The sequence below is a fragment of the Rhamphochromis longiceps genome, linkage group LG14 (assembly GCF_057381845.1).
Source record: "Rhamphochromis longiceps isolate RC_006_pf linkage group LG14, R_longiceps_female_GT1.1, whole genome shotgun sequence".
Taxonomy (NCBI): Eukaryota; Metazoa; Chordata; class Actinopteri; order Cichliformes; family Cichlidae; genus Rhamphochromis; species Rhamphochromis longiceps.
The window spans coordinates 8,336,845-8,408,933 of NC_140570.1; the positions used below are offsets into that span (position 1 = coordinate 8,336,845).

The following is a 72,089-nucleotide window of genomic DNA, read 5'->3' on the forward strand; positions in this document are numbered from 1 at the left end:
GCGTCTGGGGAGGGAACTCAAAACTGGATTACAGATGGCAGAGAGTTGGTGTCGTAAACCACCGCCTCTGTTCAAAGATGGTCGCTCACAGTGGACATAGATGGCTTCTTTCACTCCTCTTTCAAACCATCTGTCCTCTCTGTCCAAAATGTGAACATTGGCATCCTCGAAAGAGTGTCCTTTATCCTTAAGATGCAGATGGACAGCTGAGTCTTGTCCTGTGGAGGTGGCTGTGGAGGTGGCTCTTCTGTGTTGTGCCATGCGCTTGTGAAGTGGCTGGTTGGTCTCTCCAGTGTAGAGGTCTGGGCATTCCTCGCTGCACTGTACAGCATACACCACATTGTTAAGTCTGTGTTTTGGAGTTTTGTCTTTCGGGTGAACCAGTTTTTATCTGAGCGTGTTGCTGGGTCTGAAATGCACCGGGATGTCATGCTTGGGGAAAACCCTCCTGAGTTTTTCTGATACACCGGCTACATAGGGGATGACAATGTTGTTGCGTCTGTCCTTCTTATGCCAATGTTCACATTTTGGACAGAGAGGACAGATGGTTTGAAAGAGGAGTGAAAGAAGCCATCTATGTCCACTGTGAGCGACCATCTTTGAACAGAGGCGGTGGTTTACGACACCAACTCTCTGCCATCTATAATCCAGTTTTGAGTTCCCTCCCCAGACGCCTTAACGCCCACTCACATCCTGGGCCATCTGACCTCAGGAATTTGCATGATAAGGTGGGGCCAGGTGTCACAATGAACTCACCCAAAACTCTGGCTGATTGGGACCCACGCCCAGTTTCCCACCTTGGCTCAGGCGATTAGAGGATCATTAGGGGGTCCTTTTGTCCCTCTGTGGGGGGAAACTCCCACTAGGTTTATATCTGGGACTCTCCACCATTTGACCTTAGAACTGAAGAAGCTTCTCGGATGAGAGGTGAAACGTCTTCAAGCAACTTAAAGAAGTCCAGACGCTTTTCTTTGCAAGCTCCTTTGACTACGATGACCTGGATGACTGAGAAACTTCACAGACATTCAATGACAGGTAAGTGATGTGGATGTGGGAAATTTGGTTTGGTTTGTTGGGCTATACTATAGAGGAGTATTTTAAAACAGCCCAGACAAACTGAAGAGATCCAGTTCCTTGATTTGGATTAGTTGAGATGAAGCTGCATTTGCTACAACACATGACAATCACATAACTTGACTTACTTGTATCTACATGGATGACTTACAAATCATCCACCCTACAGTTGTTACGTGGGGCCTCAAGTGGCCATTAGAGCAACTGCAGTTTTTAGCAGATGTGTTGGTTTTATTTTCAGCCCCGGCTTGTTTCCAACTCATAACTCTCCTGTCAGATCCGATCAAGCTCTGTTTACCTTCTAGGTTTCATAAAAAAATAATTTTATCCATTATCTTTGTGATGTCGAAATGCTGTCACTTGCTGTATGTCTCTGTTCTGGGACTTGCACAAACAGCATAAAAGGAAGTAACATTCCATGTTCAGTCAATCACACATTTTCTTTAACGTGAGTGCTTCCTAACTACATTCTTACACATTCAGACTCTTGACATGCAGACTGGAGGAGCCAGGGATCAAACCACTAACCTTCCGATCAGTAGGTGACCTACTCTACCTCCTGAGCTACAACCACCCACTGGCTGAGCATGAGTAAACCTTCACTAGGTTGCGGATAAAGTGCACACTCACAAACCTGTCTAAGCTGCATTTGAAACATTGGCTACCATTGCAGTATAGCACGGCAACATAGCATTTGGGCCTTCTAACTCAAATAGGAAAATAGGAACATAAATAGTGCCATCATTGCCAGACCTGACACACATCTGATTGACATGCTCCCTGCCATGACACCAGTCAGTCAGAAGTGCCAGCTTGATGCCGGATCCAGGGAAGACCTGTTTTCTATGAGCCTGGGCCACATACACCAAACCACAATCAAGCCAGATATGGCATGCCATCACATAGTCAGTGCCATCTATGCCAGGCCTGGCCCATATCTCGATGACATACGTCTGCCAGAAGTCAGACAGCAGTGCCGGCTTAATACCAGATCCGGGCCAGACTTCCTTGCTATGTGGGATGCAGAGTACAGGCAGAATGTCCAAACAGCATGCTTTAATCTAATCCAATTTATCTTGTTAGATAGGTCAATAGTGGAGGAAGATGTTTTTGTCTGTATGTGTATTGGGGGGAAGGTAATCGTCTCTGCTTGCCTTTCTGTAAACGTCACTGCATGCCACTGGGATATATGCAAGGGAAGCTGAGGAACCAGGGCAGCCATTAAAGTCAATGATGTGCTGGGATGTGACCTGAGCTTGACTCCGTGGCCTGCTCAGACTGAGGTTATGTTTGATCTTTGCTGCTTAAACCTAAATAAACAGCAGTTGAAATTGAAATAGTTTAAAGATTTCAGCCCTACATGGCATTCGGTCATTTTCATGGGAGACGTTTTGGTTACTTAGCACTGGTATTGTTGGTTGTTAATGGTATATACAATTGTTAGCTGGCAGAAAGATGTTCAGAAATAGAACCCAGCAGATCAAGTGTACCTGGTGTTTTAAAATGTATTGTGAATGGTTAATTATCAAACTTCAGTATGTTGTGGGAGTGAAAAAATGTTTTTTTTTTGTTTTTTTTTAATCTAGCAAAACTGTCTTAATTTTACCTGATGGTTTTTGTGTCTTTGAACATGACACATGGATAACACATCATGCTGGTTTGTAAAAGAAAAAAGAAAAAAGACCTTTAAAGTGCTCTGAATCTTTCAAAAGAGCTTCAGTCCATACAAAATGCCCACCAATGATCAGTTGCTTATTCACAATTTAGTGCAGAAATATCCCACTACTGCTTACAGCCACAGTAGCTCTATGTCTGTTGAATCAAAATGGTAAAGCACAAAGCTTCTAAAAATGGTAGCAAATTATACTGCTGTGGCCTTTGGGGTCTAAAGGGTTAACAGTTTATGGCCATGCTGAGGATGAATTATGGGGATTAACACCAAAAGCACAAGGTCAGCATCACCTAGAACATGGCCGTTATTTCAGTGGGGAGAAAGATAGATCGTCTTGTCCTGTGTAGCTGTGAAACATATGCCAATGATGGTCACACAAGGAAAGGAAAAAAGAAGAACGTGCATGAATGCCAAAAATAATATTAGGATGGTTAGTGGGTACGATATATTAGGGACAGAGTCAACATTTGGTCGTCAAAATTGACGTTAGAAGCAGAAAAATGAGCAAGCGTAAGGATTTGAGAGGTACTCTTACCCAGTGGTCTGTGATGGCTAGATGACTGGGCAAGAGCATCTCCAAAACTGCAGCTCTTGTGAGGTGTTCCCAGTCTGCAGTTGTCAGTATCTATCAACAGTAGTCCAAGGAAGGAACAGTGATGAACAAGCGACAAGGACATTGGCAGCCAAGGCTCACTGATGCATCTGAGGAGTGAAGGCTGGCACATGTAGTCTGATCCAACAGATGAGCTACTATAGCTCAAACTGTGGAAAAGGTTAAAGCTAGTTCTGCTAGAAGGGTGCCAGAATACACAGAGTATTACAGTTTGTTGCATAACTGCAGACCAGTAAGGGTATTCATGCTGACTCCTGTCCACCACTAAAAGCGAGCACAACAACAATGAACACAACGGAACAATGGAAAAAGGTGGATTTGTCTGATGAATCACATTTACTTAACTGGGGAACAGCTGGCACCACGATGCAATATGGGAAAAAGGCAAGCTTACAGACCGTGTTGTGCTGGAAAATCTTGGGTCTTGCCATACATGTAGGTGTTACACTGACACGTACCACCTACCTAAGCACTGGTGAAGACCATGTACACCCTTTCATTGAAACAGTTTCCCTGACGGCTGTAGTGTCTTTCAGCACGATTATGCACTCTGCCACAAAGCAAAAATGGTTCAGGAATGGTTCGAGGAGCATAACAATGAGTTTGAGATGTTCATTTGGCTAAATTCCCCAGATCTCAATCCAATCGAACATCTGAGGGATGTGATGGACAAACAAGTCTGTAAGTACAGGACTGGAAAGGATCTGTTGCTAACATCTTAGTCAGATATGACAGCAAACCTGCAAGGGGTCTAGCAGAGTCCATGCCTCAAAAAAGGGGGACCAACACAATATTAGCAGGTCAGAATGTTATGCCTGATTGGCTGTGACTAGTGTGTCACAGCACACACTGTAAAACACATCTCTTACAAAGGTTTGAGAAACTGGCTTCTGTTTTTGTCTTGGCTAACTGCATTCATCATGTGAATCCGCACGTCATTTGTTCAGTGCTTTGCTGGGAAGAGCAAGAGATGTTGACTTTATTGGCTGTATGGAAACACGTGTATGATCAAAAGGATATCTTCTTTTAGATTTTTAAACCTTATTTGGGGGCAAAGTTAACAGACTTTAAGGATTTTATGTTGTGCTGACCACTGAAAATAACGTTATTGCACTCACCAAAGCTGATTTAAAGAGTAGCTTCAAAACATCCTCTTAAATAACTGCCTGGTGGTGTTACAAAGATGGCTAGCGAGTGAAGAGGCTTCCTTCTAGAGAGATTTTATCCATTTCCAGAGAGGTGGGAGAATCTGTATTTGGAGCTGGACATATTAGGTAGGACCAACAGCAACAAACTCTCCCTTTTTGCAACAAAACCATTTACTCCAGGATGTCTTACAAGATAAGCCTAGCTTTCAATCCAAAAGTCATGATTTATCCTAAATAAAAAATAGCTGCTGCTGAAGAAATGACTGAAATGGGAAAAAAGTGACCTGTCTTTAAAACAAACACACATTAACTCAAGATCTGATGCTGTTTTCTAACACTGTGTGTAGATTAGTGACACTCCTCTTCTTTTTGGTTTCTGTGATCTTTCTCCTCAGGATTTAAGCACTCATGGCAGACTAACAAATATGTTCTTTCTTGGCTGTGCTCAAATCCGTTTCCTCTTTCTTGTCACCCAGAGCTGTTAAAATACTCAGCTGATATCTCTCTTCATTAGCTGTTTTAACGTGTCATTTTTTTCCTACCTGATTCCTTTACTCCAAACAGAACTGCTGCTGGAGCACACACATACAGTCTGCCAGCAGGAATTCATTGCGAAAACTGTCCAAACAACTGAATTATCTGGGGTGTATTTTGACAGAGGTTCATTGTGAATTTAATTAACTTCCTCAGCATCGGAGAACAAGTGCTGAGGCCCTGTACTTTTCATGTCATATCGTGTTGGTGCCCACACAGAGTTCGATTACCGAGAGAAAAAATGACAGCAATTATAGCGATTAGGTACAGAGAGAGAGAGCGCGAGCGGGAGACAGAGGATGAAAGTGCCAGCGGAGGGTGTGTGTTCATGCACAGCACAGTCTGCTGAACATATTACCCTCCTTGTGACTATTACACAGTCATGTTGAACTCAATTAAAAATCGACCAGAATGCACACGTATCTGCCGATCTCATATTTCCAACCAACAAATGGATTTCAGTTTGCTCAGCTGGTATCCATGGAGACCAAAGATGGATGGATACCATCTTGAGGAGTGGCTAACGTGCGGCTAATACTGCCTCTGAGAGACTCATGACTGCAAAACACACGTGTACAACAAAACATAAAAGCATAAACTCACTGATTTGAATTTTACACTCAGTCTCACAGTTACTTGTGATTACCCAACATCAACACGTATAAATAAAAATTGTAGAAACAATTAAAAAAAACAAAAACAAAACAATCCACAATGGATTTTAAACTGTAAAGCTAATTCAAAATGAACAGCTGCAGTGACCTTCACATATCCATAACTCAGAATTTGAAAAGTCGCTTTGCAACCCACTGCCACCCCAGCGCCTAGGTCTTGTACCATTGTAAATGCTTTTGAATGTTTGTAAGCATTTATTGTCCCTTGAACTAATTTTTCTCTCTAAATTCGTAAATACCCACAGTGGTAATCCTTGTAGTGAGACTGAATCCAAACAGTTAACCTTCAGTGATTAAAACCAAAACAACAAGCTAATTGATGCTAAATTGCTCAGCACAGCTCAGGATGGCTTACTACAGAAAATCATATACTCACATTACAAATAGAAACTTAAGGGTTAACAAACTGAGTCATGTAGTTCCAAAGAACGGACAGGTGTGAAAAGTTATGCTGTCGACACAGATCCCCTGTGACTACTTCGGTGTCTGTCAGCGTAGTGACTCACAGGGCTGCTTTATTGCTTCTACGCTGTATCCTGTTATGTTGACACTTCACTATAAGCCCAGCAGTTACATAAGAGCTTCCAAGCACTGGCCTCGACACTTGGATTCATCAAAAGAAACTATTTTTTTGTCAATATCAGCGAGAATGCTGTTTAGAAAAGGGTTAACTTTGTTCAATGTCAATTCCAACAAAAGGTTGCTATCAATGCTAAGATTCTCCCTTGTGCATGGGTGTGTTTGTGCATCACACGATTAAAACTTTGGCTTTGTTTGCATTTAATGAGGCTGTAAAAGTGCAAACATCTTCTGTGACTGCAGACAGTGGAAAGTAGGACGTTGCTCAGGGTGGAGAAATGTGGAATTCAGATGGGGTTATTGTTACAAGTCAGAAAGAGAAGTTTGAGTAGCGCATAAAATGTTCTGGAATTGAAACTGGAGGATGTGGAGGGTCAAAGCAATACGTTATCAGAGGTCTTTGTGAGTAAACTCCCCAAAGACATGGTGGTGAAGATAAAGTCGACTTGCTCTCAGATAGTGGAAATTGTCTGGCTGTAGCACTTGTCACGTCTGTATTGTGCTGTGTGGGTTTTGGGAGCAGTGCCTTGGGATTTTTGCTTTGTCTTTTAAAACTGGAAAGGCATCCCTGTTCAGAAGCCATTAAAACTTCACACTCCTCAGCTCACAATCATACAAAATATCCAAAATAACAATAAAAAGGTAAAGATAGCACAGCAGCATCAGCAAACTCCTGTTAGTTTATTTTCCTTACATAAATCTTATTCATTCAGATGATTTTCACTTCACATTTTTCCATGGTTCCTCAAATTCCCCCTGCAGTGGCTTTATGTCCCACCAGGTGCAATGGACGCATTACAGAGCGCAGTCACGACGGCAATCCATTTATGACCTGTACACTTTGCATTAAACTGATTCTTCAACCCAACTCCATCCTTTGAGATCCAAATTGAAACTTATAGACTTCAAAAGTGGCTTAAAGGATCAGTTGATCCATGAAGAAAAATATTAACCTCACCTACAGCTGGAGGTTTCTTGCTCCGCTGATAGCACCACTTCTGAGACTTCTGCAGCCACACCAGCATTATGAAAGAAAATGGAACTTTCTTTGTGGTGTGAGGCATGTCAAATGAAATTTGAAACAAAGCAAGAGTTGACAGTTTTTCCTGTTAAAAGTCACTTGAAACAGGCACAAACAGCTGCATGTAATTTGATTTAAAGCTTCTTTTCCACCTCAGGCACATGTAAAATCGTTTTGCTTGATACTTTTAATTTTCAAAGTAGTAGACACACTTATAGTCACCATATGGCAGACATCTGAATATGGCAGCATACTTCTATGCTTGTGTTTTTTTCTTGGGTCTTCCCATGATGTAGTTCACTTCAGTTCAATTCAATTATATTTATACAGCACCAAATCAAGGCCTCAAAGTTGGACCCAACATTAACGCACTATTTCCTCTTCACTCACTTTTTTCCCCACTCTCTATGTGTTTATACACTGCTTTGCATTTGATTATTAGTTAATATTCATGTCTGGCTCTCTTCCTCCCCTCACCCCTCCCCGAGCCTGGGTCTGGTGGAGGTTTCTTCCTGTTAAAAGGGAGTTTTTCTTTCCTAATGTTTCCAAGTGCTTTATAGGGGATTTTCACTCTATTATTGTAGGTTCTCTCCTCCTTGAAACGCTACCTTATCGTGGTGGAGGGGTTTGTGTGTCCCAGGGATCCCAGGGGCTATGTTGTCTGGGGGCTTTTGTCCCCTGGTAGGGTCTCCCATGGCAAATTGGTCCTGGGTGAGGGACCAGACAAAGAGCGATTCAGAAGACTCTTATGAAAAGGATATCGAGGGAACAGTTTACCCTGCCCGGGATAGGGTTACCGGGGCCCCGCCCTGGAGCCAGGCCCGGGGAGGGTGCCCGAGGGCGAGCGTCTGGTGGCCGGGCCTTAGTCCATGGGGCCCGGCCGGGCACAGCCCGAAGAGGAGACATGGGCCCATCCTCCCGCAGGCCCACCACCCGCAGGAGGCGCCATAGGGGTCGGGTGCATTGTGTGCCGGGTGGCGGCCAGGAGCGGAGGCCCTGGCGGACTGACCCCCGGCTGCCAAGACTGGCAATAGGGACATGGAATGTCACCTCTCTGGTGGGGAAGGAGCCTGAGTTAGTGCGTGAGGTTGAGAGGTATATAGTCGGGCTCACCTCTACGCATGGCTTGGGCTCTGGAACCAGTCTCCTGGAGAGGGGCTGGACTCTGTCTCAGTCTGGAGTTGCCCCTGGTGAGAGGCGGCGGGCTGGGGTGGGTATTCTAATATCCCCTCGGCTTGCTGCTGGTACGTTGGGGTTTTTCCCGGTGGACGAGAGGGTTTGTTCCCTGCGCCTTAGGGTCGGGGAACGGGTCCTGGCTGTCATCTGCGCTTATGCGCCGAGTGGCAGTTCAGAGTACCCAGCCTTCTTAGAGTCCCTGGAGGGGGTGCTGGAAGGTGCTCCACCTGGAGACTCTGTTGTCCTGCTGGGAGACTTCAATTCTCACGTGGGTAACGACAGCGGGACCTGGAGGGGCGTGATTGGGAGGAATGGCCTCCCTGATCTGAACCAGAGCGGTGCTTTGTTATTGGACTTCTGTGCTAATCACAGTTTGGCCATAACGAACACCCTGTTCGAACATAAGAGTGTCCATAAGTGCACGTGGCACCAGGACGCTCTAGGCCGTAGGTTGATGATCGATTTTGTAATCGTATCACCAGACCTGCGACCATATGTTCTGGACACTCGGGTAAAGAGAGGGGCTGAGCTGTCAACTGATCACCACCTGGTGGTGAGTTGGATCAGGTGGCGGGGGAGGATGCTGGACAGACCTGGTGCACCTAAACGCGTAGTGAGGGTGTGCTGGGAACATCTAGCAGAGGCCCCAGTCCGCGAGATCTTCAACGCACACCTCCGGCAGAGCTTCAACAGCATTCCGAGGGAGACTGGGGACATTGAGTCCGAATGGATCATGTTCAGCGTCTCCATTGCCGAAGCTGCTGCATTGAGCTGCGGCCGCAAGGTGGTTGGTGCCTGCTGTGGTGATAATCCCCGAACCAAATGGTGGACACCAGAGGTAAAGGGAGCCACCAGGCTGAAGAAGGAGTCCTATCGGGCTTGGTTAGCCTGTGGGACTCCGGAGGCAGCCGACAGGTATCGACAGGCCAAGCAGAATGCGGCTCGGGCAGTGGCTGAAGCAAAAACTCGGGTGTGGGAGGAGTTCGGAGAGGACATGGAAAAGGACTTTCGGACTGCCTCGAAGAGATTCTGGCAAACCGTCAGGCGTCTCAGGAGGTGAAAGCGGTGCTCTACCTGCACTGTGTATAGTGCTGGCGGAGCGCTGCTGACGTCGACTGAGAAAATTGTCAGGTGGTGGAAGGAATACTTCGAGGACCTCCTTAATCCCACTGACACGTCTTCCGAGGAGGAAGCAGAGTCTGGGGATGAGGGGAATGACCCGCCAATTTCTGGGGGCGAGGTCACTGAGGCAGTTAAACAACTCCTTGGTGGCAGAGCCCCTGGTGTTGATGAGGTCCGCCCCGAGTTCCTGAAGGCTTTGGATGTTGTAGGGCTGTCCTGGTTGACACGCCTCTACAATGTTGCGTGGAGATCAGGGGCAGTACCTGTGGACTGGCAGACCGGGGTGGTGGTCCCCATCTTTAGGAAGGGGGACCGGAGGGTGTGTTCCAACGACAGGGGGATCACACTCCTCAGCCTCCCTGGGAAAGTCTATGCCAGGGTGCTGGAAATGGCTGGCATGGGAGTTTGCCCAACCAGTCTACATGTGTTTTGTGGACTTGGAGAAAGCATTCGACCGTGTCCCTCGGGGTGTCCTGTGGGAGGTGTTGCGGGAGTATGGGGTGTCTGGCCCATTGCTACGGGCCATTCGATCCCTATACAACCGTTGCAAGAGCTTGGTTCGCATTGCTGGCAATAAGTCGAACTCGTTCCTGGTGGGTGATGGGCTCCGCCAGGGCTGCCCTTTGTCTCCGGTTCTGTTCATAATTTTTATGGACAGGATTTCTAGGCGCAGCCAAGTGGCGGAGGGCTTTCGCTTTGGTGGCCTCAGAATCTCATCTCTGATTTTTGCGGATGATGTGGTTCTGTTGGCTTCATCGGGTGAGGGCCTCCAGCTCGCACTGGAACGGTTCGCAGCCGAGTGTGAAGCAGCGGGAATGAGGATCAGCACCTCCAAATCTGAGGCCATGGTTCTCAGCCGGAAAAGGGTGGAGTGCCCACTTCGGGTCGGGGATGAGTTCCTGCCCCAAGTGGAGGAGTTCAAGTATCTCGGGGTCTTGTTCGCGAGTGATGGGAGAAGGGAGCCGGAGATCGACAGACGGATTGGGGCTGCAGCTGCAGTAATGCGGACGCTGCACCGGTCCGTCGTGGTGAAGAGGGAGCTGAGTGTAAAAGCGAAGCTCTCAATTTACCGGTCGATCTACGTCCCTACCCTCACCTATGGCCACGAGCTGTGGGTAGTGACCGAAAGAACGAGATCGCGGATACAAGCGGCAGAAATGAGCTTCCTCCGAAGGGTGGCTGGCCTCTCCCTTAGAGATAGGGTGAGAAGTTCGGCCATCCGGGAGGGGCTCAGAGTAGAGCCGCTGCTCCTCCACATCGAAAGGAGCCAGCTGAGGTGGTTCGGGCATCTGACAAGGATGCCCCCTGGGCGCCTCCTGGGTGAGGTGTTCCAGGCATGTCCCACCGGGAGGAGGCCCCGGGGCAGACCCAGGACACGCTGGAGAGATTATATCTCTCGGCTGGCCTGGGAATGCCTTGGTATTCCCCCGGATAAGCTGGAGGAGGTGGCTGGGGAGAGGGAGGTCTGGGCCTCTTTGCTTAGGCTGCTGCCCCCGCGACCTGGCCTCGGATAAAGTGGATGACGATGGATGGATGGATGGATGTTGTAGGTTCTTTATCTTACAATATAAAGTGCCTTGAGGTGACTTGGCGCTAAATAAATAAAACTGAACTGCTACATTTTGAGTTCAGATTTACAATCCTTTAGGATTTCAGCCAGCAGCTGTCAGCTTGTGTTCACTCAAGCACCTTCCCTGAACTGTGGCATTGTGTGTAAGCCTGAGCAAACATACTGTTTCACCTGATAACACATTTCAATATTGATGTTTTTTTTCTCCAACAGTGATGTAAGGATTTTGGAAGGCTTAGTCGATGTCCTCCTCCTCACTAGGCTGTGCGTTAGTAAAAAGCTTCCCTGTGAGCTTCTGGAGAGTACAAACAAATACATTTTGACATTTAATTTTCAAATAGAAGAGAGAAGAACAGATTGTCCAAGCAGCCCTACCCTCACTGGTGGTGAGCATTACTGAAAGATTGTAATGAAAGAAATAACTGAGTCAGTAATAGGGTTGTATCTTTTGCTCAACTGTGTTTACAAGTGAGTGTAGATGTTGAAAAGATGATGCAGGCAAAGAAAAGATTAACGTGTTTTTGCAGCAATAGGCGTGGTCGTACACGACTCTTGAGCAGTGACAAAAACAGTAAATGCTCAAATGGGTTAGAAAGCATGACCTGTTGGTGACTGCAGGGCTCGTTGCTCTTCCTTTGACATTATTTTTCTTTTCTTTCTACTTTTAATTAATCTGCGCTGTGGACGCAGGAAGCTGTGAGTTAACACTTATCATTTTATGACATCTTCCCCTCATTGCTGGAGCTGCTTTGTCCCTCGCTCTTTAAATAACCCGAGTGGATGAGTCATTCACTTCATTTCATTCACAGCATACTCTATGTTGAATACAAAAGAAAATTTACAAACTGTAAAATAGCCATTAAAAACTAGTGAAACACCATTTGCTCTGACTGCCACTTCAGGTCGAATGTTGCCATCATTCAGGTTATTTGTGTTCGCCTCCACAGCTCCACAGAGAATAACACCACAGAGGCAAATCAATTATTTGTCCAGACAGATGGAGGCAGCCATTTGAGGAATCTGATGGAGACTCTTTAGAGACTTCAGTTGATACGGTCTTTTGATAACAAGTAATGATGGGACTACATTTAATTATAAATTCAGAATTAAATATCTTAATACATGGTTGAAAAACCTAAATGAAGGGAGATAAAGGCCCTGGGTAATCTTTATGCTTTATTCCTTGTTTTCTCTCTGTGATAGTACAACAAACTGCCTGTGTGCATTCTAACCATGTTTGTGAACCAAAACAACGTCCCAGTAATGCAGAGTCACTCTGCAGGATTTGAGGTAACTTGCAGAGACCTTGCATTACAGACAAGATATGCAAAATATTTAATTGGAACTTGATCCATTATAAATGTATGCACTATCCAAGCACTTTATTAGAAATACTAGTACATTTGTACATATATTCATGCAATTTCCCTCAAAGATAATTGGAGGGATATAGATTAAGGTCAGAAGCTTCAATTACTGCTTACATCAGAAAGAGGTAAAAGGTTGATCTCACTAAATGTGATAAGTGTAGTTTGACTGTTGCAGACAAACTGATTTTTAATCATTTCTTTTTTTAAAACATAGGTTTCCATAAATGGTAAACAGTAAAATTTAATGTGTAGTTAAAAGTCCTTAAAAAATGAATACAAAAATTTCCATGATTTTAAAATGGTACATTTTGCCTTTTTTTTTTTCATGGGATTTACAGCATGGTAAGACAGCTGGTCATAAAACAAAAGCACTGCAAACTGTTTTTGGGAACAATGAGAAATGACTTCATTGAACTTCAGCGGCCTCTACACAGAGGAACCAGGACCTTAATCCCAAGGAAGCACACTGGGTCTGTGAGGTATTATGGAAGTTAAATGAAATAATGGAGCAGAATCTCAAGAATATTTCGAACATCTTAAAGAACAAAAAAAAAAAAAAAACAGGAAATGAAGCCAAAATTCACCACAATACTGACAATGGACAAAAAAGGAAGAACGATAATAATACGGAGACAACAATGCTTAGGTTTGCGTTCCAAACCATTCAGCTCCTTTGTTGTCTTTTCTTATTCAGAATGGAAGAGCAGGCTGATATATTTCTTAATCTTCTCAAGGTTTAGTATGCATAGCTGGCTTGTACTCTTAAACGGACTTTAATCTTCCTTGGCATTTCTCATTCTGTGTCCAGTGCTTATCACCCAGAGTCGCAGGGTGCACTTGAGTGTTGGCACCAAACACTTAAGGCTATGCTGAAAAAGTACTGCCATGACACGGGCAGAAGTTGGGATGAGGGTGTCCCCTTTGTGCTGTTTGCGATACGCGATGCTAAGCAGGAGTCCGTGGGGTTACCCTTGTGTTTGGCCACGATGTGTGGGGCCCACTAAAGGTGTTGAAAGAAGGGGTGTTCCAAAAACTAACGTGGCAGATTTTGTGAAGACGTGCAGGGATCGAAGGCAACATGCCACCGCATTAGCAAAAGAGGCCCTGTGTACATCCCAGGCAAGCATGAAGAAGTGGTATGACAGAAAGGCTGTGTGTGTGTGGACTATCTCAATGGCTTAATGGAGTGACATCTATACTATCTATGGAGAAAATAACTTATATATTAAGAAATAAAATGGACAAGTTTTGGGCTATATGGTCAAAATTCTACAACTTTCTGGAGAACTGCAACGTATAAACTGTGGACTTAACAGCCTGAAACTCTAACTTGATTTGTATATCTGCCCTTTCCTTCTGTTATGGTTTGCTTTGTTTTTGTTTCTAGAAGGAAAACAATGGATTTCGAACAAAAACAACAGAATTAGAATGACAAGAACGGAATTTGAATGAAAACACAGGAATTTGAATGAAAACAATAGAATTACAATGAAAACAAAAGAATTAGAATGAAAAGAAATGAATTAGAATGAAAAAAAAGAATTAGAATGAAAAGAACAAAATTGAATGAAAAAACTATTAGAATAAAGAGAACAGAATTTGAATGAGAGCAAAAGAATTAGAATGACAAGAATTAGAATTTGAATGAAAACAGCAGAAATAGAAAGAAAACAACAGAATTTGAATGAAAAAAACAGAATTCGAATGACAAGAACGGAATTTGAAAGAAAACAACAAAATTTGAATGAAAAAACAGTATTAGAATAAAGAGAATGGAATTTGAATGAGAACAACTGAATTAGAATGACAAGAATGGAATTTGAAAGAAAAGAACAGAATTAGAAAGAAAACAACAGAATTAGAATGAAAAGAACAGAATTTGAAAGAAAACAACAGAATTAGAATGAAAACAACAGAATTAGAATGAAAACAACAAAATTTGAATGAAAACAACAAAATTTGAATGGCAAGAACGGAATTTGAATGAAAACAACAGAATTAGAATGACAAGAATGGAATTTGAACGAAAACACCGGAAGTTGAAAGAAAACAACAAAATTTGAATGAAAACAACAGAATTATAATGAAAAGAACATAATTTGAAAGAAAACAACAGAATTAGAATGACAAGAACAGAATTTGAATGAAAACAACAGAATTTGAATGAAAACAACAAAATTTGAATGAAAACAACAGAATTTGAAAGAAAACAACAGAATTATAATGAAAAGAACATAATTTGAAAGAGAACAACAGAATTAGAATGACAATAACAGAATTTGAATGAAAACAACAGAATTTGAAAGAAAACAACAGAATTAGAATGAAAACAACAGAATTAGAAAGAAAATAACAGAATTAGAATGGAAACAACAGAAATAGAATGAAAAAACAGAATTCGAATGACAAGAACAGAAATAGAATGAAAACAAAGAATTTGAATGAAAAAAACTGGATTAGAAGGAAAACAACGGATTTCGAACAAAAAGATCTGAATTAGAATGACAAGAATGGAATTTGAATGAAAACAGAGGAAGTTGAAAGAAAACAACAAAATTTGAATGAAAACAACAGAATTATAATGAAAAGAACATAATTTGAAAGAAAACAACAGAATTAGAATGACAAGAACAGAATTTGAATGAAAACAACAGAATTTGAATGAAAACAACAGAATTTGAATGAAAACAACAGAAATAGAATGAAAACAACATAATTTGAATGAAAACAACAGAATTAGAATGACAAGAATGGAATTTGAATGAAAAGAACTGGATTAGAAGGAAAACAACGGATTTCGAACAAAAAGATCTGAATTAGAATGAAAAGAACTGAATTAGAATGACAAGAATGGAATTTGAATGAAAAAAACAGAATTATAATGAAAACAACAGAATTTGAAAGAAAACAACAGAATTAGAATGACAAGAACAGAATTTGAATGAAAACAACAGAAATAGAATGAAAACAACATAATTTGAATGAAAACAACAGAATTAGAATGACAAGAATGGAATTTGAATGAAAAGAACTGGATTAGAAGGAAAACAACGGATTTCGAACAAAAAGATCTGAATTAGAATGAAAAGAACTGAATTAGAATGACAAGAATGGAATTTGAATGAAAAAAACAGAATTATAATGAAAACAACAGAATTTGAAAGAAAACAACAGAATTAGAATGACAAGAACAGAATTTGAATGAAAACAACAGAAATAGAATGAAAACAACATAATTTGAATGAAAACAACAGAATTAGAATGACAACAATGGAATTTGAATGAAAAGAACTGGATTAGAAGGAAAACAACGGATTTTGAGCGAAAACAACAGAATTAGAATGACAAGAACGGAATTTGAATGAAAACACAGGAATTTGAATGAAAACAACAGAATTAGAATGAAAACAACAGAATTAGAATGTAAAGAACTGAATTAGAATGAAAACAACTGAATTAAAAGGAAAACAACAGAATTTGAAAGAAAACAACAGAATTCGAATGACAAGAATGGAATTTGAATGAAAACAACAGAATTAGACTGGAGACATGGCGGGGGAGGATGCTGGACAGACCCGGTGCACCTAAACGCGTAGTGAGGGTGTGCTGGGAACGTCTAGCAGAGGCCCCAGTCCGCGAGATCTTCTTTTTTTTTTTTTCTTCTTTTTTTTTTGTGTCCCGTTTGGATCTTTAGCCATCAGAATTGTTGTCTTAAGGCCAAGAAAGATGCCAAGCGGATTTATTTTACCAAGTGGATCATCATGGCCTTGCCATATTGGTCCATTTGATTGACCTTTATTATAATTATGAATTTATTTTATTTTCAGTTGCTACAAACGGGACAGACATGACTGGGGGATAGGACAGGGAGAAAGAATGAAAGAAAGAGAGGGAGAGAAAGAAAATCAAAGGGGAGAAGAGACGGTGAGAAGGGGGGGAAGAAAGAAAGAAAAAAACCAAACAAAAAAAACAAAACACCTGGGTCACCTGTATGGAGAAAAAAACAGAAGAGAAAGCAAACAACAAAGAGCAACATAATAAAAAAAACAGCACCATCACAATAAACTAGCTAGCAGTAAATATCAGTAGATACTAAGTAATAAACGATATTGTGCGTGCTGCACAATATCGCAAGATAGACAGCGCACAATGTGCTTTGAGGCAACAGAATTAGAATGACAAGAATGGAATTTGAAAGAAAACAACAGAATTAGAAAGAAAACAACAGAATTAGAATGAAAAGAACGGAATTTGAATGAAAACACAGGAATTGGAATGAAAACAACAGAATTAGATTGAAAACAACGGATTTTGAACGTTTTGAACGTCTAGCAGAGGCCCCAGTCCGCGAGATCTTCAACGCACACCTCCGGCAGAGCTTCAACAGCATTCCGAGGGAGACTGGGGACATTGAGTCCGAATGGACCATGTTCAGCGTCTCCATTGCCGAAGCTGCTGCATTGAGCTGTGGCCGCAAGGTGGTTGGTGCCTGCCGTGGTGGTAATCCCCAAACCAAATAGTGGACACCAGAGGTAAAGGGAGCCACTAGGCTGAAGAAGGAGTCCTATCGGGCTTGGTTAGCCTGTGGGACTCCGGAGGCAGCCGACAGGTATCGACAGGCCAAGCAGAATGCGGCTCGGGTAGTGGCTGAAGCAAAAACTCGGGTGTGGGAGGAGTTCGGAGAGGCCATGGAAAAAGACTTTTGGACACAGTCGAATGCCTTCTCCAAGTCCACAAAACACATGTAGACTGGTTGGGCAAACTCCCATGTGCCCTCAAGTATCCTTGAGAGGATAAAGAGCTGGTCCAGTGTTCCGCGACCAGGACGAAAACCGCATTGTTCCTCCTGTATCCGAGGTTCGACTAGCGGACGAACTCTCCTTTCCAGCACCCTGGCATAGACTTTCCCAGGGAGGCTGAGGAGTGTGATCTCCCTGTAGTTGGAACACACCCTCCGGTCTCCCTTCTTAAAGATGGGGACCACCACCCCAGTCTGCCAGTCCAGGGGTACTGCCCCTGATCTCCACGCAACATTGTAGAGGCGTGTCAACCAGGACAGCCCTACAATGTCCAGAGCCTTCAGGAACTCGGGGCGGACCTCATCAACACCAGGGGATCTGCCACCAAGGAGTTGTTTAACTGCCTCAGTGACCTTGCCCCCGGAAATTGGCGGGTCATTCCCCTCATCCCCAGACTCTTCTTCCTCCTCGGAAGACATGTCAGTGGGATTAAGGAGGTCCTCGAAGTATTCCTTCCACCGCCTGACAATTTTCTCAGTCGACGTCAGCAGCGCTCCGCCAGCACTATACACAGTGCAGGTAGAGCACCGCTTTCCCCTCCTGAGACGCCTGACGGTTTGCCAGAATCTCTTGCAAGAGCTTGGTTCACATTGCCGGCAATAAGTCGGACTTGTTCCCGGAGGGTGATGGGCTCCGCCAGGGCTGCCCTTTGTCACCGGTTCTGTTCATAATTTTTATGGACAGGATTTCTAGGCGCAGTCAAGTGGCGGAGTGGGCTTTCACTTTGGTGGCCTCAGAATCTCATCTCTGCTTTTTGCAGATGATGTGGTTCTGTTGGCTTCATCGGGTCTCCAGCTCGCACCGGAACGGTTTGCAGCCGAGTGTGAAGCAGCGGGAATGAGGATCAGCACCTCCAAATCTGAGGCCATGGTTCTCAGTCGGAAAACGGTGGAGTGCTCACTCCGGGTCAGGGATGAGTTCCTGCCCCAAGTGGAGGAGTTCAAGTATCTCGGGGACTTGTTCGCGAGTGATGGGAGCCAGAGATCGACAGACGGATTGGGGCTGCAGCTGCAGTAATGCGGACGCTGCACCGGTCCGTCGTGGTGAAGAGGGAGCTGAGTGTAAAAGCGAAGCTCTCAATTTACCGGTCGATCTACGTCCCTACCCTCACCTATGGCCACGAGCTGTGGGTAGTGACCGAAAGAAAGAGATCGCAGATACAAGCGGCAGAAATGAGGTTCCTCCGAAGGGTGGCTGGCCTCTCCCTTAGAGATAGGGTGAGAAGTTCGGCCATCCGGGAGGGGCTCAGAGTAGAGCTGCTGCTGCTCCACATCGAAAGGAGCCAGCTGAGGTGGTTCGGGCATCTGACAAAGATGCCTCCTGGGTGAGGTGTTCCGGGCATGTCCCACCGGGAGGAGGCCCCGGGGCAGACCCAGGACATGCTGGAGAGATTATATCTCTCGGCTGGCCTGAACGCCTTGGTGTTCCCCCGAGAAGCTGGAGGAGGTGGCTGGGGAGAGGGAGGTCTGGGCCTCCCCCGCGACCCGGCCTCGGATAAAGTGGATGGATGGATAGAATGAAAACAACAGAATCAGAATGAAAAGAACTGAATTACAATGAAAAGAACAGAATTTGAATGAAAAGAACAACATTTGAATGAAAAAACAGAATTAGAATGACAAGAATGGAATTTGAATGAAAATAACAAAATTTGAATGAAAACAACAGGATTAGAAGGTAAACAACGGATTTCGAACGAAAATAACAAAATTAGAATGACAAGAACGGAATTTGAATGAAAACAATAGAATTAGAATGAAAACAATAGAATTAGAATGAGAAAAACAGAATTAGAATGACAAGAATGGAATTTGAATGAAAACACCGGAAGTTGAAAGAAAACAAAAAATTTGAATGAAAACAACGGAAGTTGAAAGAGAACAACAGAATTTGAATGAAAAGAACTGGACTAGAATGAAAACAACAGAATTATAATGAATAGAACTGAATTAGAATAAAAAGAACAAAATTTGAATGAAAAAACAGTATTACAATAAAGAAAACAGAACTTGAATGAGAACAACAGAATTAGAGTGACAAGAAAGGAATTTGAATGAAAACACCGGAAGTTGAAAGAAAACCGCAGGAATTTGAATGAAAACAACAGAATTAGAATGAAAACAACAGAATTAAATCAAATCAAATCAAATCAAATCACTTTTATTGTCACATCACATGTGCAGGTACATTGGTACAGCACATGTGAGTGAAATTCTTGTGTGCGAGCTTCACAAGCAACAGAGTTGTGCATTAGAATTAGAATGTAAAGAACTGAATTAGAATGAAAAGAACTGAATCAGAAGGAAAACAACAGAATTTGAAAGAAAACCTCAGAATTTGAATGACAAGAACGGAATTTAAATGAAAACAACAGAATTAGAATGAAAACAACAGAATTAGAATGTAAAGAACTGAATTAGAATGAAAAGAATTGAATTAGAATGAAAGCAACAGAATTTGAAAGAAAACCACAGAATTCGAATGACAAGAACGGAATTCGAATGAAAACACCAGAAGTTGAATGAAAACAACAAAATTTGCATGAAAACCACAGAATTAGAATGACAAGAACGGAATTTGAATAAAAACAACAGAATTCGAATGAAAACCACAGAAATTGAAAGAAAACAACAGAATTTAAATGAAAAGAACTGGATTAGTTGGAAAACAACGGATTTCGAACAAAAACAACAGAATTAGGATGACAAGAACGGAATTTGAATGAAAAGAACAGAATTCGAATGACAATAACGGAATTTGAATGAAAACAACAGAATCAGAATGAAAAGAACTGGATTAGAAGGAAAACAACGGATTTCGAACGAAAAATACAGAGTTAGAATGACAAGAACGGAATTTGAATGAAAACAAAGGAATTTGAAAGAAAACAACAAAATTTGAATGAAAACAACAGAATTAGAATTTGAAAGAAAAAAACAGAATTTCAACGAAAACTCAGGAATTTGAATGAAAACAATAGAATTAGAATGAAAACCACAGAATTAGAATGAAAAGATCTGAATTAGAATGAAAACAGGAAAATTTGAAAGAAAATGACAAAATTTGAATGAAAACAACAGAAATAGAATAAAAACAAGATAATTTGAATGAAAACAACAGAATTAGAATGACAAGAACGGAATTTGAATGAAAACACAGGAATTTGAATGAAAACAACAGATATAGAATGTAAGGAACTGAATTAGAATGAAAAGAACTGAATTAGAAGGAAAACAACAGAATTTGAAAGAAAACCACAGAATTCGAATGAAAACAACAGAATTAGAATGAAAAGAACAGAATAAGAATGAAAAGAACAAAATTTGAATGAAAAAACAGTATTAGAATGAAGAGAACAGAATTAGAATGAGAACAACAGAATTAGAATGACAAGAATGGAATTTGGATGAAAACACTGGAAGTTGAAAGAAAACACAGGAATTAGAATGTAAAGAACTGAATTAGAATGAAAAGAACTGAATTAGAATGAAAGCAACAGAATTTGAAAGAAAACCACAGAATTCGAATGACAAGAACGGAATTTCAATGAAAACACCGGAAGTTGAATGAAAACAACAAAATTTGCATGAAAACAACAGTATTAGAATGACAAGATCTGAATTTGAATGAAAACAACAGAAATAAAGTGAAAACAACAGAATTTGAATGAAAAGAACTGAATTAGAATGAAAACAAGAAAATTTGAAAGAAGACGACAAAATTTGAATGAAAACAACAGAAATAGAATAAAAACAAGATAATTTGAATGAAAACAACAGAATTAGATTGAAAACAACAGAATTAGAATGTAAAGAACTGAATTAGAATGAAAAGAATTGAATTAGAATGAAAGCAACAGAATTTGAAAGAAAACCACAGAATTCGAATGACAAGAACGGAATTTGAATGAAAACACCGGAAGTTGAATGAAAACAACAAAATTTGCATGAAAACCACAGAATTAGAATGACAAGAACGGAATTTGAACGAAAACAACAGAATTAGAATGAAAACCACGGAAATTGAAAGAAAACAACAGAATTTAAATGAAAAGAACTGGATTAGTTGGAAAACAATGGATTTCGAACAAAAACAACAGAATTAGAATGACAAGAATGGAATTTGAATGAAAACAACAGAATCAGAATGAAAAGAACTGGATTAGAAGGAAAACAACGGATTTCGAACGAAAAATACAGAGTTAGAATGACAAGAACGGAATTTGAATGAAAACAAAGGAATTTGAAAGAAAACAACAAAATTTGAATGAAAACAACAGAATTAGAATGAAAACAACAGAATTTGAAAGAAAACAACAGAATTAGAATGAAAAGAACTGAATTAGAATGAAAACAGGAAAATTTGAAAGAAAACGACAAAATTTGAATGAAAACAGAAATAGAATAAAAACAAGATAATTTGAATGAAAACAACAGAATTAGAATGACAAGAACGGAATTTGAATGAAAACAAAATTTGAATTAAAAAAACAGGATTAGAATGAAGAGAAAGAATTTGAATGAGAACAACAGAATTTGAATGAAAAGAACTGGATTAGAAGGAAAACAACGGATTTTGATCGAAAACAACACGCCCATCGGCAGGGAGAAGTGGTTGGCTTATCAGAGTCGGTGGTTGGCTCTATTTTGGAAAAGGATGTGATGCCCTCCGAGGAGGAGGCGGGTTCTGATGCCAAGTGTCCTGATTCGTGATTTGATGAAAGAGACATAGGACTGAAGGTCCATTGTGTGTCAAAACAATGATTTTATTAAAACACATATATGTGGGAAGATGAGCTCTGCAAAACATCAGCCTCGATCTTCTTCGAACAATAAATGGGGTGTCATATATGTAACATCAGGGTATCAGAAAATATAACGCCCCCTTGTGCATCCAAGCAGATAAAAACATATGCATGTTCCAGTAATTCTGTCTTAGGACATATTCTAAAAAAGAACAGTTCCTTCCTCTGTTCCTCCGCCACCCGCCAGATGCTTCCTGTTATTCCACTTTCTGCGCTTCAGAACAGAACATGAGCATGCCGTTTACAAGCAAAACAAGTCTATATACAGTGCATGTGTGCAGGCAGCCCATGTGTCTGTGTTTTAACCTCAGTACATGACTTCACTCAACAAAGACATTTTAGAAGTATACTTCCTGACTCCGTTTGAGTCATCTGTTACCAGGCAAACTTCAATGCAGAAGGCTGCTGAATGCACACAGGCCTTTAATATGTGGTAAATTGTACTGTAAGCATGTAGGCAACCTTTCAATAGCTGTACTTTGCTCCATTGATCAGCCAGACGTAGCGCTGCCCGTAGCTTCAAACCATTACAGTTTTTTACAGACGCTAGGACACATTTCTCAATACTTAGGTCACTTTTGCAAAACTCCTCACACAGTGAGCACAACAGAAGTCTATGTGGGCTAAACTGAGGATCAGTTATCATTGTTTTGGCACAAAATGCATTCAATGACTACATCTCTCAAATTTCATGAATTATTTTCTCAGTCAGACACAACAACTGCCAAAAATCTTTGTACGTACAGGACATTTTGCATGTACTTTGTTAGATTATTCTGTTATTATATGTTACCTTATATATGTAATCAAAATAGTTGAATTATGTTAACTGCTGTAGATCATATTATACCCTTTAACATAGAGTGTGTGATCAGTATGTAGTCTTAGTTTGCATTATACTTCTGACCTAAAAGAGTGTGAAAATCATTAGATCTATTGGATTGACCTGTATTACTCGACACTGTTGAATGTATTACACTGTTTCTTGACATTTCATACTGCTGAATCATGAAGAGAATGTTGTGTGCAGAGGACCTTGTCCAGATAATAGAAGAAACAGACCACATTCCTTTGGTGAAGAGCAGAGAGACAGGGAGCCGAGATCATAACTTAGGCGCTGTAACAGAGAAAGAATGTGATGTTTTGGCTTTTACGACTAGCTGGGGGCCACTAGAGACTGTAAAAAGCTGAGCAACCCGTCACCATTTTGAGACATGTGCCTGACCCTCTGGTAGCATCTCTCCCGTCCGGACGTTGTAATGCTCTGACTGTTGAATTGTATGGAAATAAATGATTGTTGATTGAGCATTTATACACCGAGTATTGTCCTTCCTTCAGCCCAAAGATTCAAAGAATTGGGAGATTTCAACAACTTACATACTGTTTTCAAAACTGTTAAACTTATGGTCAAACCAATAACATAATGCAAAACTGAATAAGACAGCAAAATTCAACAGCAATATTTTATTGAAACATATTTTAAATCTAAAAATGCAGTTTAACCAGCCACAGCTGATTCTCATTGTAGATGAACATCTACACAGGTGTTACTCCTTCAATTTCATTACAAAAGGAGACAACTGCTGAATAGGTTTGTTTTGTGATGTAAACATGGACCCAGCCAGAAATGGAGAAGTGGCTGAAGGAGGAAGAAGAGTGGCTGGGAGGGGGCGAGGAATACGTATGCGTGGTGGAAGAAGAATAAGAGGAAGATCAAGAGCTGTAGTCTCAGATGAGATCAGAGCTACTGTAATTGATCATGTAGTAAATCATGGTCACTCAATGAGAGAGGCTGGTCAGAGAGTGTAGCCAAATCTGCAACGTTCTACAGTGGCATCTATTGTTAGAGTTTTCCGGCAAACCAACAGGTAACTTGTATTCTGCAGGGGCATTTGCACATTTCAGAAGTAAATAAGCTTTTGTGTAATTGTTGTTGCATTTCTGCTTGGGACTCAACGGTTACCTCACACAGGAGGGAGAGGACAGATGTTCACTGATGTGCAGGAAACTGCCATTGTTGATATGGTCATCAGAAACAATGGGATAAAACTCACTGAAATTAGACACAGAGTCTTGGCAGACAACGTTACTTTCGCAAATATTCACAGTGTAAGCATAACAACAATTTCTAGAGTCCTGAAAAAACATCAGGTCAGGATGAAACAGTTGTACACTGTGCCTTTTGAGAGGAACTCTGAACATGTCAAGCAACTCAGGAACCAGTATGTCCAGGTAAGATCACAATAAAATACAGATCTGTTTTTGAACAAAACCAAACACACACAAAGACAATTTTTACAAATTTACTACTGTAACAGCTTATATTGCCTTGTGGATTTATGTTAGAGAGTCATGGAGATTGAAGGCAGGCAAACGCACCACATTTTCATCTTTGTGGATGAGGCAGGTTTCAACTTGGCCAAAGCACGGCGACGAGGGAGGAATGTGATTGGGAAGAGAGCTACAGTGAATGTCCCGGGCCAGAGGGGGTGCCAACATCACAATGTGCGCAGCAATATCCACTGATGGACTGCTGTTACACAGACCACTAATTGGGCCATACAACACTGAACGGCTCCTTGCGTTCCTGCATGATCTCTATGGAAGGGTTGTGCTAGGTGAGGAAAGGGATGCGGAGAGAAGGAATCAGCCAACATTTATAATTGTATGGGACAATGTGGCATTTCATCACTCCCGTGCAGTCACCGAGTGGTTTGCAGCCCATCCCAGAATGGAGTTTCTTTTCCTCCCACCTCACTCTCCATTCCTCAACCCCATAGAGGAATTCTTTTCCTCATGGCGGTGGAAGGTTTACGACCATCATCCACATGATCAAATGTCCCTCCTGGATGCAATGAATGCTGGATGCCTGGCGATATCAGCAGAAGATTGCCAGGGATGGATCAGGCATGCCAGAAGATTCTTTCCTAGGTGTATTGCCCTAGATGACATAAGATGTGATGTGGATGAGAACCTGTGGCCAAATGGAGAAGACCGAGTAGATTAGCATTACTATTGTATGTGTATCAGTGGATGGTGTGTATACAAATTCTTGCATTTTGGGATTACTTAGTGCAAAAAAATAAAAATACATAAACAAATATTACAGTTTTTTCTGAATGCTTAAACCCTAACTGTGATTCCTGTAGCACAATTCCTAAAACTATTCAGACTTATAGCAAAACCACTCACTGAGTTTGCAAAACTAAAAGCACAAAAACTGCTTTGCACTCAGTTTGCAATTTTGTAACACACACTTTGCAAAACTGTAGGCACAATTCACTGCACAACACTCAATTATCAAATTTCCAACACACTCCTAGCAAAAGTATACACATGTATGACTATCATTAACACTAATTTGCCAACTGTCTGGCACACTTTCACATGTGAAAACTTTTTTAGATAATTAGTTCACTTTGCAATCAGCCTAAGCACTATAATACAGGTAAGCTGTGTGTGCGGAGTACAATGGAGGGAGCAGAAAGAGTGAGAAGTAGAGGAGGCCGAGGAAGAGGACGTGGAGGTGAAGAAGTAGGATGAAGAGGACGACAAGGACAAGGAGGAGCAAGAGGAAGACGAGGAGGGGGGAGAGGAAGATGAGGAGGGGGGATAGGAAGGGTAGGAAGAGTAAGAAATAGAATTGCTGATGACATCAGAGCTACAATAGTGGACCATGTAATCAACCGTGGAATGACCCTGAGGGAAGCTGGCCAACGGGTTCAGCCTAACTCGAGCCGCTACACTGTAGCAAGCATCATAAGGACATTTTGAGAATCGGTTAGTACAGTCACTTCGCACAAAGATTTGTAGCACTGCCGTATGCCAATGAGAAACACACCAATACCATTGATGTAAAAATACTGAAATTGTTACTTTACAGAATTGCTAGATGACCAGATGCTCGGGGCAGAGGAAGCATGTTCACTGCAGACCAAGTAACCCATATAGTCATTATGGCGATTGCAAATAATCCTATACTTGGAAATAAACACTTGTGTTTGTTTTGATGTGTTTGAATAAACACCAGTACTTGAAGTTTGGATCCCTCTATGCTTATGGATCTATGACAGAAGTATGAGCTCAAACTGACATAGCCTACCTTGTGCACAGAGAAAGCAAAAGCCAGATGTTTTGTATTCATACCATCAGTGTGCAGTTGGCGCATTGTGTGCTTAGTAGATGATGGCTTGTGTGTACTGTTTGATATGGAAACACCATTTTTACGAAGGTGTGAAGAGTTAATCTAGCTGTGTTTGCTTTTGCAAGAGAACTACAATGTTTTGATGATTGGGTGACAGGTTTTCTTATTTGTGTGAAGAGTTTTGCAAAATTAGCAAATAGTTACAAAAAATGTGCTTAAGCAATCAGAAAAAACTGTAACGAATTCTGCATGATGTCTGATTCATTCCAGTAACATATATTGAAATTATAAACAGATGTGTCCTTGTTTTACACAAGAAAACACTGTGTAATGCTACATGTTGTTAATGTTTTTTAGGTCATTGTTTTGTGGGTGACAAAGTGTGTTTGTCGGCTGTCAACCTTTGCTAGTGTTCTGGAAGAATGAGTTTATTTGAGACCTGAATAAAGTGTTTTGGTAGTTGTAGTGCATTTTGAATGTGAAATGAACTGCTTTGCCAAGCTGAAGGTCAGTTAGTACAATTGTGTGAAGAGTTTTGCAAAAGTGACCTAAGTATTGAGAAATGTGTCCTAGCGGCTGTAAAAAAAAACTGTAACTGTTCACACCTTCGTAAAAATGGTGTTTTCGTATCAAACAGTACACACAAGCCATCATCTACTAAGCACATGCGCCAACTGCACACTGATGGTATGAATACAAAACACATCTGGCTTTTGCTTTCTCTGTGTACAGATGTCAATTTGAGGTCACACTTTTGCCATAGTGTCATGTAAACATACAAGGATCCAAACTTCAAGTATTGGTGTTTATTCACACTCATCAAAACCAAGACAAAGTCAGAACACAAAATATGAATTTCACAAAAAAAAGGGAAAAAAAAAGACAATCAGCCTATATCATGTCGTCTTTCTGGGTCCGGCCACAAAATTTCGTCCACATCGCATGCGATATCCTCCAGTCCAAGGCACCGGGGAAAATATCTCCTTGAATGCCGTATCCAGGCCTGACATGATGCCTGGTCAATATCTCCACATGCCTCCTCCATTGCCTGTAAAAGGGCTACCTGTTGATGAGGATGATGGTCGTACACTTTCCAGCGCCAGGCAGAGAAGAACTCCTCGATGGGATTTAAGAATGGAGAGTATGGAGGGAGGTTGAGTGCCATGAAGGATGGGTGGTCTGTAAACCAGTTGCGGACCAAAACAGCCCTATGGAAACTAACATTGTCCTATGGTTGCATGATGGTGAACAACACCATTTTGGCTTATAGCTGCACACATGGTTATGTTACCACCACGTTGTCCTGGGACATTGATGATGGCACGGTGTCCAATAATGTTCCTGCCACGTCTCCTGGTTTTACTGAGGTTAAAACTGGCCTCATCTACAAAAAGTAGCTCATGTCCCATTGCATCCGCTTCTAGTTCCATCACTCTCTGGACAAGACAAAACAAATGCAACACATCAGGCCCATGCACAGCACTACAGTATGCACTTCCAAATTCAGAACCAATGACACTAGCTTACCTGCACATAGTCATATCGCAGTTGCTTTACACGTTCTGTGTTTCTCTCGAAGGGAACTCTGTAAATTTGCTTCATTCTTATTCTGTGGCGCGCAAGTACACGACTTAGTGTAGAAATGCTTGCACTGTGTATATTTTGAAAGATGGTGTCATCATCCATTATGCGCTGCTGTATTTCACGCAGTCTTATTGCATTATTGGCAATCACCATGTTCACTATATGGGTCTCTTGCTCTGGAGTGAACATTCTGCCTCTGCCCCCAACATCTGGACGTCTAGCAATTCTGTAAAATAACAATTTCAGTATTTTTGCATGTATGGTACTGTTGTGTTTCCCATTAGAGTATGGCAGTGCTACAAAGTACTTACCGATTCTCATTTCGAAATGTCCTAATGATGCTTGCCACAGTGTAGCGGCTCAGTTTAGGCTGAACACGTTGGCCAGCTTCCCTCAGGGTCATCCCATGGTTGATGACATGGTCCACTACTGTAGCTCTGGTGTCATCAGTTATTCTGTTTCTTACTCTTCTTACCCTTCCTCTTTCCCCTCCTCGTCCTCTTCTTGCTCCTCCACGTCCTCTTCCTCCAACTTCTTCACCTCCACGTCCTCTCCCTCGGCCTCCTCTGATTCTCACTCTTCTCACTCTTACTGCTCCTTCCATTGTACTCCACATAGACAGCTTACCTGTGGCCTGTTTATAGTGCTTAGGCTGATTGCAAAGTGGACTAATTATCTAAAACAGTTTTCACATGTGAAAGTGTGCCAGACAGTTGGCAAATTAGTGTTAATGATAGCCATACATGTGTATACTTTTGCTAGGAGTGTGTTGGAAATTTGATAATTGGGTGTTGTGCAGTGAATTGTGCCTACAGTTTTGCAAAGTGTGTGTTACAAAATTGCAAACTGAGTGCAAAGCAGTTTTTGTGCTTTTAGTTTTGCAAACTCAGTGAGTGGTTTTGCTATAAGTCTGAATAGTTTTAGAAATTGTGCTACAGGAATCACAGTTAGGGTTTAAGCATTCAGAAAAAACTGTAGGAGCATTTGTCTGCCTTTTTTCTTTAGTATTCTCTCCTCCTGTTCTTGCTCTTAACCTTCCCTCTAATGAACCATCTTGTTGATTAGAGGGAAGTTTACCTGCAGAGAAGCAGAGAGTGGGTCTGCATCCATTCATCCAGGTCTGTCGTTAGCCTGTGAACCTGTGTGTCAAAGAGATTGCCATATGAGTTAAGATAGTCAAGTGTTGCACCTAACCCTAACCCTTTAATAAACGCTAAGCAGAATTGATATTGTCCTTGCAACATTGGAATTTCATAAATGGACAAATGGCTTGGCGTGCCAAAGAATAACGTCACAACAATGTGATTGGTCACTTGCAATGTTGATCCTGGAACAATATTTACTATGTTGTTCCAGGAACAACACCAACACGACGATATCAGATCATCCGTCAAGTGTTATCCGTGGTTTTGGGAGGCCTGTCAGCTCATTTCTGCTTGCAACAACAGTGTCGATGCAGCACGCAGCAAGCTACCACGACTGTCAGGCCACAGGGAAATGTTTGACTTATCTCTTGTTTGTTTCGGTGTGTGGGTGTGTCTCCCTGGCCCTTTGGTTTTCTCTCTGAGGTCTTGTGCTAACAGCACAATGTTTTTCACTCATGTTCCTTGCGTCCTCGATTTTTCCCAGTAGTTACCTGCATCTGCTTACCCGTTTACTATAGTCATCTTGATGTTCTAGCTGGCCTTGCCTTAGGAAACCATCCTCCTTGGAAACACACCTCGCCTGCCCACTCCACTTACCTCTGACCTCCTCACACCCATCCTACAAGAAACTTTTTAATTTATTTCTGTTTTGTTTTTTTGTTTCAGTGAAAGCCCTGAGCTAAGTCTCTGCTTTCCTTGTTTGTGAGTCTGGTAGTTCTTGCTGAAATTGGAACAACAAACTGTTGAAATTAAAGAATTACTCTTTTGCTAAAATTGAGGAACAAATCCTATTTCTCAGACTTACTCCTACATACTGCAAAGAGTAGGAGTAACCTTTAAGGACAACAATCCTGTGATTAATCACATATATGCTTCAAGCAGGAGCCAAATAAAGGAACTGAAGCTAATAATGTCATGTTGGCACATTTTTAGCTGAAAGCTGAACTCGTGAAACTACAGGCATAGAGTATGAAAAAAAGAAAAACATGAGCATTTACTTTCTAGCAGAGAGATTAAAAAACTGCAGGATGCTGTGTTTTTTGAGCTTTGCACATATTAAAAGTCAAGACATGCTTGCCTCTGCTGCTTCTGTTTTAGTTTGAACTATTTTTGCTTCCTTTTAAAAAAATCTCTACTTAAGGAAGTTTCCCTTTAGTGCTTACAGTGACACTTACCACACACAGGATTAACTGGGAATTAAGCCTCCAGCCAAACAGGGCTAAAATTCTTATGATAGGAAACTGGAACCATAGAGGACATTCACCAGAGCAGAGATCAAAAGGCTAGAACAAAAGATCCCCACATACAGCAACCACATGCAATCAATGACAAGCTTTCAAGATTGGGCTTCAAGCCCATGTGAAAGTGGAATGGATGAGCTACTGAGCGTGTTTTTTGTTTTGATGATGAAGATCTCTCAATACAGCTGAAAATTATGGGAGTTAGTGTAGTAACTCAGTTTTTTTTTTAAACTATTGTAACTACTGGCAACAAAATAGTATTTGGACAGAATCACATAAGAGTATTTTTGATAACTGATGTTATAGATGTTATAGACATGCAGCTTGTGGGGATAGGTTAATTGGATAATCCAAATTGCCACTAGGTGTGAATGAATGTGAGTGCGAATGGTTGTCTGTCCCTGTGTGTTGGCCCTGTGACAGACTGGCGACCTGTCCAGGGTGTACCCCGCCTCTCGCCCTATGACAGCTGGGATAGGCTCCAGCGCCCCCCGCGACCCTGAAAAGGATAAGCGGAAGCGAATGGATGGATGGAAGGATGGATGTTATAGATTAGATGTAAATCATCTTGCAGCTGGCTAGATGCTACTATAAATAGCAAAGTAATAAAAACCTTCCATCAAGTTAAAAACCGAGGGCTAATAGCAGAGAACAGAAGGCACACAGGCCGAGAGACCAGCAGCAGATTGGGCCACATAATTGTGAGTAACATCAAGAAAAACAGGCCAGGAACAGCTCCAGAGATGACACTTCTCCGACCAGTAAGAACGTGTACAGAGGGAGCGTGAAAGCCATTCACAAGCTCAAAGAAAAAAATAAAAACATATCTAGGATTAAATTAGTTAACAGACAGTGAGTTAAAGAGATACATTTTTTCAGATGGGTCCAAATTCAGCCTACATGGATCTGATGGTAGAAAGTCCTGCCAGAGGGGAAAGAATTATGTCCAAGAGAATTTGGATGCAAATTTAAAGAAATCAGCCAAAAGATTATTAAAGCAATGGGAGTGGGTCTTTCAATGGGATAATGATCCAGAGAAGACAGCTAAATACTTACAGAATATTTTACAAGGAGAAAATTAAAGTGCCGGAATACCACTGGGCAAAAAACAAAACAAACAACATAACAGTTCACTAATGTGCCACTGTGGGTGAACCCAAAACTGTGCTAGTCGAAACATGGAGCAAACTTTTATCAGCAGGTGACAGTGCTCGGCTGAATCCACAATCAGATGGCAAGACAAAGAAAAACCACCTCGATTCTCTTTTGCTGTGATCTCCAGTGAAATAACTTTTAAGCATTTAGATTTTTTTCCCCCAAATTTAAAGTGTCTCAGTTGCTTTGTACTTTTTAAGTGTGATTTGGATGTTTAAATGCTTCTGAATCCAGTCGGATTGTGTGAAAATTCAACTGGACTGAACCACACAGAAAGTTTCTTTTTGATACTGATGCTCTAATTAGCACTCATACAGTAACTTAAGACCGTCTCCAGTTTTAATATTTAATATTTAATATTTAATTCTTACTGGAGTGGTTGGCAGTGGCGTCCCATTTTTGGATAATAAAATGCTAATTACGAGATGATGAAATAATATGTAGTTATTATGTGCATCACTCAAGATGCTCCCACATGAACACATGGCTTTATTACATTCTGCACCCATGCAGATGGAAACTGTTGCTTATAATTACTTACACCATATGGCAGTTAGTACACAATGATCTGCCTCATACTAGACACCTCAAATACGGGTAACATGTCATTTAAAAGCCTCTGAGAGGCATCAGAGCTCCCCCATGCTGTATGCTATCAGCACAGTATCCACTGCAGTAAAGTCCTCTGACTCTTGGTTTTAGTGGAGACACACCAAAACAGGCAGTAACAAGCTCACAAGCAGTTGTGACGGAGCACAGCTTTCAAGAAGATAATAATGGAGATACTGGCATTGGTGTGTGGTTGTCACGGTAACAAGCCTATAGGGGCTAGCTCTTTGACTGCATATATAACAATAGTGCCTTAATTTGCCTCTTATTAGACAGGTGTGTTTAAACAGCCAGCAGAAAGCAACTTCTTCTGCCGCTGCTGTTTGAGGCAGTCTGCAGTGTGCGATTACATGGAGCCACTTTTGAAAAATAAAGCAAAATGTATCTTTTCTACACCTTGTCAGTGAACCATGACTGTGCTCATTAGTAGTGATCCAGGCAAAACTGGCAGGAAGGCGCAACACCTCCCACTGACTTAATGAAGCTTCATACACACAGCACTAACAAAGCCGTGACCAAGTATTTTCAGAACTGGGTAAGGACTTCACTGCGCCTGGCTCGATGTGTCACGTGTGACTATGTCCGTACACCCCCAGACTTTTACATGAGTCAGGCTCTTTTAGAAGAGTAACAGCTTGTGCACTGGGTGACATGGTCTGAGGGAGACATTACATATTTCTGCTGTATTTGTTTTCTTTAGGAGAGACCACAAATCTTCTTCCACTTATCCAGTCCCAGGTTGTGCTGGGACTGAAGCCTATCCTAGCTCTCACAAAGCAAAAGGCAAGCTACACCCTGGACAGGTCACCAGTCGGCCAAGGGTTAACACACAGAGACAGACAGCCATTTAGACTAACATTTACAGCCATTATGGAATCACCAGTTAACCTGCATGTCTTTGGACTGTGGGAGGAAGCCAGAGTACAGTGGGGCAAAAAAGTATTTAGTCAGCCACCGATTGTGCAAGTTCCCCCACCTAAAATGATGACAGAGGTCAGTAATGTGCACCAGAGGTACACTTCAACTGTGAGAGACAGAATGTGAAAAAAAAAAATCCATGAATCCACATGGTAGGATTTGTAAAGAATTTATTCGTAAATCAGGGTGGAAAATAAGTATTTGGTCAATAACAAAAATACAACTCAATACTTTGTAACATAACCTTTGTTGGCAATAACAGAGGTCAAACGTTTACTATAGGTCTTTACCAGGTTTGCACACACAGTAGCTGGTATTTTGGCCCATTCCTCCATGCAGATCTTCTCGAGAGCAGTGATGTTTTGGGGCTGTCGCCGAGCAACACGGACTTTCAACTCCCGCCACAGCTTTTCTATGGGGTTGAGGTCTGGAGACTGGCTAGGCCACTCCAGGACTTTCAAATGCTTCTTACGGAGCCACTCCTTTGTTGCCCGGGCGGTGTGTTTTGGATCATTGTCATGTTGGAAGACCCAGCCTCGTTTCATCTTCAAAGTTCTCACTGATGGAAGGAGGTTTTGGCTCAAAATCTCACGATACATGGCCCCATTCATTCTGTCCTTAACACGGATCAGTCGTCCTGTCCCCTTGGCAGAAAAACAGCCCCATAGCATGATGTTTCCACCCCCATGCTTCACAGTAGGTATGGTGTTCTTGGGATGCAACTCAGTATTCTTCTTCCTCCAAACACGACGAGTTGAGTTTATACCAAAAAGTTCTACTTTGGTTTCATCTGACCACATGACATTCTCCCAATCCTCTGCTGTATCATCCATGTGCTCTCTGGCAAACTTCAGACGGGCCTGGACATGCACTGGCTTCAGCAGCGGAACACGTCTGGCACTGCGGGATTTGATTCCCTGCCGTTGTAGTGTGTTACTGATGGTGACCTTTGTTACTTTGGTCCCAGCTCTCTGCAGGTCATTCACCAGGTCCCCCCATGTGGTTCTGGGATCTTTGCTCACCGTTCTCATGATCATTCTGACCCCACGGGATGAGATCTTGCGTGGAGCCCCAGATCGAGGGAGATTATCAGTGGTCTTGTATGTCTTCCATTTTCTGATGATTGCTCCCACAGTTGATTTTTTCACACCAAGCTGCTTGCCTATTGTAGATTCACTCTTCCCAGTCTGGTGCAGGTCTACAATACTTTTCCTGGTGTCCTTCGAAAGCTCTTTGGTCTTGGCCATGGCGGAGTTTGGAGTCTGACTGTTTGAGGCTGTGGACAGGTGTCTTTTATACAGATGATGAGTTCAAACAGGTGCCATTCATACAGGTAACGAGTGGGGGACAGAAAAGCTTCTTACAGAAGACGTTACAGGTCTGTGAGAGCCAGAGATTTTCCTTGTTTGAGGTGACCAAATACTTATTTTCCACCCTGATTTACGAATAAATTCTTTGCAAATCCTACCATGTGGATTCATGGATGTTTTTTTTCACATTCTGTCTCTCACAGTTGAAGTGTACCTCTGGTGCAAATTACTGACCTCTGTCATCATTTTAAGTGGGGGAACTTGCACAATCGGTGGCTGACCAAATACTTTTTTGCCCCACTGTATATGGAGGCAACTGTGCCCAGCCAGTGGATTTGAACCCAGGATCTTCTTTGAGGTTGGACAAGACTTCAGTCTTTTACATTTATGCCTGGATATAGATTACAGTTTTTCTCGATTGCCTAAACACTATAACCAGGCCTCTAAACTAAAATTTCAAAACCGTAACGCTATTGTTCAAAAAGCTCACCCATTTCCCTGAACTATAAACACTATTCCCTGCTTTGACACATGACTCAAATTTGGTGAACTGTTACTGCAAAACTCTACACACAAATCCCTACATTTTACAGTGCTTACACCATGTAGTCATTTAGAAAGTACTAGCATGCAATAATGTTAACTTAAGTCAGCATAGCTTGAGCTCAATTAGCACACAATTAACCAGGTGGAAACACTAGGAGTCAAAATTTAGCACACACCAATCAGAACCTGCGATGGATAGATAAAAGGGCCAAAGTCAGCTCATTCAGGTTTGAAACAATGGATCCAAAGAGATGCAAAGGAAGAGGACGTGGTGGAGAAAGAGGACGTGTTGAAGGAGGAGGACGTGGTGGAGGAAGAGGACATGGTGAAAGAGGAGGACGTGGTGAAAGAGGAGGACGTGGTGGAAGACGAGGAGGAGGTGGTCTAGGACAACAGGAAGGTGGTGGAGGAGGAGGGAGAGGTGGAGGAGGACGTGGTGAAGGAGGTGGAGGTGGAGAACGACGGCGACAAGGAAGGGGAAGAGCAAGGGCAAGAAGACAGTCAGTCTCGGATGAAATTCGAGCCACTTTAGTTGACCATGTCCTTGTCCATGGGATGACTATGAGGGAGGCTGGGCAACGAGTACAACCAAATTTGAGTCGCTTCACTGTTGCCTCCATCATCAGAACCTTCAGGGAGGAAAACAGGTAGGTGTACTTGCAGTAAGACTGCTTTGTACAGTAACGTTTAAGTTACTGAACTTATGTGTCTTGAGTTTCAGTATGTTTCCATTATTTGCCTGTAAAATGAATGTGTGACAGTTACAGTAATGAGTGCTTCTATTTTTGTAGGACACAGAGACGACCACCTGGTGGAGGCAGGTTAAGGCTTTTGTCGGAGGAGCAAGAGAGGGAACTTGTAAACATGGTAATTGCAAATAATGTAATCTGCCTGCAAGAGATTCAAAGGAGAGTGATTGAGGATGATCATCTTTTTCGAGGCATAAATGCCATCAGCCTCTCCACAATTGACTGCATCCTCCGAAAGAATCAATTCCGGATGAAACAGGCATACCGAGTCCCTTTCGAACGAAACTCTGACAGAGTGAAAAACCAACGTGTGGAATATGTTCAGGTATGAGTTTTGATACTGTATAAAGTATTGTGTACCATCACAGCATGGCAGTTTATGCTGCCATTGCAGCACTCTTGAACTGTGGTTCAGGGTACCGATTGACTCTACTGTGTTATGTGTTTTGCAGAGAATCTTTGAGATTGAAGGACGGCCTGTTCCCCATGAAATAATCTTTGTGGATGAGGCAGGTTTTAACCTGACCAAAAGAAGGAAAAGGGGGAGGAACATAATTGGCCATCAGGCTATTGTAAATGTCCCTGGTCAGCGTGGGGGGAATGTCACTATGTGCGCAGCCATCAGCCAACGAGGGGTACTCCACCGCCATGCCGTACTAGGACCCTATAACACTATGCTTCTCCTTGCTTTTCTTGATGGTTTAAGACAACATATGTTCCAGCTGGACTACAGGGAACCAGCACAGCCAGAGCAGCCTCACTACGTTGTTGTGTGGGATAACGTCAGCTTCCATCGCGCTGCTCTTGTTCGTGACTGGTTTACCAATAACCCAAGGTTTTCTAATATCTTTCTGCCTGCATACTCTCCCTTTCTAAACCCGATAGAGGAGTTATTTTCGGCATGGCGGTGGAAAGTGTATGACCGAGAACCTTATGTCCGTGTTCACCTCCTTCAGGCCATCGAAGAGGCCTGCCTAGACATATCAGTAGATGCATGCCAGGGGTGGATCAGGCATGCAAGAGGATTTTACCCCCACTGCCTGGCTGGGGCCAATATAGCCTGTGATGTGGATGAGATTCTCTGGCCTGACCCAGACCAAAGACAAGATGCTGAGGTGGGATAATGTTTCTGGTGTGTGTTGTACTGTATAGTACATGAATGACAATGTGCCACTGTACATACATTGGTTGCGTCTTTTGTGTTTATCATGTGACAAGGGTTTTGAAGGGGAGAACCATAAGCAACCTATTTGTTTTGGAGCTATTGTTTTGAATTAATTGTACCAGTGTGCAAAACTCTGTTGTAGTGTGTGCGTTTTTGAGGGCTTGTGTTTGATGTCTGAGGGCAAAGTTTGGTTTTTCAGCAGGAGTGAATAGTTTTGGGTGTAGAGCTTCATTTTGACCTGGAAATAGGATGTTTGGGAAATTGAGTGAGATGTTATGGATTTGTGTTTACTGTTGTGAGGATATGAGGCGTAGTTTCAAGAAATGTTTTTTAGCAATCGAGAAAAACTGTAATAATAGGTTGTCCCAATAGACTGTATATAAAAGATGGAAGTAGCCACAGTGAGATCACCCATTTCTTTCTGGGCTCCATATTTTGATGCCTTGATATTAATATTATTGTTTTGGCTTCACTTATTTATTTGTTTGTGTGTTTTTTAATTTAACCAGAAGCAGACATATTTGGTCGAGAGGACGTTATGCTAATTTATTAGCAAATGCTAGCTAGTATCGTTAACAAGCTGTATGAGAGTTTTGCACACACAGAGAAGCCTGGTCATTAGTGCTGAATATGATAAAATAGTAGCATTTTAATCAGAAAACACAAACTTCTTGGACGTCTATACCTCACACAAAGTCAGATAATTCCATTAGAAATTTTCACAAATTTAAAAACACACCAGGAGGTCCAGTGCAGTCACTCTACAAGAATACTGATTGTCAAGGAGCGGCTGTGTGTAGGCAAGAGAGGACCCAAACGCATGGCTCAAGACACAGGGGGAAAAACTCAAAAGGCAGGTCTTTATTAACAGGAACACAAAGAGCCATACAAAACTGAACTGGGAGAAGCTAAGCCACAGGGGAGACACCAGAAAACGCACAGAACCATGAGGGACGACAAGACACAGAACAGAGGGGGACGCTGACATAAATACACAGAAGGTAACGAGGGAAGTGGAAGCACACAGAACACAGTTGAGGACAATTACACACGACAGAGCAGGGAGGACACGAAACTGAAAATGCTGATGCCAAGACGCTGACCTTATACATAACACAGAAAGTGCACAGAGACAGCCGAGAGAGGCAGAGAGAGAGAAAACGATGTAAAGAGGAAAACACGGGACACAAGGAGTGGAAGCAAAGCACAATAACTTAAATCACTATATGCACGGTCACACAGAGGGAGACACAGACGACAACACGAGGGGAAAATCCAATTACCAATACTGAACAGAAAACCTAGGGATCTTAAGAATACAAATGAACAGAATGTCAAAACTCAAAACATCAGTTCAGAAGTCCTGGGACCATGACACTGATTGGATACAGCTTACTGTGGTTCTTCTTTCAATCAAAGCAGCTAGTCCTTAATTTTAAGCCATGTCAAACTCCCTCAAATCCTTTTTTTTTTTTTTTTTTTTTTTTTTTTTTTCTAAATGACATCAGAAACAGCAGTATGCGACATTACGTGATGGCAGAGCTTCAGTTCATCCTTTGTCATTTTTTTTTTTTTTTAAATAAATAGGACAGGGGGAATGAATGAGAGAGAGAGGGGGAGAGAAAGAAAGAAAACCAAAGGGGAGAAGAGACGGTGAGAAGGGGGGGGAAGAGAGAGAGAAAAAAAAAAAAACTCCTGGGTCACCTGTATGGAGAAAAAAACAAACAAACAAACAAACAAACAAAAACAAACAGAGGAGACAGCAAACAACAAAGAGCAACATAATAATAGAGAAAACAAAGCACCATCACAATAAACTAGCTAGTCATAGATATCAGTATTTACTAAGTAATAAACGATATTGTGCAGCACGCAAGATAGACAGCGCACAGTGTGCTTTGAGGCAGCAGCCAAGAAAGCTTTAGTCCGCGTCTGTGAATACCCATGTGTGCATACCTGTGTGGATCAGCATGCTTGCATTCCAAAGGTTTCTCCATGTAATGATCTGCTAGGGAGTGTGGGGGGGCCACAGCCCCGTCCTCCAGGGTGTGAAGCGGGTATGGAGGAGATCAAAACTCCAGACATCCAGAGGCCCCCAGAACACAAGAGACCATGGAAGACCAACAGAGGGGCAGCCGCGCCACTGTCCCAGTAAGAGCTGAGGAGAGTCCCAGATGAGGGCTCGCCCAGCAGCCGCGGAGCAGAAGTCAGGGGGAGTTGCAGTGACGCGCCCGTGAGCTCCGCCGGCCCCCAGCTGCGCCTGAGTGACCGAGCCCTAGGCCGAGAGGCCGGGGGCACCCCACCTCCAAAGGGGCCCGAGCGAGCCCCAGGCCCCAGGCCCCGACAAGCGGCCGCCAAGGAGTGAGCCGGTGTGCACCCGGACGCCCACCCCCAGACACAAAGAACCACCAACACACCGACACCTGAGGGAGTCCGCCACCGGCAGGGGAAGTGGTGGTAGGGGGAGATAGGCCTCCAAACCTTGGAGGGCCTGAGGTGTCCCCAGAGAGGTGGCGTCTGATACCCAACCTGACATATAGACACAGACATACAGGCACACACAGACACAAACATCCATTCCCACCCTCATGCTCTCATATGCACTCACTCCACACTCAACCAACGTGGAGACAGACATAAAGAGACGCTGTACACACAATCACACTCCCCAAGCGTACTCTACAAACCGGGTCTAGGTACCCTTGCCCCTGGAGGGGGGAATTGCACCCAGACCCAGGTGGTGTTACCCTTTTCCCTGCGGTGGGGAGAGGCAGACCACCCCGACTCCGCAGCAGCAGGGAGGCCCCACACCCCAGACCGCAGTCGGACGGCCAACTCCTCCTACTAGCCCTCCCGCTCCAGCAGGCCGCAGAGAATGGGGGTGGGAGAAGACTCCAAACCTCCCTCCACCCGCTCATTGTAGTGTTGATGCATATGTGTTCTAAGGTGCAATTAAAACCCAGGAGGGCATGGAGCTACCTGCCAAGGAGCAGCAGGTAAGCGCATAGTCCCTCCTGCTAACCCTCAATGACTAAGTGTATTTAAAATTGAGAGGTGGGCAACGACGTCAGGGGTGAGGTATACACCCTGATGGTGATTTGGACTCCGTGATTGTGCCCACCCCCAAGATCCTATATGTATGTGTAATGAGAGTGTGAATAATGTGAATGTCTAAGTTGTGGGATAAAATTGAGGCAGAGGCAGCCAGAAGGGGACAGGGGGGGGGGGGGGGTAGCCTCCTCTGCACCCTGGTGACATACCCCCACTCCAAGGCCCTGCATGTGTGGGTGGTTGTGGAGGAGCGGGAAGAGGGTAAACTCCCTCAAATCCTAACGCTTGCCCATTTGTCTGCTTCTAACATCAACTCTTAGGACCAAATGTTGACTTGCTCCCTGATATATCCCACCCACTAACAGGCAGTGTTTGGAAGGTTACTTTTAAAATGTATTCCACTACAGATTACAGAATACATGCCCCAAAATGTAGTTTGTAACATATTACGTTAAGTTACTCAATGTGAGTAACATATTCTGAATACTTTGGATTACTTATTATACTGCCATGCTTTTTACAACTACATGAATGCTATTGCTGTGTGATTTATTACTATTACTGAAGACTACTTGCCACAGAGCTAAATTTTTTAGCTGGTATTAGCTGAGGTTAGTTCATAGACTGCTTTCAGAAGTGCACATGATTATTTGCAGCAAGCAGGTTGTAACAATGCTAGCTTGGTGGCGAGTAGCCTTCAGCAATCGTAATAAATCACACAGCAATAGTACATCCAAGATTCTGAAGTGGCACATAACCCAGGTAGCTACCACAACTATCACAAGGTAGTTGCCGTAGACTAACATTAGTTTTTTTTAAAAATAACTTAGTTCCAGATGTTTCTTTAGGTTGGAGGTGGAGCCTTCTGACGCTATGAGCAGCTTGGTTGCTAGCAAACAGAGTTTGCATTGAGTGGTTACATTATGCCAATCCCTTTCTTCTTTAAATATGAAATGGTGTCGGAATTTCCAAGTAAGAAATGCATTCCTGCCCGTGCACTGTTGGCTCTGTTGTGCTGGCTTTGGGTCCATTGTGTAACTGATGCCACCAACATTAACAGTACACTTACATTAGTAGGGATGGGTACCGGTATCGGTTCTGACATAAACGGTAGTAACCAGACCGAAAAGCAGCGCACATTTCGGTGCTTTATTTCGGTGCTTTTTTCTCCTGAGCTGTGATACACTTTAGATTCTAGCCAATCATTTTACGTTTCCGAGGATAGTAGGCGGGTCCAGGTACGTACGTTCTTTTAGAGCAGAGCTACAGATTAAAAATGCCGAAGGAGGACCGGTCAAATGGACCGGTCAAACATTTTCAAAATATGCAAACTCAGCAGCCTGCAACAAGTGCTTTAAGCTGATACTGTGATACTGTCAAGGAGGTAACACCTCAAATCCGATGAAACACCTGACGACGCATAGCGTTTTTTTTAAAAGCCGAGAAATGCGCCATATTTGATAGCTTGCTGCGAGACCTCACTCCGTGCACATCTACTGCGGGTGGGTTGCCAGTTATCGGACCTGGAGCAACATCCCCCAAAAACCCGAAGAACAGAGTCCTGGCCCCTAGCCCTGCCAGTGTAGCAGAAATGATGACGGATGATGATGGCAGCAGCAGCTGTTCTTCTCTGCGTGAGTAGCTTAATGTTGTTCGTGTGTAATTTACGTTGAGTAGGCTAACCACGTTATTACATTAATGCATGTAAGGTGAACTAGCAAACATCATCATAGCTACATGCGGCTGTCTTCTTGTTTGATGGCAGATACTCCCTTCACCCTGGCCAAAAAGGCTAAAATGACCAAAGAAAAAGTGGAAAACAGTTAAACATGAGAGGTTTTTGGACAAAGTTTGTGTTTTTTTTTCATTGTTTAAGCACTGCTTCCAGCCAAGAGTGATATCATATATGCCCTATAGCTGCAGAAAAGGCTAACATTGTTATCTTTTTACAAAAAAACAGCTGAACATGAGAGGTTTTTGGACAAAGTTGGTGTTCTCCATTCTTTAAGCACCAGCACCGTTTCAAAAGTACCGGTTTGGCACCGGTATCGGATAAAACCTAAACGAGACCCATCCCTATACATTAGTGCCTATTATTTCGTGTTTTGTTTGTGTTTGGGCGAATGCGTGGATTTACAAAAATTAGAGAGGGGATAGCCTAACATATAAAATAGGAAAAGATCGCCGTTTAATCCATTGTTTTCAACAAAGTAACTGTATTCTAACAGTTACTTATATTTTGTATTTTAAATACGTAACGCTGGTACATGTATTCCGTTACTCCCCAACACTGCTAACAGGTACCTTCATGGAGTGCTATTCACTTCACCTGTCAGTGCTCATAATGTTAAGCCTGATTGGTGTTTATTGATGGCCCAAGTCTACAATGGCATGGACACTGATTCTCTTCCAGCTTAATATACTGAATGAATATACAAACTCTGTATTATGAAAATAATTGTCATTAACAGGCTTGATTAGCTGTGTTTTCATTTATTTTGTACTTTACAGTCTCTTCTCATTCTTGACTAGTACCGGTGTCCCTCCAGACCAGGAAGACAGATGCAAATTAGCCTTTTGGCTTAGGTTTCCATAGTAACACTTATTAGATAAAAGGTTGACTCCAGACTAATGTTTGTCAAAAGGAAAACATGACTATCCACAGTCTGAGAGAAAGAAACACATTTAACATGCAAAATCACACAACACTCACACTTATTAGCTTTCTCTTTTGAGTGAGCTGACAGGTGTGTGAGTACTTTCAGTGGATAAGAGCCCGTTTACAAGAACTAAAAGAGAAGGAAGTTAGCACACAAACAATTATTTTTACTGTGCTGCTGGAAACACTACAGAAGAACACCTCTCAGTATGACCTGAGAGCTCACTGGTTTAGTGACTGTGAGAAAGATAGTATTATTACGGTCTGCCCAGGAGAATAACTTCAAAACACAAGGCAATATGCTGAGAAGCTTTCTAAGATTAGGCACTAATGGTCTCTGAGATAAAGATCAAAAGGTCAGAATCAATACAAGAACTCCAAAGAAAGTTGTGGTTCATCAGAAGAATCTGAGTACATTTCCATCCTCGTGTTATTAGTCTGCAAGAGGCTGTGAGAACAGTTCATACAGTGTGGATTAGAGTGGCATACTGAAATGCCACGTAAGGAGACAGAGCTCCGACGCCTGACATCCTCGTGAGGTGAAAAAAGGAAGGTCAGCAGCTTTAGATTATGCACCTGTAGACTATAAGTACACAAAAATATCAGTCCATCATTAAGCTGTGAGTACTCTGTTAGACATCTAAAGCAAAGTTAACTCTCAGAGTGATTTTCTGACTAACTCTCAGCATGGCTCAAGTAATTGCTTTGGATTTGTGTTATAATTTTCTCCATCTTATTGACCTAGAAAAGATTGGGCATGCACACAGCAAAAGATCCATGAAGATTGTTCTGGTTAATCCCTCAAAAGCGGCAGATAACAGAAAAAATTACAAAAATTACATAAGTATGAAACAGTTTAGATTTTAGGATGTGAGAATTTCTTTATCGCCAGAAAAACATTAGTGGGCAGAACAATAAGTTTTAAATTCAGCACTAATCTATATAACTTTACAAAGTTGCTTTATATGAATATGTTGCAAATTAGCTTCCTATTCATATTCATAAGAGAGCATCAGTAACATAAAGAGTATTGTAATTGGGACTCTGATGGATGCCAGCTCAATATTTTACTCCAGCATCCACATGATCAAATATTCCCTTTGGAATATTTGATCATGTGGTACACTCTGTTCTCACTTTAAACATTTAAGAAAGGTGTTTGTTCTCTGTGGGTTCAAGGTTGTGGGCACTTTTCACACTATATACAATAATTTGATCCTTTGTTAATATACTACCATTGACTATAGCAGCTTTAAACCTTCAGTATTTTTACAAGATTTGCTTTCCACTAGATAAAAAAGACCACTAGCATGATAAAGAGTTTCATATTTCTGATGACCTGACAAATCCATCCATCCATCCATTTTCTTCCGCTTTATCTGGGGAGGGTCGCGGGGGCAGCAGCCTGAGCAGAGAAGCCCAGACCTCCCTCTCCCCAGCCACCTCCTCTAGCTTATCCGGGGGAACACCAAGGTGTTCCCAGGCCAGCCGAAAGATATAATCTCTCCAGGGTGTCCTGGGTCTGCCCTGGGGCCTCCTCCCGGTGGGACATGCCCAGAACACCTCACCCAGGAGGCGCCAAGGAGGAATCCCTGTCAGATGCCCGAACCACCTCAGCTGGCTCCTTTTGATGCGGAGGAGCAGCGGCTCTACTCTGACCCCTCCCGGATGGCTGAACTTCTCACCCTATCTCTAAGGGAGAGGCCAGCCACCCTTCGGAGGAAGTTCATTTCCGCCATTTGTATCCGCGATCTCGTTCTTTCGGTCACTACCCACAGCTCATGGCCATAGGTGAGGGTAGGGATGTAGATCGACTGGTGGCGCCAAGGAGGAATCCCTGTCAGATGCCCGAACCACCTCAGCTGGCTCCTTTCGATGCGGAGGAGCAGCGGCTCTACTCTGACCCCTCCCGGATGGCTGAACTTCTCACCCTATCTCTAAGGGAGAGGCCAGCCACCCTTCGGAGGAAGTTCATTTCCGCCATTTGTATCCGCGATCTCGTTCTTTCGGTCACTACCCACAGCTCGTGGCCATAGGTGAGGGTAGGGATGTAGATCGACCGGTAAATTGAGAGCTTCGCTTTCAATTTACCAATTTACCTTCACCTAGACGAACCTGTGCAGCGTCCGCATCACTGCGGCCGCAGCACCAATCCGTCTGTCGATCTCCGGCTCCCTTCTCCCATCACTCGTGAACAAGACCCCGAGATACTTGAACTTCTCCACTTGGGGCAGGAACTCATCCCCGACCCGGAGTGGGCACTCCACCGTTTTCCGGCTGAGAACCATGGCCTCAGATTTGGAGGTGCTGATCCTCATTCCCGCTGCTTCAAACTTGGTTGCAAACCATTCCAGTGCGAGCTGGAGGCCATCACCTGATGAAGCCAACAGAACCACATCATCCGCGAAAAGCAGAGATGAGATTCTGAGGCCACCGAAGTGAAAGCCCTCCGCCACTTGGCTGCGCCTAGAAATCCTGTCCATAAAAATTATGAACAGAATTGGTGACAAAGGGCAGCCCTGGCGGAGCCCATCACCCACCGGTAACGAGTCCGACTTATTGCCGGCAATGAGAACCAAGCTCTTGCAACGGTTGTATAGGGATCGAATGGCCCGTAGCAATGGGCCAGATACCCCATACTCCTGTAGCACCTCCCACAGGACACCCCGAGGAACACGGTCGAATGCCTTCTCCAAGTCCACAAAACACATATAGACTGGTTGGGCAAACTCCCATGCGCCCTCAAGTATCCTTGAGAGGATAAAAAGCTGGTCCAGTGTTCCGCGACCAGGATGAAAACCGTATTGTTCCTCCTGTATCTGAGGTTCGACCAACGGACAAACTCTCCTTTCCAGCACCCTGGCATAGACTTTCCCAGGGAGGCTGAGGAGTGTGATCCCCCTGTAGTTGGAACACACCCTCCGGTCCCTCTTCTTAAAGATGTGGACCACCACCCCGGTCTGCCAGTCCAGGGAAACTGCCCCTGATCTCCACGCAACATTGTAGAGGCGTGTCAACAAGGACAGCCCTACAACATCCAGAGCCTTCAGGAACTCGGGGTGGACCTCATCCACACCAGGGGCTCTGCCACAGCTGTTTAACTGCCTCAGTGACCTCGCCCCCGGAAATTGGCGGGTCATCCCCCTCATCCCCAGACTCTGTTTCCTCCTCGGAAGACGTGTCAGTGGGATTAAGGAAGTCCTCGAAGTATTCCTTCCACCGCCCAACAATTTTCTTAGTCGAAGTCAGCAGCGTTCCGCGAGCACTATACACAGTGCAGATAGAGCACCGCTTTCCCCTCCTGAGACGCCTGATGGTTTGCCAGAATCTCTTTGAGGCAGTCCAAAAGTCTTTTTCCATGGCCTCTCCAAACTCCTCCCACATCCGAGTTTTTTCTTTAGCCACTGCCCGAACCGCATTCCGCTTGGCCTGTCGGTACCTGTCAGCTGCCTCCGAAGTCCCACAGGCTAACCAAGCCCGATAGGACTCCTTCTTCAGCCTGATGGCTCCCTTCACCTCTGGTGTCCACCATTTGGTTCGGGGATAACCACCACGACAGGCACCAACCACCTTGCGGCTACAGCTCAGTGCAGCAGCTTCGGCAATGGAGATGCTGAACATGGTCCATTCGGACTCAATGTCCCCAGTCTCCCTCGGAATGCTGTTGAAGCTCTGCCGGAGGTGTGCGTTGAAGATCTCACTGACTGGGGCCTCTAGGCCTTCCCAGCACACCCTCACTACATGTTTAGGTGCACCAGGTCTGTCCAGCGTCCTCCCCTGCCACCTGATCCAACTCCCAGTAGGACGACAGACTCTCCAGGTGGAGCACCTTCCAGCACCCCACCCAGGTACTCTAAGAAGGCTGGGTACTCTGAACTGCCACTCGGCCCATAAGCGCAGATGACAGTCAGGACCCGTTTTCCTGACCCTAAGGCGCAGGGAGCAAACCCTCTCATCCACCGGGAAAAACCCCAACGTACAGGCAGCAAGCCGAGGGGATATTAGAATACCCACCCCAGTTCGCCGCCTCTCACCAGGGGCAACTCCAGACTGAGACAGAGTCCAGCCCCTCTCCAGGAGACTGGTTCCAGAGCCCAAGCCATGCGTAGAGGTGAGCCCGACTATATCTAGCCGGTACCTCTCAACCTCACGCACTAACTCAGGCTCCTTCCCCACCAGAGAGGTGACATTGCATGTCCCAATTGCCAGTCTTGGTAGCCGGTGATCAGTCTGCCAGGGCCTCCGCTTCTGGCTGCCCTCAATGCACCCGAACCCTACGGTGCCTCCTGCGGGTGGTGGACCTGCGGGAGGATGGGCCCATGTCCCCTTTTAGGGCTGTGCCCGGCCGGGCCCCATGTACTAAGGCCCAGCCACCAGACGCTCGCCCTCGGGCACCCTCCCCAGGCTTGGCTCCAGAGCGTGGCCCCGGTAACCCTATCCCGGGCTGGGTAAACTGTTCCCTCGATGTTTTCCTCATAAGGGTCTTCTGAATCGCTCTTTGTCTGGTCCCTCACTCAGGGCCAATTTGCCATGGGAGACCCTACCAGGGGGCAAAAAGCCCCCGGACAACATAGCCCCTGGGATCCCTGGAACACACAAACCCCTCCACCACGATAAGGTAGCAATTCACGGAGAGGGACCTGACAAATGCAAGTTCTAAATAATTCCATTGACTAGTTTTTACCTTGCTGTTGTCTAACTTTGAGCTGTTTCCGTGACTATTTTTAGAGGTGTTTTGCTAAAAAAAAACAGCTCCTGGTGGAAATTGGGTTGATAAAGGTGCATTTACACAGGACTCACTGCTGGGTTAGACGTGTTATTTGAGGGAGCTGCAGAGCAAAGTGCGAAACTGAGTGTCTTTAAAATTTCCACCAGGATGTGTTGTGTCTCTGCCTCGTTTCTACATTATCTCAAGACCTTCAGCAGATGGATAACAGATCTAACCTGCACTTACACTCACTGCAGACCCACAGCAGGTTACAAACATGCAACTGATGTCTGTACTTTGATGAAATCTGTTTACAAGAAAGGTTTTTCATCATGTGGTCTTGATACAAAATGTAACAAGTTTTTTTCAATTCAGACACATGCTATCAGCCATTCCTCCACTGTGCTGTTCCTGTCTGCTGCTGCTGACTGGATGGCATTTCTCTGGGCAGTCGACACATTGCACACTGATCAGTGCACTGCATGAAATCACCTTAATGGTGCTACGAGTAACCCCAGCCCACTCTCTCTGTGGACCTAAGAAGAGTTGCTGGGGGGGGGGGGGGGGGCTTATGCAGCTAATAACTACCTATGGCTTAGTTAGTATACATTGTCTCTTGATGCACGAAAAATTAGCTGCTACCTGTAAGGCGATGTAAAACATTTATTCAGACATACAGCACAATTCAAATACTTCTGCTAATCCAGCCACTTACAACACTAATGCCAATTATATTTATAGGAAATCTGAAAGAGAGAACGTTGCAGAGGGTCGTGAAAACTGCCCAGCGCATCGCCGGAGCACCACTTCCTGCCATAAAAGACATCTACAGGAAGCGGTGTCTGAAAAGGGCTGGGAAAATCATCAAAGACCCCAGTCACCCATCACATGGACTCTTCACCCTCCTGCCCTCTGGGAGGCGCCACAGGAGCCTCCGGACTAAGACCACCAGGTACCGGAACAGCTTCTTCCCCACAGCTGTCAGACTCCTGAACTCTGCCTCCTGACATCTGACCCACGTTAACTCATGGACTGAACATACACACACCCACAATGGACAACTGTACCCTCAAACACAATAATAACATGGACTGAACCACCACTCACAACCACTAGCACTTTATATAGCCTCTGTAGAAACTATCTACACCCTCACTTATCTTAACTGCACTACTGTATAGCTCTGTGTAAATAATCATTCTGTACATTCGATAATCTTTAATCCTACAACTGTTTACAACTTGCATAGTTCCCATTTCTGTATAGCTGTATATCCCAGATTCTGTAAAGTTATTTATTTCATTTCATATTCTGTATAGTTTTTCATATTTATATCCTGTTCATATCCTGTACATAGCTTGTACTCACTACAGCCTGTACATACTTATAGTTATAGAATATTCACAACATACTTCATACCGTGTACATTATAACATACCATAATAGACCCATTTCTGTAATATACTCACATATCTATATTATTGCTAATATATATTGTAATATATCTATATCACTAAAGCACTTCTGGATGGATGCAAACTGCATTTCGTTGCCCTGTACCTGTGCATGTGCAATGACAATAAAGTTGAATTCTATTCTATTCTAAAAGGAAGAGGACAAGGATGGAAAAGGGGAGAGACTATGTTGGTGGTTGGTAGTGATGGTGGTGTGCGTTTGTGTGTGCCTGTTTGTATGTGTATATGTGTGTGTGTAAAAGAGGCCTAAGGCAGGACGCAAGCTTCACCATCGACTCCCACAGGGGGACACTAATGACACACATCCTGCTTCACAGTGCAGGAGAAGCTCCATGCATCACATCTGCTTCTTATTCTTGCCCTTGTTACACTCCCTTGTTCTCTTGCTTTCCTGCCCCACTATGTCTCTCACACACTCACACAGACGGTCTTAGATTGTGAAATAGGACAAAGGCAATTTGCAGATATTTTTCCCAGAGACACAGCAGTGCACCCTCTTTGACTTCCTGGTTGATAATAAATGAACGGTCGAATGTGTGGCTGTGGGTTGGCTGTACATCAATAATTCATGTGGGTGTTTATGTCGGAAATGCGATTTTGAACGCTTCAACAAGTCTGCATCCGTGTCAGAGTGTCTGGAGGTAAGGAAGACACACAGAAACAGAGATGTGCACAAAGGCTCCTCAATCACACTTTTGCTCTTCTTCTCATAGCATTATTTAAATGTGTTGCGTTCTGAAAAGATGACCTTCGTACGCTTACAATGATAGTAACGCGTATTAGCAACTCCTCCACTAGGAATGTCTATAGTAATATAATAATACAGTTTCTTTTCTTTTTTTGGTAATTGATCACCAGAAAAGAGCCCTTTAATGTTAATGCATGGAATGGGCACTGGGGCCTGACTACAACAGCCTAAAGAGTCATATCTCAGAGACTCTGAGATATGACTCTGAGGATCTGAGCCATCCACTATTTGACCTGGATGGCTTCATTTGGATACTGAGAAGGCTTAAATTTAGATTTTACAGTGTGTGGACACAGCTGTAACCATTTGTTTACTGCCAGGCCTCAATGGCGCAAATTGGACTAACCCAAACTGGACCTGTTGGTGTTGGTAGTTTTTAATAGAATTCTTTTTTTCATAGTTGTCTGCAAGCCCTTGCTATAACTACAAGCTCAGAGGTAGCACAATTTAAGAAAGTATGATGCAGACTGGAAATGGAGAATTCTTGGCTGCTAATTCAAAGGTTGAAGGTAGGCTACATGCCTCAATTTTATGGTGGCCCTGAGAGACCAAACGCAACTTAACAAAACACCAGCAAATGCTGCACAAATACACACAAAAATGGAAGAAGTGAGACAATAACATGATGGAACAGCTGTGGAAGTGGCAGAAAACAAAACATGCAAAGGATTGAGCCACACTTTTACAGAGGAGGATTAGTCAGTGTTGTGAGGGGAAAAAAAGATGGAAGGTAATGTGTGCTGTATTCACATTATTCATATAATACTGTAGATACGTTTGCTGTTAGTCGTTTACTGCAGCTCTCAATCACTTCCTTTGTATTTTGTTAGCTTTCATGGTGCTTTTTCTACTTCTGCTGTGTTTTGTGTGCTTTTGTAGTGTTTTTCTATTTGCTGGTGTTTTCTTAAGTTGCAATGCATTTGGGCTCCCAAGGCCACTCTTCCATTTCAATTCTGTGTGGCACTTTTTAGTTTCAGTATGATTCAGAGAGTAACTAGGTCCGTGTCACTGAGGCTTTATTCCCTTGAAATTACATCATTATTATGATTGTCACTTCAAAATAGTGGACAACTTAATGTCAACTGTTTAGTGGTCACATGTCACGTCTGCAAAACCTCAATGTTCTGTGCTAATTACCCCCGACACCAGACTTTCCCATACCTATGTCTTCATGTCACCATTCCAATGCACCAAAGGTTCCACTTTCCAGGTGAGTTACCCTAAAGTCAAGTCATTTAAATAATAAGCCTGCCTAGACTTTTGAAGCCATATGACAGCACAAGTGAATTTAGGTGTGCTATGGGTCAGAGTCTTACTTTAAGTACAGTTAAATTGTGAATAAAAGATAGAAAGAGTACACTGTACACAGCCAAGCTAGCTGCTGAGGTAAGCCACAGTGGTGCTTTGAGATAAATGCTAAAATATCATGCTAATATGAGACTAACAACTGAGCTGAGCCAAGTTAGCATACTGAGCTAAGTCAGCATGCTAACTTGGACATAGTGAAAATGCAAAAAAACTAAAAACCCCAAAAACAAAAAAACCCTGATGTTTGTTATTGTATGTTTAGCATAAAGTAAATAATACAGGTAGCTATAAGCATATCTACATCCTCAAGCAAGCATAAATTTCTCATGAGAATCAAGCTGTTCAATGTTGAGGAGACATTGAAAGTGTTAATCATCCATATGGGCTTTATTTGTGCTGATGCTATGGCTAAATACCAATTACTGTGCTAGACAAAAATAATTTAAAACAAAGAAAACAAAAGAAAGCCACACTACCAAAGCATAAATCTGAAACAATTCCTGACCTCTGAGGCTGAGACTGGATACTCTGTGAGTGCTTCACTGGTTGGGATTTTATAAAAGAAGGTCAAAGCAAAAGCTCAAGGCTCTGTGCCAGTAGTCTAAATATCATGTTTAGGTCCCAAGCATAAGCATTCACTAAACAGTGTTGGTGGTGCTGAATACTTATGAAGTCAAGTGTTTCAGTTTTTATGTTGGTAATAAACTTGGATCACACTGACATTTGCATTGGGTCTGCTTTGATTCACATGAGAACTTTCAGGGGAGTGGGTACTTCTCTTGATAAGAACTAAATGTCTAATCTCCTCAGGGCTGATACAGTGTCAATACATATACGTCATAAAGTCTTTACTTGTATTCCCCGTGGCCTTTGTTGGTGCTAATGTTGGTGTGATGAGTTGTCATTGCAGCTGTGAGCCTGCAGCGCTGCTGATAGCCCATGTTTGTGTGCGTGTGTTATGCTGGTGGACAGGGTTGATGATGCGGTGGAGGAAAAAAAGACACACACACACTCACATAAGAGCAAACTAAAAACTTGACATCTTTTCCCCTTCAGAGGAAAACCTTGGTGAATCATTGCTGCTGTCTGCTAGTGCTCCGTGTCAAATCACCACACGATAATGGAGGCTGATGGGTCTACAGATGCTGTCTGCGATCCCTCAGGTGGTCTGCTATGACCTTAAACCCCCACAACAATAAAAAAAATATTAACAATAAATAAGGAAACAAATGGATTAAGGCTTGTTAGTTAGCTGACGGTAAAGGTTTGGGCATGGTCTGTGTTTAAACTAAGAAGCAGAATTGTGTTTACTGTGATAACCCCTGCTGTGTTTTTTTCAGAACTGTGGAGGTTTAACTAAGGATATGTGCAAAGGAGATGAGCTTCAGAGGCAACAATACACTTATTATCAGCCCTATTTTGCATTATTCTAATATTAATCAAGGCTTTCTAAAAATAGTGAGTATTTCTCCTCATTTCATCTCCATCATCCTTATTTGTTAGGAGCAACAACTACAACACTGCCCTCCATTGGTGAATCATTACAGTGCAAGAAAAAAAGACCTGAAGCTTGTGTTGGGTTCAAAAGCATTTATTCTTTCTGTACCACTACAAAGATTCAATTTTAAATTAAGCCTTACAGTGTGACAAATGCAAACCATATGTACAGTGCAGTGGTGTCATCAAGTAAACCTAACTCAAAGATTGTGTACAAAGCTACAATTACATCAGAGCTTTCACTATTTTTCAAGTGGGTTCCAGGTATACTTAAAAAACAAAACACCCCCCCCCCCCCCCCCCCCCCCCCAACTTAGGGTTGGGTGGGCCAGAAAGAAGCCAGGTTCAGTTTCAGACAAAATATTTTCCCCACAAGAAAAGTCATCTGTCTTCCACTCATCCCCCTGCAGCAGGGTGAGTCATCAGCCCAAACCAGTGCAGTGGAGCTCAGTGTGGCGTCAGAAGAGAGGGTGGGGAGCTCCAGCAGGGAGGCGTCACCACAAAGTGAAGAAAAAAAAATCATGAATATACAGTAAAATCATAGAATATATGAGCAAATACTCTGATTTACTTGTATTGAGGATATCTGAGTTTGACATGAACAGAATTCACCACTTGGAAGTTCTTCCAACATATAACATGTAAAATGACATCTGAATCTCAGCTTGTAGTTTTAAATAAAAGCAGATATACATTTAAATATGTGGCCTAATGTGGTGTCTGTGTGTGGGTTCATGCTGCCGCTGGGCACTCACTCATAGCCGTGACACCCTCTAAGTGGTCTGAGAGCAAAATCTAAAACATTTCACACTCAGACTTCTTTGACAGTTCCCAGTCCCTTACTCATATCATGAATAATGGTGGCTTGGGTAGTTGATGTTGGGCTGTTTAAGGCTCCTCTGATAGTAAGACGTCAGAGGACATCCTGATCTTCTCTCATGGTGATGTTTCTTCTCTTTTGGAATGGGGGAGGTTCAGCCTGAATCATCCCCGCTGTTCTCGGTTCCTGGCTTCGCGCTCTCCTCCGGTCCCTCCGCCGGTCCCTCCGCCGTGCCGCTGTCGGACTCCTCTTCTATGGTGAGGCGCGTGTCCGCGGAGGAGCACAGGGAACTGATGCTGCTCTGCTCCGTGCACAGCACGCACGCCAGCGCGCTTTCATAATGAAGATTCCCAAAGTGGCCGCCGTGGTTGTTGTAGAAAGGCAGGGACACCTGCATCGAGCGCAGTCCCGAGGCCGCAGCGGGGCAGCTCAGGCTGTGCTTCTTTGGCAGTGCACCCCACTCCCGCTGTTCCTCCTCGTGCACCAGGCGCGTGAATATGTTCACCCTTCTTTTCTCCCTCCTCTTGGAGCGGAAGTAGCCTAGCATTATAGCACAGAGGAAGACTCCGTAGAAAGACATGACTATCAGTATGTAGAGGTACGCGTTCCCGTCGCTTTTGTCTTCTCCGGTGCTCTGCGCGTGCAGGACGAGGCGTTTTGGTGAAGCTGTGGAGTTTTCCGAGTGCTCCATTTTTAAGTGCAACTTTTGTATAGGGGACCTAAAAAATAAAAAAAAGATTTCCATCCATAAATATAAGACTTTCTGTACACTTGACGCACGCCATACGCGCGTGTTTTACGCACAAGGCAAAGTTTCTAAAGAGTGCCCCCCCCCCCATAAATAGTTTTTAAAATTTTACAATTAAAATATCTTTCAGGAGTTTATCTCCTTCTTTAACATATATAACTGTTAAAAAAAAATTCTATCTATCCTTTTCTCTCTTTTATTTTTTTAACTCCAGTGTCCTGGGGCAAGAGGCGAGGTACCGATACAGGTCGCCAGTCTGAACCGGGGCCAACACTGAGAGACTGATAATCAATCACAGCTATAGGCGATTTAGAAAACGCTAATTGCTACCCTCTTCTATTCATGCACTGATTGCTTAAAAATATAGTTTTAAGGGTTTTTTGTTTGTTTGCTTTCAACATTTTGCTCATTTACTATATTTTAATTAAGGTTTTTGTGCATTTCCCTAAAGTTGAGCAAAAGTTACCAGCAGTCAAAAACAGATTTAGTCTCAAACTAAACATTAAGAAAAGTGTCAGGATTTGTAAACTCACCAAACTGAAGAGCGGTGTCTCATGTGGACCTTTTTACCACTTGTGTCTTCTTGCAGCTCTTCTGGAGTTTGGCAGAACTACTAAAAGTTAGAAGTTATTTATACCCTTTCCCTGGAGCGTCATCGTGAGTCACATGACGGGGACTGATTGTAAGATGAGCCCTCTGTATATGGAACCCTTGAGGGAGAATCTTGTGTTTAAAAAAAATGAAGTAAAGTACATCTCTGAATATTCTTCACACCTCTGGAGGATTCTTATGAAACTACCACATGCTCATGAGTACTTTAGATCTTATGGAGAATTACATCACATCTCCAGAGTCCAGGAGAAAGTGGCCCCTGGGAGGGCGTAATGGAAAAATACTTATAGACTGCAACTGTTTAGAAGCAGCTGATGAAAAGTGAATTAATCCTGGAGTCACTGCTCACACTCTCTGCTGTCAAAGTCTATTAGAGTCTATATCTTATCGGACCACTCTATTTTTCCATCAATCTTCTGGACCATTCCGAGGCAAAAAATGTTTTCCATTTCCTTGCAAATGAGCCTGAGGTCTATGGATAAAATTTTAAAGATGTGTTTGAATAATGTAGGGACTTCATTTCCAACACATCTGTGCTGACAAATATTCTGAGAACTCTAGTCTGACGGTGGTCTTTTGAATCTCCAGCAGAAGTATCAGTGTAACAATAAAATAATCAAAAAATCCATCCCAAATAAAAGTGTATCAGTGCTGTTAGCATGACAGTCTTACAATCAGAAGTATTTTAGTGTCCTAGCTGTTAAAGGAGCCACTAACTGATTTCAATCTAGTGGTTCACCTCATGGAACTCATGGAAGTTCTGCTGCAGACTTTGTTCTGTTCTTCTGTTGTTGTTCTAGCATAATTTCCACCTGTTGGACCTGGTTTAAAATGAGATAATCAGAGAGGCTGAGAAGGAAAACCATTTTAGCCGATGATAGAGGGTTGAAATGTAAATGCACTTCAGAAGACCAACACATTTTCTGTCTGTTGTTTTAGATATCAGATGTTCTCTTCAAAATCCAGGAGTAACCTTAAACATATATGTAAATAAATAAATAAAAAGTTAATACTCAAGTGCAGTAACAGTTTTTATGTAGCAGAAGAAGACTATAAGTATAAAATATCAGTGTATTAGCAAAGCACTATTTTTACACCTTCAGCAGTTATTGCAGTATGTTAGTTAGTTTGTTAGTTTGGAGTTTTGTATCTGATCATTTTGATAGTGTAACTCTAATACTGACTGGCTCTTTGGTCTCTTCTTTGGTCTCCACCAGCCACTTAAAGGAAATAGCTCTACTTTATGTATCATGTATGAAAGAGAGCCAAGAGCATTAGGTTATTATGAGTTGTTATAAGGCAGAGAAGCGCTGCAGATTCATGTGAGATTCCCAAGATATTTAAAAGCTGGGGTTGAAAATTAAAGGTTTTGATAAAATGCCAAAAATTGCAGTTTTTCAAGTGGCCACTTGAGGCCAGCTCTAAAAGCACGTTAATCTGCACAGAACGTGATGTTCAAATGGGCAACTTTATACGAGAAATAACCATGATTATGGCATGGAGCAAAGACTAGTTTTGAGTTCTACAGATATTTTAGCCATTTCATAACAACTGCTGGTAAAACACAGAACAATGGTACAGTTGAAAAACACCTTAGTTCTTCAACACAGCCTGAACTAACTTCAGCTTTCTGTAATTTATTTGAGTAATCAGCAGGAATAGTGTCAAGGCTTCTTGACAGACATCTTGATCCCAAGAGGATCCCACACTGGTTCAGTGATGCTGAGGTCCGGGCTCTGAGGAGGGCTGTACCGGCTGATAGTGTTCCACTCTGGGCTTTGGTATGCTTTTATTGCATTGGCAGTTTGGGATCATTCCCATGCTGAAGCCGTTGCCAGTCACTGAGTCACTCTTCCACTGACATCATTTCTAAAAAGATTTCAGCGCAGATTTATCACACTAAAGAGGCAGGTGCTCTCAGGCCCATTGTCAGATACTTGATGGATTTTTTCTATTGATAACATAACTTTCAGATACTTTTAACATCTTTTTTTAGACCTGTCACTTCATTTGTCCTCACTTTAACGGTTTTCTCAAACTTTTTCAGGACACACTGCACACCATGTAGCAATGTGTCAGATTTTTTTTTAGCTAACAGCTCTGGAAATTACCTTATTGGTGCAAGGTACAAGGACTGAACTGAAAATGATTGAAAAGCAGCCAATGTCCAACGAAAAAAGTTGAAAGGCCCTCAGAAAGCTGGAGAACTTTTGCTCAAGACCTTTTTTTTTTTTTTTAATAAATTCTAAGCACATCTGGCAAAACATGAAGAAATGGAGGGAGACTCTTTCGCACAGTAGAGTTCATTCTGCTTAACTCCCTTTCTGTAAAATTCTATTAAAATTACTATGTTCAAAGTAACAAAAATAAATAGGGCTCAGATAAAAGGCCTGACCCTCCAGAAAGCAAAGCTAACATAGATGTTAAAGATCATGAAGGTCCCCTTGCAGTTTTATCTTCCATGTGATGTGACTGACCTGCTGACTGTTTGTGTCATTTAATTTCAAGGGCGCCTTCATTTGTTTTAAAAACGTGGCATCCAAAGGAGATTTCACCAGACACAGCCAAGGATCAGTTTGCAAACACTCCAAAGTGACTCCTCAAAAATCCAATGACTGCTGAGCATTAATGGTTGAATTGAATTTAGTTCCAATTAATCATTAGCATTATTGAATCAGTGGAGGCTGATTTCACTCTGTAGCTGACGTTCAGGCAAAAATAAATGTCATCATTTCTCTGTTGTCTGGTGACACAGGCATCACCCCCACACCCAGTAAGGCTAATGTGCTCATTACAAAAGAATGATAGTGCTTAATACTTTCAATTTAATTAGTCAGACTTGGTGACCATAGCGGAAATAAACCGCACTTACAAGGAGACTAAAATAAATCTTTATTTACTTCATTGGAGAAGGCAAATTATGAATAAATAATTTTCATCACTAGGCTGGGCGATGTGTTACAGTGTTCAAACAGGCAAGCCAGTGAATCACAAATATTCATGTAGGTGGGCGTACAGCACATGCAGGAGGTAGTGTGGCTCACTGCCCCGTGTGCCCTTTTCACCAAATGCAATCATGGAAGACTTTGTTATATAATAATAAAAGAAGGAATAATAAAAATGACATATTCTTACACTTGCAACCTCGGTATAGAAAGACAACAACAGACAACAAAGCCCTACATAAAAGGTTTGGTCTAGTTCTCTAACGTGATTTTGGAATAAAGGTGGGAAGACACATGATGCCTCAACTAGTTCCCGTTCTAGCACACACTTTAAATTGCACCTGACAGGTTGATTATTTGGCAGGCTACTCAAGGTCCAGTGGCCCTGAGCTGCAAAATACACACAAAAACAAACACTTCACTTTAGGGAAAAGGTAGGCACAGTCTTTTAAGATTTTGAATGCTGGGTCCAAAGTCTCTCGCTAAATGTTGGTACTGTTCTTGTGTAAAATATAAACTGAGGGAATGAAAGAGGAGCCCTGAGGAGCCTAAGGGAATACTTTAACAAAGATATTCAAATGATGTACACGATATAGGCAAAGTAGAGGACCACATACACACCATGAAGCTCACAGTTTTTGTTCTGATGTTAATGCCACAGAAGGCTTAGGTTCCTGTCCTGCCTAAATGCTTCCACTCTGTAGTAATACCACTTACAGCTGATTCTGGAATATCTCGGCTGAACTCTTCAGAATGGCCCATTTTCCCACAGATGCTTGTAAAAGCAGACTGCGTGGCTAGGTGCTTGATTTTATCCAACTGTGCCAATGGGACAGAAAACGTGAATTAAAACATGTAGAGGTGTTGCCCAAAATTATACAAGGCAACTATTCTAAGAGTAGAATAGAAAATAACCTAAAACAGCCCTACACTATCACTTCTGTTTCCATAAAGGGAAATATTGTGTTTGCACAACAGAGCCATCGCATCATCAGATTAGCTCACGTGTATCTGGCGCATTCATCCAGTTGTGTCATTCACCAAGGCAGGTTCTCACTGCAGCAAAGGAGTGCAGCGAGTTACAAACCTGGTTTTTGATCATATAACTTCAGTTTAAACACAGCCGACACATTTGCTTCAGTGATGGAAATGTGTGAATAAGGAGGAACATCCGATCAGCCAAGATTGACAAAAAAGGCAAAAGGCTGTGAGGGTTGTGTACGTGAAGCTACACACATTCAAAAGACAACACGTATGACACAACTTTAAAGAGAATGACTGCAAGGTAGACAAAGTCAGACTTCCATAAATGTGCTTGTTCTCCAGCCCACACACACACACACACACACACACACACTGATAAAGTTTTATTTAGATCCTCTCTGTAATCAACTGCCTTACTGGAGCAGATGCAATCTATTTTCATATTGCATTATGATTTATCAATACTACAATGATTACACAGTCATTTCATCTGTAATACAAGGAGTACCCACTGAAAAGTGTACTGTATCACTGTAGTGAATGTCTAAACATGCACTTTTGTTTCTTTTTCTTCAGTGTTTTAAAAGACCTATTAGTCACAATTTGGTAATTTTCTGAAACTAGAATCATTGTCGAAACATAAAAATCATCAGATCACATAACAGGATTTATCTTTGATTACCAACCTGTTTCATTGCACTCAAATGACTTTGTGCTTTTAGTTTCATAGTGTGCTGATGGGAGAGACGCCCCACGAGCGTGGGAGTCACAGTCTGACTGTGGGAGGGAGGCAAAATAAACCACTGACAGAACACTAAACAAGTTAAAGACAAGAAAAGAAAATTAACCATCTCCTGACCTGCAGGAAATTAGAAATTTGAAGTTAAAGTTTTAGAAGAAGATCAAAATGAACTGATTTTGACACATAATTCGAGACAGGTGAGTAAAAGGCACCGAGGCTACAAGCGACCTGAGCTTCTGCTGTGGCAACTCAGACAAGAGTTCAACAGACAACACCAGCTTACGCATGCTCTGTTTCATAACTCACATCTGGAACAATAAAGTCCTCTGGAATAGGGTCACACACCTGGATGGAAAAAAAGGGCACAAGGGATGTTTTCTTACAAAGACCTTCTCAGCCCGTCTTTTGCAACAAATTCAAGTAAAATCTGCTTCCTCTGTAAAACTGGTTTATCTGTGTTTCTGTGAGGTCCTTGAAACCACAAGATTTAGCACAGATTTATGTTGCTGTGGCTCTTTCACTGCAGACTAAAGGATGGGAGTTGGGGGTGTGGGAGTGTTTCAGAGTTAAGTATTGTTCTGGTCTCAGGTCTGTGCTGGTCCTGGCTGTCATTTTCCACCGTACATTCTCTCTATGTCATCCTGGTAATGTGTTTTCAGCTCCTTGCGTTTGAGCTTGAACGCATCAGTCACTAATCCTGTCTCAGGTGTCCACGGTTCTGGGCTCAGCCGGATCTTGCGGGGGATCTCAAAGCGTTCTAGCTGGGCTACAAAGGAAGAAGAAACATGAACTTGGTAAAACCTAGCTTGTGTCTGCAGCTCTGAGATGAAGCTTAACCCCTTCTCTGACTTTCTCACCTGCCAGTGCGGCCTCAGTAATGACCCTGAGGACGAGCTCCTCCACGGCTTTGCTGTTGCACAGCTCCTCCCATGACCCTCGGATACCGTACTGGTCAACCAGAGCCAACAGGTGCTTCTGATTGGGCACCACAAAGCCAATCACGTACGTCTCGTCACTGCAGAGCAGGAAGACGAGTCAAAGAGAAAGAAAAACAGAACAATTATTAGCTTAAACTGGTCTTCAGGATGTGGACGCTGGGCCGAATAAGGTAATGGAGCACCAGAGTGAGCAATCTTTGCAATCTTTTCGTCAGTGAGTGGCATATTTAGCCTTGTAAGGAGATGGAAAAACTACATGCTTGAGAGAGTGTGAACAGATTGCATGCTTCAAATCGCTTGACAAACAGCTGCACTGTGACCCAGAACTGAATAAATATTTCAGGCTGCAGAAACAGATCCAGGTTCTGAATCAGAAAAACAAAATGTTTTCGTGAATCTGTGGAAACACACAGAGCAGGAGGGCCTGCCACTTTTAGGGTACAAAATGAAGGTTTTTATTCCTACCGAATAATGAAAAACAGATTTGTTGTTATCTGAGCTTAATTCACTCTGCCTGTTTGTTATCTCGTGCAGGGCAGATACATGGAGCTTAATCAGAAAAATATTGCACCGCAGATCACCAGACAACCAAAACTTTAATAAATGGTCCATTCATCTTCTTCTGCTTGTCATTTGCTAGTTATTCGTCCATCACATAGCTAACACAGATATTCATGCTCACCCTTATACCTTACAACCAATTTAGAGCCTTTAGGCCACAGATGTGGGCCTGTGGATGTCCTGTGGACTGCAGCTTCAGCAGAATGGATTTTTTTTTTGGTACATCTGCTGTTAATGAATAAGACTGAGACATGGTAACAACTTTGGCTATTTTTTGTGTTCCCTCAAGCCATTCCTGAGCAAATTGCATCCTGCTGGGTGGGACTGCTGTCATTGGGGAGTGCCTTTGGCATGAAGGGTTTGCTTTGACAGTCTCAGTTTGTTAAGGTGGGTCGATATGTCAAAGTAACATTCATACAGATGAGGACACAATTATTACCCACCAATTAAATTTAAAGTTTTTGTCAGAATTTAGTGTTGTTGTTGTTTTTTAAACAGAGCAAAACATTTTTAATGTAACATTTCTTAGCATACCAGTTTTCTTTATAACATGTCAATTATTTCTGTTTGCACACAATAACAGACTCATTTAAGAAAAAACAAAAATGACCAATTATTATTAAATTAGTATCAATAAAGTTATTATTATTATTATTATTATTAGTGCCCTGAACCCTTTTTTGAACCACAGAACAAACTAGTGCTGTGCAATGATGTGCTTAAACTTTTAATGCTAAAAGAAAAAACTTCTGCAGAAAGACAGACTGAAATATGCTAAGGAAACCTGCATACTAGAAGCACGTCCTTTGGTCAGATGAAGTGAAAGTAAAGCTCTTTGGCCACAGAGATGCTGCTTATATTTAGAGAAAGAAGGGAGAGGCGTACGAATCTGGAGGGGCTTGAGAGATTCTCCAAAGAAGAATGGGCTGGGATTGTTCAGGACACGAGTTTGACTTACTGAAAACTACAACAAAAGACTGCAGGCTATTATATAGCATAAAGAACACATAATTAACTATTAGCATCAATAATTTTGACCTTGGTAGTTTTTGTAAAATAATTTTGCTTGTAAGCACACAAAATAAAACCAGGATGTTTGGAAAGGCTGTGTAAGAAATTCCTTGTTCTTCTAACTGGAACTTGGGAAATACTCTTTTAAAAAAAGAAACTTTCATAGAGGAACTAATAATTCTGTCCTCATCTGTATCTGTGCCAGAGGGTCCTGAGAGTGGTTGTTCTTGATGATGTGAGTCGGGCTGTGAGCTGGAAAGCTGCGGCTGACTGAGGGTGTTTATAGCAGCAACTGGAGTTAATGAAAAGATGCTGTTGTTGTTAGTGTGTGTAGCTGGGAGTTGCAAAGCTTCAGCCAAGCAGTGTGTAAACAGCAACCGTGCGAGTTAATAAAAAGTTAATGCTGAAAAGCATGAAAATGTCATTAGGTCTGCCGTGGTATGTTCACAATTATAGATTATGGAAAGAAGCTAATGCGAGAGGTCTATTTTATAATTAAAAGTCAAACCAATACGACGATCTAAAAGAACAGGATCCACAGAGATAATAAAGGTTTCAGTGGATCTGTAAACTACTCTTATGAATATTTCACTGCCCCACTCCTCACACACCTGTTGGCATAGGCACAGATGTTATCGATCAGAGGGCAGTTCTTCAGCATGGCCTCCACCTTTCCCAGGGAAACGTACTCTCCTGCCTGCAGCTTCACCAAGTCTTTCTTACGATCTGGAAACACAGCAAAGGGAGCAGCCTGTAAAAAGTGTGTATGTCCATGCATATATGTGGATGTATCTTAAAAAGAAAGGAGGAAGTGAGATAGAAGGATGCATTTTCTACTCAGCTGTGTGCATCTGAACAAAATGAACATCTTGCATCTGAACATCTTGATAAAAGAGGAAAGTAGGGGGCTGGGGCTGGCTCACTGAAGTAAACAGAAACGTGAAATCATACTAGGATGCGAAGTAAAATGTGATTTGTTAAAAGCTTTTCTGACACACTAAAAAATGGCAAGTGGAGATGAAAGGTTGTCTGGAACAAGACCAAGCATGAGAGTCACAACATGGGCAACAGCATGAGAATGTGAGCTTCAGACTTAGTGACGATAAAAACCAGGATAAGACCTTCTCGTTCTACACACTCCACCCACACACACACCTCCTCATGCCTCCTCACCAATGATCTTGAGACAGCCGTCTTCCTGAAACTCTCCAATGTCGCCTGTACTGAACCAACGCTGGCCGTTCTCGTCTACAAAGAAGTCCTCTTGGTTTTTCGCATCCTTCTTGTAGTATCCCATCGTTACGTTGGGCCCACCAATGAGAATCTCTCCCCTGGGATAAGGCTTGTCAGTGCTACGGTACCCACCTAAAAGCATCAGCAGATTAGAAATGAAAAAACATTTATTGGACTGAATCTGCTACATCATAACACTGCTGAGAAACAAAACCCCCCCAAAAATCAGATGGTATGTTTACTTAAAATTCTATTTTTACTCTGCAAGGAATAAACTCAACTCGATAAGTATCAAAACTTCAACAGAGTGCAATGAAAGTGAGTTATGATTCCTTACGTAAAAAGTGGAGAGACCAGTGCTGTCCTTACAAGGTTACAGAGCAATGCTCAAAGTCCCACCAGGCAGGGAAATGTGAAAGAAAGTGTTGGATCAAGTGCGTATGTGTGTAAAAGATGACCCATAAAGAAACAAAACATGCAGACTGATGTTTTTTTGAATATGAATGCAAATGACTGTGTTTATACCATCATAAAATGTGTGTGTATATGTGCGTAGTGCCTCTCCCAGTCTCACTCACCCTCCACCCAGTCTTTAAGCTTGATCTCACAGCACACCAGTGGTCCTCCCACTCTCCCAGTGCTGTAATCCCACACTAGAACAGACAACACACATAGACACGCGCACATATCAGGGAGCACACTAGCATCTAGGCACAACATTTATTGCCATAGCAACACGACCTGACTTGCTCCCTCGCCATGGAAACCCCATCCCTAAGGAGTGTTCGCAACTCAGTGTTTTCCTGACTCAGATGACCACAGTGGATTTGATGGGTCTGTTGGTCTGGTCTGCCTGGGAAAGGCTGATAGGGTTTCTTACATTTCGCAAATGCTTTGGCAGTGGAACAGATAGATTAATTCATATCTGATTATTGGGACAGACATTGGCACCGTAGTTATGTGAAACATTCTTGGTCTTCATGTTTATGAGGGAATGGAGACTATCACTCTTTCTTCTGTTTTCTTTTACAAAACTCATAAAATTTCATATTCATTTCTTTTTCTCTTTCCTTTTTAAAAAAAAACTTGATAGGGTCTCAGTGTAGCGTGACTTATTGCTAATGTTGATTTTTCCACACCACTCTGCTGAAAACAGATAATATACTCCCTTTTTTTGTTTACTGCAACCCACGCACTGTATATCTACTAATTATTTTCCTCTTATCCATTTTCCCATCCTGGCTATAAGGCCTCTGTCCCTCTTTGTGTTCTCCCCCTGTTTTTATCTCTGCTTTCAGGCTGTCGAAGTTGACGGGAATTTCATGGGGAAAAACCACAAAATAGGAGGGTGCCAGGATTTGATTGGAAAAATATGGGAAAATTGAGAAAAAACTGGTAGTAAGTATATTTTTATGTTACGTGCCTGGGCTCTATAGATGTAAATTAGCAGCTTTACTAAAGCCCAGCATGTTTACATCTTATATATTCACATTGATATCCAGTAATATGGAATGTCCCTGTTAAATAAACAAATAAACACAACAAGCTAGCAATTTTGCCTGAAAAAATGTGATTTGTGAAATTCTAAGGATGCCTAAAATATTGGCAATATCCCATTTTTATTCTTACATATCATGATAAAATCAGCAATAAAGTGTAATACTGTACATAAACAGTGTCTGTCCCTCTGTTTGTCTGTCTTCCACTGCACACAGACTAAGCATAACGTAACAGTGGTTTGGAGTGTCGCTTCCAGCTGTTTATGAAGCGGGGGTCCTGTCTGTGACTTTATTAAATGCCCTGCAGATTTACAGGGTAACCTGCAGTAGCGCTGCCCATTTCGGTATCCATAAAGCACAATAGTAAAATGTGACCTTAAAATTATTTCTCCCTCTATGTTCACTAAAGGAGGTCTGTAGCTTTAGCTATGCTGAGATTTTTAGGTACACCTAGCAGTAGCTACTACAGTCTACTACCATTGTAGTGAGGCATTTCCCTTGTTTAGTCTAGCCTCGTTTATAAAAATAGGGTCAGCAGAATAATAGGCACAACTGTGAGTGTGTCACAATGATACCAATACACTTGGTGATCATACAGCTGAATCAAAGCATGTGTAAAACAGTTAAAAAAAAAACAGGACTGTACTGGACTGAATTAGTTAAACTGGTTGAAGCTAATAAACTCACAAGTGAGTGTATTTTTTTCATTTGCACAAGACAGATGGGAACTGTGATCTGACTGATTGTTGCCAAATAGGATACAGGAATTTTACACTGAATGTGTTCAGCTCACATTAAAAATACTGATGACCGGCAGTGCTAACACTCAGACTCTGAGTAGCTACACCTGTGGTATGAATATTAAAGTCCTTGGTTATTTTCAGAAAACTTGACCTCTGACCTTGACATGGGTTGAGGTCACAGAGATTTGAACTCATCTGAGATTTTTAACAGATGCGCCTTTGGTATAAACTAGAAAAATTACATCCGCTCACTCTCGATTGATCAATTTTCATATTCATCAACTTGGGTGTCCATCCCATCCGCTCACTAGGTGGGGTGATGACAATACATCATCAGCCTTTTAGGGCTGAGGGGTAAAAATTAATGACATAAAATGTTTTCGTTTTTCTAATTTGTGAGTGGTTTGAAATTTTACACATTTCAAACTAAAATAATTTCACACATTACAAATCTTACAGTAGGCATGCCTACTGTAAGATTTCCATTCATGCTCACACTCGCTAATGGTTCCAGCTCCACAGGTCTCCGTCAGGCCGTATCCTTGACCCACTGGGCAGCAGAAACACACATTCATGAAACGCTGCGTGGCTGCTGAGAGTGGCGCTCCACCTGAAAGCAACACCCGTGTCCGTCCTCCTAGCAGAGAGCGGACTTTCCTGAACACCAGTCTGGATGAACAAAGGAGGAAATACATGAAGAAATTATGACTTTTAAATATTCCTTGAGAGTCCAAGCTGCAAATGCAACAGTAATTGGTGATATAAGTCTCCATACCTGTCACACAGTGGTGTGCTGTATCCTTTGGCGAGCTGCTCCAGTTTGTAGTTGTATGCCAGAATGAAGAGTGTTCGCTGAACACAGTTCATCTCCTCGACCTTTGTCATCACGTTCTTATAGATACGGTCCATGATCTCCTGAAGTCAGGAGGCGGGACAGGGTGAAAAGAAAAAGAGCATTATTATGTAAAAGGTAACAATAAGAGCAACAGTTAAGACTGATACAGATACAGAGAAAAGACTAAAATGATGGTTAAGAAATGTAATTTTTATAGTTAATCTATAAGTGAACTTACAGCTGTGGTGATTATTAAAGGTGATTATACTGGAGTCAGAGCAATGAAGAGTAGTATGTATCTGAACTCTGGCACGAAGCAGAACTTGAGCAATGCTGGATTTTAGAGACCAGTGCAAGTTTATATGGTGCAAAAAGATCGCAATATAAATATCTAAGCCAATATTTTTTTTTCTTAGAAACATTTGGTAAATAAATCAATGAGAGTTTGTTAAAGTTTTTTTGAAAGCACGGAAAAGAATCCAGCCATTGTAAGTTGGAGCACACTCTGCTGGACAGACTATGCGATGACACCGGTTCTAATGTTACCCTAAGCATGTTTTTTCAGCATCAATGTGCAGAAATGTTTGACATCTAAACCAACATATACACTGATAGCAATATCCCTGTCACAGGACGACAATAGGAGTTAACCTTCATGTTGGGTGGGCTTAGACATATGGTCCCTGCTTTGGAGGTTTTTAAAAAAAGACTAAACACTAATGTGTTCAAAACCCCCAAATCTCATATTTAAGAAACTTTATAAAACAAAAGAAAAGATCAACACAAGCAAGCACACATGCACGTGTGCTCTTCAATTCTGGTTTCATAACTATAAGGCTCCCCAATGGATATCTAATGTGTTTCTAATTTCTATGTGACCTACAAAACTAAAAAAACAAACAAAACAAAAGCAAACCAGAAGAAGGAATCTCTCTTTGGAATAAACAAAACCATGTGGTAAACCCACTACTAACTGTGGCCCTAAACATTAGATTGTTTTTTTTATATTTATTTTTTGACATTTAGCCTTTGTTGGATAGGAAGGTAGGGGGACGACACACAGGATTGGAGCAGACTCAAACCCAGGCCCCTGCAGTGGCAGCAGCTCAACCAGGTGAGCTAAAGCAGCTCCTTCTGAGCTCCTTTGTTTAAAGTATAACAATATGCCAGATAAGCGACAAAGCAAAACATTTAGGACTTCCTTGGAACAGCTTTCACTGATACATTACAGGAGAATTATCACCAGAATGAGCATCTGTATTCATCTCTATTCTGATTAACACTAAGTTTCAGCTGAAGTACTTTCTGAGCACCAAACAACAGACAGACTTAGAAATGAGCTGGTGAACATTAAGCAGCAGAGGATGCAGATATTTTTCCACAGGAGTCCAAGAACAGACTAAAAAAAAGGAAGTATCACATTTCAATCTGCCTGGTGGCCAGAAACTTGGAGGTCCTAGTGAATGCACATGTTTCTCTGTTAATACTGGGTAACTAAGCCACTGTCAGTCATATCAGCTCAAACTATCTTCTTTCCAATGCCCAAAATGCCTTAGCCCAACATTCACAACAAATATCTTCTTTGCTAAAAATGGGCTGAAGTGGTACTAGGAACATGACGGTACAAGGAAGAGCAATGTCAATCATGGGAAGTGGTATCAATTTGTATTACCAAAGGGACTGTGGTGCAGAGAACAGAAACCCACAGATCAAGAGCACTTCATCATCTACATCAGTGTCGACAAAAGGCTGGACATGGTGAAATGGGGAAAGGGCACAAACAAACCCCCCTCCCACCAAAAAAACAATAAAAACCAGCTGGTCCTGTTGGGTTTGTGCATGTGTGTGTACGTGTGTGCATGAAGCAGTGAGAGAGGAAGTCGACACAGGATCCATGCAGCCGCCTGCTGTCATATCACAGCAAACAATTTGTATGTGTGTGCGTGTCGTGGGGATAACCACATGGGGCTTTCTCACGTTCTGTTTACAGCTGTGAATGGTTCCAGAAACTGGGGCCCTCTGGCCTTTACACTACGACCACTGGGAGATGGGGGTGGGGGGGGTGGGGGGGGGGGGTGTCTCCATGTGAGTGAGAGGGAGAGAAGAGTGCATCCTGTATTGAATACAACTAGCTTGTTAGATGACATTCATTTTCAGGCGTCTTCAGTATTGGCAATGGTCACAGTCAAACAACAAGATATGGGAAAACAAAATCCTGAATGGAGGAAAAGTACCGAGACTATCACTTTATCAATGTGTCTGCAGTCTGTTGACTTTTGAACAACTGGTAGGTTAGCAAATGTAACTTTTCATCCTAATAATACAGTTAAAACAATTTACATGTAAATACAGTGTGAACTTGGGCATCAAACTGGTAAAGTTTTTAAAAAAAGGATAAGAACTTTGAGGCCACAATGTACACAGATTTGCTCATTATGGAATGTCATATTAATTTGGAGCAGTTTCTCTTTGCCAGCATAAAATTAATTTATTTCACAACACTCTTTCACTCACGCATTTCCGTCTGGGATTAATAAAGTTCTGATTCTGATTAGATGCCTTCTGGAGAGACGTTTTATGGTGAGACAAGATAAAGACTTGGCTATGTGGCCACAATGATAAGAGATATGTGGAGGGGTAAAGGGTTTTCAGTGAGAAGCTCAACTTCTGAAAAACAACCCCACACCATAATCGCCCTTCCACCAAACTTGTACACTTTACCGTTCTCCTGGCAACCACCAAAACCAGACTCGTTCATTGGATTGAGAGACCGAGAGGCGTAATTCATCACTCCAGACAACAGTGGTGGCGTGCTTTACACCACTGCATCCAACGCTTTGCATTGTAATTGGTGATATAAGACTTGCAGGCAGCAGCTCAGACATTAAAACCCATTCCATGAAGCTCTCTACACACCGTTCTTGAGGTAATTAGGAAACCACATGAAGTTTGAAGGTTTGTTGCTAACATCGCTCTGTGATTTTACTTGGCCTACCACTTCATGGCTGAGTGATTCTTGATACCAGTTGCTTCCACTTTGTTATTAACCCACTGCACAAAGTGATGTTGGAGTGACATCTTTTATAAGTCATTTTTGGACCTCCAATTTTGGCCCACTGAAGGGGCTGTTTTGTAACACCAGGCATTCACAATGAAACAGGATACTTGATACTTAATGCAAATGCTCTTTTAAACTTATAAAACACACTGTTTCATAAGTTTAAGAGCAAAAGGAATTTAAACATTTTCTAAATACTCTAACCATTACTATTTTACATAGATTTCAACATATTTAATATTTCAACACATTTCAATAAATGACAGTTTTAACCTGGTTACAAACAAATGAGTTGATTAACTAAAATACTATCTATATTGGGACCGACAGACCCAATATAGACATGATCACACATCCACCAATCAGTGTTTAGCGGGAACACCTACAGCTGACTGTCGAACATTTAGTAGCAAGAAAATGTCACAACTGGACTTGTTACACAGGTGGTATCCTATCACTGTACCACGCTGGACTTGACTGAGCTCCTGAGAGCGAGCTGTTCTTTCACAAATGTTTGTAGAAGCAGTCTGCATGTAGAAGTGCTTGATTTTATTTACCTGTGACTAGAATATCTGAATTCAATGATTTGGATGTGTGAGTGAAGACATTTGGCAACATGTTGTACAAGTTTCCATCCTAGAAAAAGAGCAATGAAGAAATAATTAAAAGCCCCCAAATTACCACGACCTTTATGCCCATGTTGAGTGGATGTAAACCTCTGACCACAACTGTATGTGTCCACTTCTATTGACTACTTGAAGAAATAACATTTATCATACTATGGCTGTAGATATAGCTGTTATAGCTTTCTGAATTGAAGCATGGATTGGACTTTAAAGTATTCCAAAAATACTACAGCCTCCAAAACACAATTTCAGTATATGAATTTTGTAGAATGTCCCGGGAAGAGACACGTATCCTTTTGGAGTTGTGTCAGGATGAGCATCAAGCATAAAACTCTTCCAAATCAAGCATGTGGCGCTACCCGCTGTGACAACTTGTGAATAAGGACGTGGTTGTAGAATGGGGGAAAATTAAGATACTGCAAGCTGGAAAATGCAAACTAAAAGACACTTTAACAGTAAAATATAATATAATTAAGACTTCTTTTGGACCTGTAGACACCCTGTTTCTCCAACACGACTGAACAGAGTGCTAAATTTTGTTGAGTATTTGTATGAATATCTCTCTGCAGCAAAGCACAATAAAACTACAACCAGAAGAACCTTCAAAAGCGTGAACACTTGGATTCGTTTGAAGTCATGTTTCAGGCCACAGTCTGAATTTTAGTCCATCATATACCATCATTTTTTCCCCCTTTTAATAATAATCACTTCATACACATCATACATCTACCAAGTAGCTACTAAATGTGGTTTTTGGTTTAGAGCAAATGGGGGTGGGGGGTAGGTTTTTGGACTCTTTCACTTAAAACAGCCATCTGCAGCATTTCTACCAAACCAAAAGTTGAGTGTTGTAAAAGGAAAGTGAAAAGACTGAAACAAACAACTTGTAGCTACAAATGACCTAATTTCACATTAAAGTTTTTTGCATTAACTGTGTAAAATGTTAAAAATGTCCACGTGATTAGAGCAGCTTAAATTCTGACATATTCTGACTACCTTGGGGTGTTCTTTAATAAACAAACTGTAAAAAAAATTTAAGCAAAGCCCATCTCGGAGTCCTTACTGCTGAAATGGATTAATTAGTAAAATTTACTTCAAAGACAAGCTGCACTAGGTAACCACAAATATTCAACTTAGACCCCTGGGAATCAAACATTGTCTGGTGATTAAATGCAGCATTGACCATTGGTAGGATGTATTTACGTCAGACCAAGATCCAGCAGATCCAAGACTGCTGGACTCTATCACTGCTATTCCATGAGTAAACCTTGTGCACAGGCCTCAAATGCAAGCCAGCAGCATTGTTTGACATACAGACTCAAGTCGAGTGAGTCAGTGAGTGATACTGTTATTGTTAATGGTAATGGTTCTCTAACACTATGCTGGACAGTGCATTAAGCCATACCGGGACCGCTGCCATCAGAGTGGGCTGGAGCATACTGGTGTCTCCTTTGCTTCCTTTCTTGATCTTTGTTGACTTAGGGTGGGAGAAAGAAACATCAATTGATAATTTAAATTATTACATTTGTAATTAGCTGTTACCTCATTTTTGGGGTTTGTTTTGCACATATTCGGACTGAAATGATGTCTAAAAATCTACTAGATCCAGCTATATACTGTCATGAAAAAGTAAAAGTATCCCCTCTGTCCACTTTAAGGTTGTTTTTGTATCAGTACATAACAGAAAAATAATCTGATGCTTAGCGGGATCTAAAATTATTTAAATACAACCTCAGATGAATATGTTATATTGGTTCATTATTTATTTAACAAAAAGTATGCCCCTGCTGTTTCCACAGGAATTCAGAGGGTAAATAGCAAGCATGTCCTGCAAATCAAACACATGCTTAGAACTGATCATCTGCAAGTGTGAGCACATCTATAAAACCAGAAGTTTTGGTAGTTTGCTGGTCTCGAGTATCCACATGAGTGTTGACAGATGCAGTGGAGGAAAGACATCAGAAATGATCTTAGAAGAGTAATTGTTGGTGCTCATCAGTCTGAGAAGGGTTATCAGGTCATCTCCAAACTATTTGAAGTCCATCATTCTGCAGCGAGAAAGATTATTCACAAGTGGAAAACATTCAAGACAGCTGTCCATCTTCCCAGGAGTGGACGTCCCAGCAAATTCACCCCAAGGTCAGACAGAGCAATCCTCAGAGAAACTGCAAAAAACCCAAGAGCTAAATCTCAGACTCTACAGGCCTTTAACCCTTAAACTTCAGGTCAGTATAATTAGAAAGAGAAGTATTTTTTATTTGGAAGGGTTGTCAGGAGAAAGCCTCGCAACTAAACTTCCGCAACAATGTCCTTTGGACAGATGAGACCAAAGTGGAGATGTCTGGCCATACACAGCACAATCACCTTATATTAACTTTATACCAACTGTATAAGGCTTCATGATTTGGGCTTGTTTTTAAGCCACATGACCTGGGCACTCCTTGGATACCAAAGTATTCTACAGCCCTGTGTGAGGCCATCTGTTCTACAATTAAAGCGTGGCTGAAATTGGATCATGCAAAAGGATAATGATCCTAATTTCAGCAGCAAATCTACAAAAAATGGC

At 42.3% G+C, this 72,089-nt stretch overlaps 3 protein-coding genes and 1 long non-coding RNA gene across 5 annotated transcripts in view; 1 reads left to right on the plus strand and 3 right to left on the minus strand.

Annotated features, from left to right (window-relative positions):
• Window positions 1–24,704: 24,704 nt before the first annotated feature.
• LOC146653523 (uncharacterized) lies at window positions 24,705–28,287 on the minus strand. Its single transcript, XM_085380621.1, has 5 exons — window positions 28,196–28,287; window positions 27,828–28,110; window positions 27,523–27,736; window positions 27,364–27,479; window positions 24,705–24,770 (listed from the first exon to the last, which is right to left on the minus strand). Exons 1-5 carry the CDS (start codon window positions 28,285–28,287, stop codon window positions 24,705–24,707), a joined length of 771 nt encoding a protein of 256 aa, XP_085236747.1.
• Window positions 28,288–35,249: 6,962 nt separating this feature from the next.
• LOC146653524 (uncharacterized) lies at window positions 35,250–36,539 on the plus strand. Its single transcript, XR_014907286.1, has 3 exons — window positions 35,250–35,455; window positions 35,600–35,675; window positions 36,010–36,539. It is a non-coding gene; the product is annotated as an uncharacterized LOC146653524 (long non-coding RNA).
• Window positions 36,540–52,252: 15,713 nt separating this feature from the next.
• Window positions 52,253–54,332, minus strand: kcne4 (potassium voltage-gated channel, Isk-related family, member 4). The gene is made up of 2 exons (XM_085379923.1): window positions 54,270–54,332; window positions 52,253–53,707 (listed from the first exon to the last, which is right to left on the minus strand). Exons 1-2 carry the CDS (start codon window positions 54,290–54,292, stop codon window positions 53,143–53,145), a joined length of 588 nt encoding a protein of 195 aa, XP_085236049.1. The 5' UTR covers window positions 54,293–54,332; the 3' UTR covers window positions 52,253–53,142.
• Window positions 54,333–57,244: 2,912 nt separating this feature from the next.
• acsl3a (acyl-CoA synthetase long chain family member 3a) overlaps window positions 57,245–72,089 on the minus strand; it is a 46,193-nt gene continuing 31,348 nt past the window's right edge. For both annotated transcript variants that reach the window (XM_085379486.1, XM_085379487.1), the window contains exons 8-15: window positions 70,929–71,000; window positions 65,780–65,919; window positions 65,501–65,673; window positions 63,341–63,415; window positions 62,703–62,894; window positions 62,141–62,255; window positions 59,877–60,034; window positions 57,245–59,785 (exon numbers count right to left, since the gene is read on the minus strand). In XM_085379486.1, the coding sequence (XP_085235612.1) occupies window positions 59,628–59,785; window positions 59,877–60,034; window positions 62,141–62,255; window positions 62,703–62,894; window positions 63,341–63,415; window positions 65,501–65,673; window positions 65,780–65,919; window positions 70,929–71,000 (1,083 nt within the window). In that variant the 3' untranslated portion in view covers window positions 57,245–59,627. The remainder of the gene's footprint in view (window positions 59,786–59,876; window positions 60,035–62,140; window positions 62,256–62,702; window positions 62,895–63,340; window positions 63,416–65,500; window positions 65,674–65,779; window positions 65,920–70,928; window positions 71,001–72,089) is intronic.

Coding starts and splice junctions, on each gene's coding strand:
- kcne4 (XM_085379923.1), bottom strand. CDS start 54,292: ATGAGACACCGCTCTTCAGTTTG. Junction 53,708..54,269: donor AGACACCGCTCTTCAGTTTG/GTGAGTTTACAA, acceptor TTTATTTTTTAG/GTCCCCTATACAAAAGTTGC.
- LOC146653523 (XM_085380621.1), bottom strand. CDS start 28,287: ATGACCCTGAGGGAAGCTGGCCAACGTGTTCAGCCTAAACTGAGCCGC. Junction 27,737..27,827: donor TGCGATATGACTATGTGCAG/GTAAGCTAGTGT, acceptor TGTCTTGTCCAG/AGAGTGATGGAACTAGAAGC. Junction 24,771..27,363: donor ACCATCATCCTCATCAACAG/GTAGCCCTTTTA, acceptor TTCCTCACCTAG/CACAACCCTTCCATAGAGAT.